At 40.6% G+C, this 72089-nt stretch overlaps 5 protein-coding genes and 1 long non-coding RNA gene across 6 annotated transcripts; 2 read left to right on the forward strand and 4 right to left on the reverse strand.

Annotated features, from left to right (window-relative positions):
- Positions 1-21324: 21324 nt before the first annotated feature.
- LOC117234847 lies at positions 21325-23183 on the reverse strand. Its single transcript, XR_004493581.1, has 3 exons — positions 22939-23183; positions 22516-22626; positions 21325-22253 (listed from the first exon to the last, which is right to left on the reverse strand). It is a non-coding gene; the product is annotated as an uncharacterized LOC117234847 (long non-coding RNA).
- A 3084-nt stretch (positions 23184-26267) lies between these two features.
- On the reverse strand, positions 26268-26929 carry LOC117234813 (probable salivary secreted peptide). The gene has a single exon (XM_033496365.1). It carries the CDS (start codon positions 26845-26847, stop codon positions 26443-26445), a length of 405 nt encoding a protein of 134 aa, XP_033352256.1. The 5' UTR covers positions 26848-26929; the 3' UTR covers positions 26268-26442.
- Positions 26930-35790: 8861 nt separating this feature from the next.
- On the reverse strand, positions 35791-38753 carry LOC117234796 (protein phosphatase 1H). Its single transcript, XM_033496336.1, has 6 exons — positions 38107-38753; positions 37767-38024; positions 37480-37697; positions 37136-37406; positions 36806-37065; positions 35791-36702 (listed from the first exon to the last, which is right to left on the reverse strand). The coding sequence occupies exons 1-6, from the start codon at positions 38290-38292 to the stop codon at positions 36447-36449; spliced, it is 1449 nt and encodes a 482-aa protein (XP_033352227.1). The 5' UTR covers positions 38293-38753; the 3' UTR covers positions 35791-36446.
- Positions 38754-38993: 240 nt separating this feature from the next.
- Positions 38994-41861, forward strand: LOC117234795 (myb-like protein X). Its single transcript, XM_033496334.1, has 4 exons — positions 38994-39165; positions 39289-39462; positions 39569-39701; positions 39771-41861. Exons 1-4 carry the CDS (start codon positions 39130-39132, stop codon positions 41495-41497), a joined length of 2070 nt encoding a protein of 689 aa, XP_033352225.1. The 5' UTR covers positions 38994-39129; the 3' UTR covers positions 41498-41861.
- Positions 41862-47468: 5607 nt separating this feature from the next.
- Positions 47469-48900, reverse strand: LOC117234806 (H/ACA ribonucleoprotein complex subunit GAR1-like). The gene is made up of 2 exons (XM_033496353.1): positions 48776-48900; positions 47469-48459 (listed from the first exon to the last, which is right to left on the reverse strand). The coding sequence occupies exons 1-2, from the start codon at positions 48797-48799 to the stop codon at positions 47728-47730; spliced, it is 756 nt and encodes a 251-aa protein (XP_033352244.1). The 5' UTR covers positions 48800-48900; the 3' UTR covers positions 47469-47727.
- Positions 48901-53300: 4400 nt separating this feature from the next.
- Positions 53301-55539, forward strand: LOC117234810 (probable H/ACA ribonucleoprotein complex subunit 1). Its single transcript, XM_033496361.1, has 2 exons — positions 53301-54194; positions 54699-55539. The coding sequence occupies exons 1-2, from the start codon at positions 54180-54182 to the stop codon at positions 55482-55484; spliced, it is 801 nt and encodes a 266-aa protein (XP_033352252.1). The 5' UTR covers positions 53301-54179; the 3' UTR covers positions 55485-55539.
- Positions 55540-72089: the final 16550 nt, after the last annotated feature.

Here is a 72089-nt window from a genome sequence, read left to right on the forward strand (position 1 = left end):
TCTAAGGGAACGAGTCAGTCGTGAGGAGAGCGCATCAAAGAGAAACGCGATAAGAAGAGGAACATACTGATACCTTGTTGATCAGCGCCGCTGTGATTAATCCTTTAAAGGAACTGGATCTAGCAGCCCTAAAAGAAATGCTCGTGGCCTTATTAACTTTTACTGGACGATGCACGATGCGTCGGTTACTAGAAAAGCATCGCACGCCGGGAAAGCTGACTCGTACGGTAACAAGCGTCGTTTACGCGCCGCTTAAACGATTCGCGAGGATCGAAACGGCGGGTGAATATAAATGAAGTTGTCTTTTGAGGCGAGCTGCCGCGTCAACTTTCGTCCATGTAACGTAATGAGACAGCAATCAGGGAGATTATCGAAGGTGTGACTTTGTCGGTTGCTCGAAAAAGGGATTACGGAACGCGGCCCAAGCCACGAATGGAATAATTCAAGGCGGTTTGCAAACATTAACGCGTAACGGGATAAATACGCAATTTGCGAGTTCCAACGAGTGACAAGAGTGGCGTTTCTTAAAAATTTTATAACTACGACCAATCGGAGATGGTTAACTTTAAGCACAGTTTAAGAGCCTAACTGGATGCCGCATGAACTTTTCTCTAAGAAAATTCGAATCTAAGGTGTCCTCTGCCGAGTGATCTCGTTTATTTCGTCCCGTCCGCTTCGCCGTTAAACGCTTTCCTGTTTTTCTCTCTTTTCGTTCTTTCGCGTAACTCGTGACAAAGAAACGATCATCCAGCTTGGATTACGAGCACATTTACGAGCAGTCCAGCCAACTCGTCCTTCGTTCTCGTTCTCGTCAACGTTCGTGGAGAAGCAAAACCGTCGGATTGAATGGAAAAGAGAGTCCCGAGGTAGGAGGAAGAAGAAGAGACGGAGAAACGTCGAAGTTAAAACCCCCGGAGGTACAATTTGGCGGGAAGAAGCGCGAGAAAGCGGGCAGGCGACGTAGTTCTACCGTGTTCGAGCTTGACGGCACTCAAACTGGAATTAATGCGTAATTAAGGCGCGTTCACGCGATTGTCGTCGCGGCTCAAGGGCCACTTAAGCTACGCTTCGTCCTACACTGGTTCATCTTGCTACCTTTAAATTGTTGAAATCGAAATGAACGGCGTTGATTGCGGGACGAATCCATTCGACTCTTTGTTTCAAAGAATAACGTGGTTCTTCCGCTCTTTTTCCCCCGTTTTCTCCCATCCGTGGATCCGTAACTAATTTCGTTTTAATGCTCGCTCGTCTCAGTCAAGCTCCGCTATTTTACCTTCTGGACACGCTTCATCGTATAATTACCACGGCCATAGCTCGGTATGTTTACACAATTAAGAAAGTCTACTACCGAAGAAGTGCGAACGAGCGTGTATAGCTATAGAATCAGAGAGTGTAGAGGAGAAGTCGGGGAGGCTGAGAAAATTTCTCGATGGAACTTGCCAAAGAGCTTATCCAGAGAAGACGTCTATTCACAGTTTCGGTCTTTGTGGATTTACAAGATTACCAACTTTGCGACCAGCTCGCGTTTACCTCCAGTGCCCGGCGAGACCCCTTGCTTCGGATTTGCATTCTTTAAGAAAAGTGACATCAAAAAGTTTCCTTTGCTATTTCACCTTAAACCGGCTACACATTTTATTCGAACTAAACGGCCACGTTTATCGATCTTTTACCTTTATTCCGCGTAATTGATTAACACGAATAAAATGTTATGAATATGATTCGGTGTTGCGTGTAAAAAATAAAACACTATAAAACGTTTACTCTTTTGGTAGTTTTAAATATCATTCATAGCATCGTGACGACAAAATGATTTTAAAATTTTCCTGTCCAGCAAACTTGAAATTTCAATCGGTGAAACAAAAATACAGAACGCCACGTCATATCGCGATAACACACAACGCATAAAAATTCACTTTTAATAACGCAATTTTCTGTCAAATGCAGGCGAAAAAGGTGGATGTAAAAAACGATGAAATAAAAACGGTCGCTGGAAAAAGATACGCGTGGAATGCGCAGCTTGACCCAGTTGACAGGATGGATTTTGCACGAAACGCGCGTACTTCAACCTGTCCAAATCAACCAAAGCTTCTCGATGCGACACCGGCCGTGTATAGCCAACTTAAAATGGAAAACGAATTTTCGAACGCTTTGTCGAGCGATTCTCGAGCGATCGTTGCTCGCAATAAAAGTTAACGGCAGCTGGAAAATTAAGATCGTACAGCTTTTTATTCGAGAAAATATTCGAACGATTCAATCGCGAGGCTGTGTTTTATCAGCGCATCGCTCGAATTAAAATCGATAAAGTGATTCGTGCACAGGGAAACGAGTACGTGCTCAGGACACGATATTTCCGTAGATATTGCTCCATGTATTTATTCCGTGATGAATTATCGGACAGCATACCTTTCATCGTACTAAATACATATTTCATAATTAAACGCCGCGAAACTTGGGCTATGCCGAGAATGTCGAACATAAAGGGGATCGTGACGAGACCGGGGGGAGTTAGAAACGTGAAATTGTTCGTATCCCTTCGTGAAATATCACCCCTTCGTTCTCTGTCTTAATTCCGAATATTTAAATAGGGGGTACATTACGCGCAGTCCTGCCCTGAAAAAAAAATTAGTAATAACGCTTAGAGCTAGGGGCAACTTTCATTTTATTTCATTTCGCGCGGAAAAAGTATTTGTACATTGGAGAAAACGGAACTGATTGGATGGCTAATTAAAAACTATGTCGCGCGCAGTACAGATCTAAAAATGAACGAAATTAAATTCCATTTCTTGTTCTGTTTCCCATTTCCCGTTTTCTATTTCCTTTTACCTTTTAAATTATCGTAGACCGTGCGTATTCGAAGGAAGAACGAAACACGAAGTTTCTCTATGACTGCGAGTAATGAAATTCTAATTTTAGATGGAGGGTTAGCAGGAAGTACACACTTATGAAGGGATATCCCGGCGACACTTAAGAGCTTAATTAACGCTACGCGAAACGTGGCTGCTTTTTGCACCGATGCATACCTTTCGAGCGGCACTGGCCCAAGCCAACCGGCGTTTCTGCCTTCGTGTGTGCACGGTGCAGGTCCTTGTATGTGCACGTGTGTGAAAACATCAAGGGAGTCGAAATTAGGTTAGAACACATTGAGACGTTAGGGATGACTCGATTAAATGTAACTCCCATCTGTTTAGATTTGATTATGATACATGCCTTGATGATCGCTGAGGACCGATCGTATCTGCGATATAAGATCTTTAAGGATAAATATTTTCTCGTTGGAATTTATGCAGGTAAATTATGTCATATTTTAGTAAATTAATCGGATCCTTTTCGACTAAATTGAGTATATTAGAAGGAAATATGACTAAAAGCAAAATCTATAAATCTTACTTTCGAAGTAATATGTTATAGATAATGATATAAAAACCGAAGAAAGTCGCCAGGTCGGTCCAGACGGTCGTTAGAACGGCGATAGTTAATCTCTCGAATAAGTCTAATAGCCACTTCTAAACTGTCGAAACGATCGAAGAGGTGCGCCAAATGTCGATAATGTACTTGGAAGCATACACCAGTCCGACAGTCCGCGCCCTTTCAATTTCCCTCATAACTAATGGCTCGAAACAGAAGACGATGTACGATTTAATATCAGAAATTGATATACCGCCTAAAGGAAAGTAATGCGTCACGCAATTAATTTGTGAAAAAAGAGTATTTCGATTTAATCGCGGACCACCTTGCGTCGCTTAAAACGCAAGTTTCTTTGTGAGAGTACCCCTTGCATTCATTAAACGCGATTCGTCGACATTGACATCTGTCGGGAAAATTTCCTCAAGATGAAGCGAACACCGAAAGAAGAGACAAAGACGAGAGGAAAAGAAAGGAGCGTGCAAAGGCGAAAGCAGAGAAAGGGTGGGAAGAAGAGGATAGGAACTTTAGACTCATTACTCAACCCCAGGATTCGGTACAGAGGAAGGGCCAAGACTGGTATGAATGTCTCCTTTATTTCATTTTACGAAATAACACCGTCGTTTAACCCACTGGAGCTTGTATCGTCCAGACATCGTAATGGTGCTCGAAATGAGAACACGGTTTTTGTGAATCGCGATAAATAGGAACAGCTTTACGGCTACGGAAAACGTGTATGTCCAGCGCATAAACGCTCACCGATGGACCACCGAGTATTTCTGTTTCGCTGAAGAAATTAATGGGCAAAAGAAATCTTACTTGCAAACAGAAATATCATTGTTCGACGCTCACTTAATCTAACGTATCCACTTTGTAACATTTCGTTGAATCTCTTTTCTTATCAGGAACTATATTTCGTGGAATGTAGAATAATACTAGGACGCGGAATCGGTATGATAGTTCTCACTTGTGTAATATTATTATAACGAGTAATAAGAAAAAGTGGAGTGTACAAATGGATGGGAAAAGTAAGCCACCGTTGCGGGATGGTTATTCAAGTTAGCGGGAGTTTGAGAATTCCGTGAACCTCATAGCGGCCATGCGGACAAACAGAGTATCAATTTCCCCGGGAAATCCTCGTGTAATCCGCTAACAATGGACACTGGGGTTGGTTGGTCGACCCAAGATTCTCTTAGGCAAGCGCTGTATTTGAAACATTCAATGAAGATGAATTGTCTTATAAACGATCCCCTGATATATCCACGTAGAAAAATATTTTGACACTAAGCACTCCTCTTATCGTATTTCCACCTCGATACTTTCGTACATCCCCTTGTTTCGTTCTATAAGTTCTGTGTACGAGCGTGAAAGTTTTAGAACCGTACCGATAAAGTAACCAATAGTTGTTATCCCTTTCCCGATAAAAGCTATATTTTTGATCAGATGCTTCGTAGCATGATTTCGCGCCCGAAGATGTATTATTTACCGCACCGCCTACCGGATATTATCTCCTACTAGAAAATCGTTTGGATTGGCCGAGGCGTACCTCGATCTTCCCGCAAGGCCAGCTAAAACGAAAATGAAGGGAAAAATCGTGCACGTTCTCGAGAAAGTTTCCAAGGCGAATTCGCGTTTCTCCGGTAGTCGATTCTTACTGCGGATCAATTTTAAAAATTACGAAGAACAATGCTATCAATGCTATTTGCTGCGAAGATACGTATATCGTGAATTACGAATCTTATCGTTAAAAACTTTCTCGCCGCTTCTTGGTGGCGGCATTTCGTGGAAGATCTACGATCTCTGATTTATTATTCCATTTAACGTCTACACGTGTTGGGGCGAATGAACTCTGAAACCCTCCTTTAGTACGAAAGCTCCGTTAATTGCGGTATCGAACTTCGCAATCTCATTCGTCTTCGACCAACCGTGACGACACCACCTTCGTTCGAACGTATCGGTTACGGCCACTCTGACCGAGTGAAACGGACAGTTAGACTGAACGAACGAAGTCAGAGAAGTAGGGTTGTTCGAGCGGTCGCGGACTGTGGCGAGGGTGCAAGAGCTCGTGCGTGTTCGAGAGACGCTAAGAGCGTAAGAGACCGAAAGTGATGCGAGCGTGTGGAGCACAGAGGTAGAGAAGAATATATTATACCTAGCGTCAGCTGTGCTTTATAACCCAAGCATCAGGCTAGCGTCACGGTGTGGGTTTATATCGCGATACACAGTGCATCTGCCAACCCCTGTTCTCTCATGCGATCAGCTCCGCTCCTTTTTTCCTCGAGGTGCCATTCCTTCCCTACTCCGTTCGCCTTCGACTATCTTCCCCTCGTTCTTCCCTTTCTCTCCTGCTCCGCTATACCGCAAGAGCAGTGGTTTTTGCGCCTCTGATCATTACACAGTCGTGCAGCTACACAGCTACACCGACCATCTCCAGAAGAGATGAAGTTATCCGTGCGTACGTGAGCAAGGTGTCAATACTTTTAGCCAGTCATGGAACTGGCAAAAACGATCACCGTCTCGACCGCAATTTAAAAAGACCAAATGGAATGCGTTATGACAGCAAGAACTGGTTCTTTATGAACATTTAATTCGTTTCGTTCGACGTTTTATGAGTTGAGAAACCTGGCGATTTCCAAGCACCATTTTTTCTACTTTTGGTTTATAGATGAATAAAACTCGTCTCACAGTTGGAAACGCGGGTCATCGTCTTATTTCCTGCCTCGAGTTTCACACTCGCGCAGCCTCGATTCTCGTTTCCCTGCAAATGTATATTTGTCGGTCGTAATCACTAGACAGTCGGAAAAGTGGTCTTAAGACGAAGTCATTCATATTGTATAGCGTTTTGCTGCCGCATTCCCAAAGACGAGATGCATCTATAGACGAAAGGCGAGGAGATTTGAAGCGTAAAGCATCAAACAGGAGCCGTTGCGTCGAAGAAAGCTAAGCCCTTATGAACATTTAAGTAACTCCCTAATGGAAGTTTAGATCTCGTCGCACCGTAGAAAGTTGATAACTCACCAGACACCCACCGTACATGGCTAAAATCTCGTTCGTAATTACGGACGTTGATGAGTACATACTCTGTCTCGAGCTAGCGTACAGTCAGACATGTTGACGTAGCAGCTCCGTTGTTGGTAAATTTTCTAATTAAAGCAACCTTATCACGATCCTAAGTGTCTATAGAGTTTATTAAAAAAAATCCCTTATAATTTTTGGAAAAACGGGATCACGTCAATTTGTTTGCCAAAATTTCCCTCGCGACGCGACGGTACATCGAAAATTCAATTTGAAATTACGCGATTATCCCGTATCACTAATTCGCTGCATTCTTATACTTCGCAGTTTGCAGGTATTACGTTATCAGACGTTTATCACTAATCGAATAAGACATATTCTCGTGACATTAGTCGCGCTCATTGTTTCAGAACGCAACCACCAAGAACGTGCCATTATACGACTCAAGACCATTTCATAGATCGGTAAAGCATGTGCTTGTAAAGCAGGCTGTAGTCTCGGCAGCATGCCGCGTATTAGGGCACGTGTGTACGATTATATATCCTCTCTACTGTGCACACGGTCCGCACACACTACTGTGAATTAAATTACGTCAGTCTATATCGTGTAACAATGCGCTCGCAAAATTACACGGGGAACCTGCACCTCTGCACGTCGTCAGTGGGACGTGTTACAGCTGTAATGAGGCAGAGTGATTTCACGATGAAACAGCGAGAGACAAGAGAATCCCGTGTATAAACCTAGAAGCCGCTGTGAATCACGTTACATTTATCTTCTTCTTCTTCATTCATGCTGAACTGTTAAGCTTCGCCTTCGGAGAACGATCTATTTGTCGGGAACGCCTTTCACCTTACGGAAAGCTAAATCAACGTTAATGCCCAATTCATATTTTCCGACGTTTATTTATCGCAAATTAAATTAAAAATTAACCTCGCGTTACATATCGAGTGTTTGAAAACATGAAATCGTCTTCATCAAGAGGACACGTAATTTGTACAAATCGTTATTAAATTGTCTGAATAATAGATAAGCTACAACGCTTTTATAATAAATATAATGTTCAATATGCAGGACGTATTTGGCGATATCATGGCACAAGAGCGTGTTCAATTGCAGAAACTGCTGAAGTACTTGCATCGCTTTCCGATACTATTGACAAGTGATGTATACGGTGCGTATGAAAAATACCTATCCATGATACATTACACGAGAACATCATTTCGCTATGTAGCTGTTAATCGAATGCACGACGATCAATTTTATCAGAAATTTTTTATAATGTACGAACATAAATCCCATTACAACACCATTCTATCGCTAATTTTTTTCCGATATAATTTAACAGCGCGATTCCATTTTCGCTGGCTGTATAATCGATCGACGAAAACGAGACAGGCCAAAGAAAGGAATTGGAAAGAAAAGAAGAATAAAAGAGCAACGACAAATTTTCGCGCGGATTACGCAACGTATCGCGCTCATTTTCATACCATCCAACGACGTAATCAAACGGCGCAATAAATCACCATCCTCGGTATGTTTTGTATTAATAAAAATTCCATTAATCTTCGCGGTACCGAAAGTAAAATAAAGGAGACAGGGAAAAAGGAGAAACAATTTAACCGAGTCTCGGTTCCAGGCCCCTAATAATTTAGTCGTCCGGTTGAGGGGTTGCCTGAAAATCGTCGCGCGATTCTTCACGGCGCAGCGTTAATTTTATTCCTGAGAGCGCGGAGAGCGTGAATTAGTGTCCAGAAAGGGATGGTACCACGCCGGCTACCATTACGGCCGAGTAACATACGTAAGGGCTCTACGTACGGACCGACCTGGCGCGATACCGGCGAAGAAACATCTCCGCGTGCCGTGCTGGCACATAATTCATTGCCGGCAGGAAGCTTGTACCTTAATCTCATCGTATTCTGACCGAACCGCTGCAAAGGACGAAGATGCAGTGTGAAACGTACTGTAGCTTGTACGTGCAAACGCGGTGCTTATAAAGGCGACCAATGTATGCATGGTCCACGTACATAACTATCAGCGGAATGTATCATCTCCGTAGTCCAACGGCAGGACATGTTATTCTGACTACACACCAATCCCTGGCAATCCAATGGGAATTATTATGTAACCTCTATAATATAAATGCATCGAAGATTTGTCGAACGATAGACGTGTACGCGTGTACCTACCTACTGTACAATATTATGTGTAATGCTGTGACGCGATATATCGACAAAGATCGCATGGTAGATTGCATTGATGCGAGTGAAAATCATGTGCAACGAATCATTTTCATCGGCCTTTAATTGCATAGACACAACAGAGCCTCGTAATGCAACTATACAACTATGTTGGTTCTTTCGGAGTACCTACATATTGTTGGAACTTTAAGTATCGATCGAAATTTGTTGTGACGTTATAAATATACGCGTGAATATATGTATTTAAAACGCGCGTATATGACAACATACCAGAAAAAGCGACAAAGATTAACGTGAAATTTTCGACAAAGCGAATATTCGACTGGACAACGTGAAGCGTGACAGCCATTCGAACTAGCGTGTTAGATCTGGAACAGAGTAGAATTTGGATACTAATTCCGTGGCGCCTGGTAGAAATTCGGGCCATGCCTAACGCACAATAACGTACTCGAATAACGCAACAACGTAAAGCGACTTGTAACGAGTAGAATAATTCGTGAGCAATGCTTTGGTAATTGTTCGTCTTGCAATATGTTTGAAGATCGTACGGAAAATGAGACTTTGCACTTCATCTTGTATGTACGCGATTGAATCTACGATGGAATTGATCGATGCACGTTCGGGTAAAAATCATAGCTAGTTACTCTTGAATACGCTTGCGCTAATACCGTCAATTTCAGTATTTTTCAATGCAATCACCTGGTAGGATTGCCTCGCATTACAATAAGGAAGTTGCATCGACCTGGGATGGAACGAAGAGCTTTACGAAGGGATTTGCAGAAAGAAACAAGGTAAAAAAAAAGTAAAGGAGACAGGTCTAGTGCATGTAAATAAGCGACAAGCAGCCTACAAGAAGAAAACTGGAATAACACGGGCTGTTATGGCAAAGTAAAGGCACCATGTTTTCAGCAGGCTTTGCTCCGTGATCAGGTGCTACTATGCCATTCTCGAATCGAGATAATGTGATTCGATATAGGGCCGGTTGCTAGGTAACATGCAATCAATAGGGAAAATGGAAGATCGAAGCCTATAAAAAGAACTTTCGATACAAATTCGCCCGATGTGTAATTTACTCGTTAACCAAATTTAGGATATGCATCCGAAAGACACGAGCGTTTTTATCGACCAATCACGATGAATCTGTGTACATGCTCCAGGAAAAACGCTTGATTTATAGATTTAAATGTTAGCATACGTATAGAACACTTGTTTAATGAACCGATGGACTAACGATAATTAATACAAAACATTACACGCGAGGTTCTTGTAAACAGAGAATCAAAGAGACACTTTACCACATCGACAGCTTTAACGTAACGCACAGTCTATGTACAGACACAAAAATATTCACGTAATTTCCCTTCATTCGAGTGTGCGGATCGATCAGTTCAGTACGAGAATCATTTGATAGAAAGCTATTTGAGAATTACTAGCGTTGAATCACCGTTAATGGTACACAACGCTGGCACACGACAAACACACAGTGAGAGAAGAAAATCGGTCAGAGAGACCGAGAGGCAGAGGGAGGGAGGGAGGGAGGGAGAGAGAGAGAGAGAGAGAGAGAAAGAGAGTAAAATTGAAATAGAAAGAAAGAAAAAAAGAAAGGGGAGGGCAAATTAAAAATCGAACAATGGACTAATGCTTGGCAGCCGCAATGACCACCATCGCGTGGTCGTTCTGATTTCGCAGATTCGGTCGGTAGTTATACTTTAACGTGGTGGTACTTAAATAAATTATCAATCGTGTTGAAAGCCACCGGCCCGGCCCCGGGAGAAGCCAGAGAACCAGCAGCGGGAGAAGGAGGCACGAAACGGGGAAGCCAGAAGCGAGGGGACCAACAGAAGTTGAAAGTGAGACGAAGCGTCGAGGGCGATTAAGCAAATATCCAATTTTCCTTTTTTCAACGGCCGACGTATGAACCGGTGCCTCGTTTTATACCGGGCAAGCTCGGCTTTTATTTGCGGTACGCCGGGCATTCGACGTTTGTTAAATCGCTATAAGCGGTTCGAGTGGTACGGAGAAGAATATAAATGGCTGCCGAATTGACTCGCGTGTCGGTGGAGCTACGGCGCGAGTGGGAAAGTAAATCATAAGGATCTAGGGGTGGGCGTTTTTTTCCTTTCCAACATAATTACAGACCTAAATGATATATTAGTTTGGTAATCGAATAGTGGTGCGCGATACCTCGATAACCGGTGTTGGAAGCATACGACAAACACCACTGCATTGTAAATGCTTCCCGCGATGCATCTCGATCGCATGCATGAAAATATAGTTGTTATTTTTAAATCGAACGTAGTGAAAATTTGTAATTTGAAATAATTTGAGGGGAAGATTCTAGTATGCAAACGCAATAAGGATACGAATTTGAAATAACGCAAAGGTCGGTTTAGATCGCTTCACGAAGAACGGGAACTCAATTTTCTCCCATTTTACGACGAATAAAACTCTGCTCAATGCGTTTCGATAAAGATATATACACACACCATGTATATACAGACACCAGTGTATACCGTATGCATGAGAGACAGTTTGCGAGTACTGGCTCCTTTATAGTTTGCTACCATACTCGATACATTGTGAAGATAGTGCAACATTCACTTGTCGAGAGTCAATTTTCTCGAACGAAACCATTACAAAGGGAGATCAGTTTTTTAGCGAAGCATCTCTTATCTTATGTTCTTCAATTATCTTCGAGATCGCGATAGTAACGGGGGCAAAAGTTGTTACGAGAAATTTTTATGAAAAATCCTCGCTAGCTGAATTGTCAAGGCGTGTGCTGTACCTACTCTTCCACTTTTAACGTAATCCTCTTAACTTTCTTCTCTTTTTTCCTTTTTCAGACATATCTTACCAACTACGGTACCAACTACGGTGGGATTTGAATTTGTCGAGAGAAAATGAATACACGGTGCCACGATCCATTCTGGAATCTACGGTTACGTTTAGTATCGGTATCGAGATTGTGCACGAGCATTCTTACCAATGGCGGAACATACATGGAAATGGGACTTGGAAAGTACATACTGTATTAAAGCTGGTCCAAATAAGCTTTGGAAAACTTTAAAATAGGTGTAGATTGTCTCAAATAGAATCGTACGATGCTTCGATACCGATCTACACGAAATACATGTCATTCGATATACTTCAATTAATTCTACGCCTTGTAGCCTGCTTTCAACCTTATTTGTTTTATCCTCGACCCACCAACGACGTACAACCCCTATCTTTTTTCCTTCCATTAATGAACAGGAAATTGAACTCCGAAAAAAAGTGACGTTAATGTCTTTCATTGTAGACGTGTACGCAGATACGCACATCCGACCAGCAAGACCCATCGATTTAGACGATAAAACGCGGACGACAACGCTCGACATTCAATCCCGCTTCGACAACGAATTGGTTTTTGCCCGTTAACCGAGCTCGCCCACCACTCTGCTCACTCCCATCCCTTTCTACCGCATTAGTCAACCACCCGACGAAACTCGAGGACAGATCGATCTTCGCTTCTCGACTCTCGGCTCCACTCAACTTCGATACTTGTAAAATTCTCTATCCTGGCTGGTGGTTCTTTAACGCTCGCGTGGATGCTGCACACGTATGCGCATCGTTGCACACGTGTACGCCTCGTGCACGTAACGGTTCGGCTTGCAGTGCACTTGACCCTCGCGCGAAACGCGGTCCAGTAAATCGATTTCGACGCTTCGACTCGACTCACCCGGTACATTTATAATGCCCGACCTCCGAGAGCCGCTCACGGCAACGCACGTACATCCTGAAGCCGGTAGGGGCGTGAACACGCCGGACCTTTTTCGTTCGGCTTTCAATTCCGCCCTTTTTTCCCTCGGCGTGCTACGGCGCGCCAAGAGGGAAAAGGAAACCGATCGAACGGAACCATCCACATGTACACCGCCCTCGTCACGCGTGTATCGGTGGTTTCACGGGAAGAAATATCGCGGTGATACGTCACGACTCCAATCGAGAAGCGCGCTACGCTCGTGTACCCGGCGAAACGGTTTCGAGTTTCGAGAAGTAAAAAGCGAGAGGAAGGTCAAGAAATCGGTCTCTGAAACTCTTGCTCTATCTGTGGTTACGTTTAAAGGATTTGCCTCGTGGCGGTATATGTAGTTTATAGATATTCCTTGCTTTATTTCCTCTTCTTTTAATCCAAACACCATTGCACTTTTTAGGGCAGATACGGAACGATTTTCTACAAATGGAATATGAAAAAAAGTATAACAAAAGATTGCCATAGCGAAAGATATCGTTGGGTAGAAATCTAGAGAAACCTAAATAGGAGTGTATAAAAGTAACGAAATGTAGAGGAAAAATAAAGTGTAGGGATAAAGATGCAAAAATATTAAGTTGAAAAATATGATTTCCCGACAAGAAATGGTAGAATGGTCGCATAAATGGCGATAAAGATCTCACGTTCTCTATATCGAAACGGCCCCACTACACAGGAAAGCTCGCTTTTCCCACACGAGAAGGCGTTACCATTCGTGGAATGCTTCAACGTGGAAATGCGGTCGTCTCCTATCCGGAACAAGGACATTCACGGTAATATCTTGGATGAGATTAAACGGAGCTTGCATTCTTCGTATAGGGCGTAGGGTAATGTTCTCGATAAATACGATGTTTTCGGTGACTACACCAGAGATACGAGAAACACAATTATGCGTATATAGAAACTAGAAAAACTACTTTCACATTCAAAATCTATGTAAAACATCTAGCATTGTGCTACGTTGTTACATTTTGTCTATTAAATTAAATGTTTTTTTAAACGATAACACACCGTTTCTAGAAGCGTTAAGTGCTTCGAATTTCTGCACTGATTATTTCGCAGCACGAATTTTGCAAATTTCGCTTAAAACCTACCTTTGTTTTACACCGCTAATAATGTTAATCTAAAGTACTTGTATACGTATCTAAAAATACTTATTTCTTTGTGTAAATGGTCAAACAGAGAATAGTACGAAGTATACGCGATCGTTGCCGAACAAACGTCTAACGGAACGAACTACATAGCTAGTTTCGCGGTATCTCGGATTTATCCGTATAGAATGCATAAATCAAGGCGATACAACGCGCGCCTCTAGAAGGTAATTACATCGAAAAGATACAGTGTACAAGATAAGAAGAAGATTCTGTTGTAACTTACATTGGATTGGTGGAGTTCCAGTAGATGTCCGGCAGGCGGGAACAGGTGGCCTCCCGAGGGAAGGCCTCCATCACAGCTAACAGAAGAAGAAATAGGATGAACCAGGGCATGATGTCCAGCTGAATCTTGAGGCCGTTTGTATACCACTTCCAGGAAAAAGCTTTGTGTCGTATCGGTCACCTACGTCATCGGAGTGCATAATTAATAATGTAGTCGAGTTTGGCTGGATAATCAGCTTATACACGAAACACGGACGATGACTCAAAGCGTTGCTTGGTACAAGTATTCAGCGTCCCTCGGTATTACCGAGACCGAGAGAACTACTGTGCTTAAATAAAGCCGTAAACTGCACTGTGTAATTAGAATCCAAGAATTCAAGCTAATTAACGATTCAAGGGAGACTCCTATACCTTAGATATCCGCGAGAGCGTAGAAGATTCTACTGTAGACAATAAAAGGAAACTAAAAGCCCGCCGACTCGTACAATCGTAACGAAGAAACCTGGATTTAATTTGTACCACGGTACGGTCTTGTATTCCCGTAAAATCGTAACAACGTATTTTGCAGCCTATGCGTGAACAAAAACTTCGGTCTCACTCCTCGATCGTTTTTATCGTGTGACGATTCTATTAGGGCCGTATAAATATCGTAAAATTGTTATTAATATTACGATACATCCGCTGAATAAACTTATTTCGATTCTTCGATACCACGTTAAGGATTACACATTTATGTGCAAAGAACATAAGAACAAGGTGCAATGACGGAAATGGATGAATCGCATGACAAATTAAAAGTTTTACCGACTGAATGGTAGACCGATGGAGAAGCGAGATCAACCACCTAAGAGCAGCCGAAAGATACAAAAGGAACAACAAATCAAAAGCGCTGCTGATGATAATGCATTTTTCAATGCTGCTCGATGCTGCAAGCAAAGTATCATATAGTGTCGGATAAAAATAAAACAAGAAAACTGTACAATAAGAAACGATAAAAAGCAAGCAGACAGAGGCTGCCAAGTGTCCGGACGCAGCTATTGCAGTCACGTCTAGTTCAACCACGAAAGCTTGCGGGTAAAGCAACCAACTGCCTCCTGTTTCTTTTTCACGTTAACTTCGCTCAATTTATCCCCCATCTACCTGTCCTTCAACTTCCAATTCAGTACAAATGTATACATTTGAATACCGCAAAAATATACATTTTGAATGTAATACTTTTTAATTTAATACTCGAAGAATCCGCACAAAGTATTTATTTGCAATTTTGTTACATGTCAAACGACAAATAGCAATACATTCGCATAAATTTCCGAATTTAATTTGCGCGCTCGCGTCTACTGTCAGGCATGATCTCCTCAGCGAGATACCAGTTCAACGTTCGTTCTTCATTGCAAAAGACCCCCCATCGAGTGAATCTTGTTTGGAACAGAGTCACCTGCTTTCAGAGCCGTAGCTCCGGATGATCTCGAAGGGAAGGCGGAACTTTATTGCGTTCTTGCACGAAAGACACGTTTACGACGTGAGTCGGAAGAGAACGAGAGTGAAACGTGTGGCATGGTCCGATCAAGGAAAGAGAGAAGAAGAAGGAGAAGTTGGAATAAAGCATGAAACACTGTACATCCAGTAGGAAAGGAGACCATTAAAGATCTACCGAGCTGTCGGATAGCTCGCTGTTCTGTTCGCGGGGCAGGCTCAGTCTTAGCTACGGGATTTTTCTTCCGTTCTCCGTTTTCGTCTTTTACTCTTTGTTTCGTTATTCCTCGCGCTCATCTTGCTTTCACTGCGACCCTTTTCTCCGCTGATTTACCATGTCAACATCTGATTTTCTCGAGAAGTTTTAATATCACGATACGCGATACACCGTTTAGATTTCCCCTGTTATTCGAGGAAGTAACGTGAATTGATCGAATCTCAATCAATACATTTAGAAAACAACGCATTCCATAAAGCAACCGTAATTTCTTGCTTAATTATTTTCTGATTGCTTTTAGCTGTGAATCCTTTATGTTGAACGTTTCTTATGCTATAAAACTCTTTCTAGAGGTAATCGTTCTAGCTATTAATTAAGTTTCATTGCGAGACGTCAGTCATAAACTTCATCTCTAGAATTTATGTACTAATAATGATAAGAGAGGGAAGTACGTTGGGGACTTCTCATTACAACATAAAGACATCTTTCATAATTAATTATGTGTACACAACGGTAAACAACACAAATCAAATTCTCAATTATGTCTAATTATCTACGTACGCATGCAGCTTGATAATTAAGCAGCCCAGTTAACAAAAACAATTCCCAGCAACGTTCTAAAAAAATAACGCATAACAAACATCGATCTACGTTACTCCGAAACTCTCGCGGTAAAATAAATCGTGGCAAAAATAGATTCGCTAACGTGGAACACAGTCATGTACACGACACTTCAACAAAAAAAGAAAAAAAGGAAAAAAAAAATAAAACCAAACCATGTAGCAAAATTTAGATCCTCATTAGTGTCCCTTCCGTAACCAGCGCCTCGAAATGTTAATTAAAACCGACAAAAACAATATTGTCACAGAGCCGGTTAACTTGCAAAATGTATGCATATAGATTCGTGCGTGTGCGTGTACACGTACGTGTATACCAGCATATCCGTAATGGATGAGCACGGTTGTTTTGTTTTGAATGAATACCGGAGGCATCGCGCGTGCACGCGCACGCATATCTATATGCAGGTACACGCAGACACATGCACAAAGGAACAGTGTAAGTGAATCGACCGATACACATTCACGCATCGCATTCATACACATGAACTGCGGATAGGTAATGGTAAAACGTGACAGGGTACTTACTTTTTACAAGTGACCGAGTGGGCTGCGTCTGCACTTTCGTCACGTAAACACCACCGTTTATTGTTCTTCGCGTAGACAAGCGTTTAACCGTGCGCGTGGCACAATTACAGACCGATTGCCTCCACGGAGCAACGCGTAATCCCGGCTAAATCGGACAAAGGATCTACGAAGAGGCTGGGGTGCGTGCACCACGAAAATCGAGCTCGAGAAATCGTTACTCCCGGTGATAATTGAAACCGGAATTAACCGCAACGATGTCGATTCGCGCGTAATCGAATTTCCGGCGTTAGCGTATAGAACGAGGGAATTTCCGGATACTAGCGATCAGTAATGCAACCTTGAGAAATTCACGGAAACATACGATCAGCAAGGTGCAGATACGGGAGTAGCACGATATGTCGGATAGTTAAGAGCGATCGAACGAATTAATTAAGATGTTAATTAACCAATTAATTAATGCTGTAACGATGCGCGAGTAATTGGCCACGCGCTGTCTGTTGTCTCGATCGACACGTCGAATTTGGAATTCACGAGGTCACGGCAATCCTTCCACTCGTACGGAGTAAACACGAGATGTCGATGACTTCCTTGTAATCCAACTGGGAAAGGAGCTTTCTTTACACACACGGGTACCTTTTTTCACGTGATGATACGATTCGTCCACGAGCACCAATCTTCGTAACACACACGCGTACCGAAATGTCACGAACAACCACGCCGAATTAGTAACCGGTACACGCAAAACGTTACAGTTGAATTTCGGTTGTTAATTGCGGGTTTTCTGCGCCACTGTACAGGATTCAACGTTTAGATTATAACGTTATGGCAAAACACGGCGTCTTGAATACCTTAAGACGATAGTCCTCTCTATGGTCTTTCGTAAAAACCGTGAAGGGAAGGTTAGTTCAATCACAAACCGGTCGTTAGTCGCCTCTCTCGGATTGTTTTCCTGAAGGGTCGGTCACGTACAAGTCGTGATACGCTCGATCGAATACAAGCTTCGAAACGTACCTCCTCTCTCGTATGCCAGAAATTTTATATTATTCCTTCTTCCAATATCGGAACAAATATTCCAACTCTGATATCTTCCCCGTAGTCGACCGAAAAACTATCGAACGAATTCAACCGTCCTCGAACGTCGCAACCAATACGATACTCCGTTTGCGCGCGAAACAAGATCTCAATTTTTCGAATGCGTCATATATCACAAGATTATGGTTACAACGTACTCTATATTTCAGATCAATGGAACTCCGTTGCTTCGATTTTTTATCCCCTCTTATACATCTGCAGAGACTTTGTCTTTATGACTTCCTCCGGAACAGATACTCGACCGTTGTCGTCCTATGAGATGCTTTTTTTCGATTCGAGCTCGTAGATCGAACAAATTTCGATTCACCGTTAGCCACCTTCAGTTAGAAACTTCGATGGTTCGTCGATGCACTCGGAGTAAACGTAACGGTGTTAAATCGGCGCACGCAACGACACTATAACACAAACCGACCGCGGGTAAAAGTAGTCGCGACGAATTATTTAGCCGCTACAACGGACACTGATCGAAGCACAAACTCGATTATTGGTAAATCTCGCGTAATGCTTTCGTACCGATAGTGATTTCCACCATAAATAAGATACACGCGATCTAATACTTCTGGTGCATAAACCACAGCTTGCTCCTTCCCTGCAGTTTGTCCTTGCGAGCGATTCGATATTCTCGTCCTGTTAACCTCTCTGATGTAAACGAATAAAATGTCACACGGCACAGATATCCCGTAAGGGTGCTTTACACGAGTCACGTTTAATCACTGTCAACAGTTTTGTTTCCTTTCCACTACTCTTTTCGCTGTCACTCTCCCTCTCCGTTATACGAATTGAAAACACGCGAGACAGACACCGGTAAGCACTGCGGCCGACACGATCGTGACCGAAGCGAACCGAACGAGATACGAGCGCTCGGTTCGAGTGGACCGAACGAACCAGTGTGTTACACCGGCAACTGATTTGCTACCGCAAAACAGTCGATGAATACTGTTTAAATGGATGTTCTGTCACGATGCAATCCCTTCGTCTGCTTTGATCTTAGGTGCAAGCGTGTATCTGTACTCTTTATTTTCACGAAGATCGCGTGGATTCTTTCAATCGCAGTCCGGTTCCGTGGCTGCTCGCTCGTCCGTTGGCGGGCTTCGAATGACGAGCTGCGATCGCTCCCCACGCAACGCTCCGGCTCTCTCACTCGTTCTCACTCGTACCTTGCGCATACTCTCTCTGTCACGTTCGTAAACGTTCCGTCTCGCTCTATCGCTTACTATCTTTCTCCCTTCCGCACGTGAGGCTTTCGCTGGCTGGCGCACACTCTCTTCCTCTTTCTCTTTCTCTCCTGACGATGCAGCCAAAGGAGAGCAACGAGGAAAGGACACGTTCGAGCGTATGCCTAGTAGCGTGTGTACGACAAAGACGAAGAACAACGTGCGCAAGCGCCAAGAACGTACATACTTACTGGTGCTATCTGCTAGGCGGTAAAAGCACCCCCGCGAGCGCAACTTCCGTTCAGAGGAGGAAGAAGCGGGAGTCCCCGCAGCACCCTGCTGTAAGATACAGGGGGTGCGCGACTACCTAGCGCACCGAATACGTGCACACAAGAAAGATCCACCGCTATACGAACCTATCTCCTCGGTTGCGCGCGAGAGAAACATTTTTAACACCGATGAGGCGGCTCAGCCGGCCATCTCATTAAGGGTGTGCCACGGTGCAAGGGGCATGTTGCACTCGCACGATGCGTTTCGCCAAGCACGCAATTAAAAGTCGCACTTTCGTCGTCATTTAAAGTTGTTGTACGAAGTACGAAAAACGCATGAGACGCGAAGCTTTAAGTAAACCGTTTAAAATATCTCCGCGCCTTTGACGGAACTTACAGCGTATCTCGAAAGTTTTACTCGTATTTCGAAGAATTTTAAACAGTTTGTGGGAATAACCGTAGCATTTCGTGATTCCTCTTTTAAATACATTTTCTACCAATTTATTTCCTTTCTTTTTTTTTTTGTTCATTTAGTTTGTTTATGTTTAACCTCTGTAGCAATTTATTATTGCATGCACGCGTTGCCTGTTCCTTAATTGAATAAATGAAAACATGCAAATTCTCCATATTGGTTAAACGTTGATTTTCGATATTTTCGTTTAACTTCGTGTAAACAAAATCTCTTCTCTAATATCAATCAAATATAGTAGTTTTGTGATATATTGGATTGAACAAACCATTTTTCATTTTTTATCTTCATTCTACTTTTCAGTGAATATATGAACAAAACATTATTTTTTATTTTGTATTGTATAAAAATCATTACGTAAAATTTATAAAAAGTAATATCTACTGTGACTTATGGAAACAATGTTTTAATCAATTCTAGAAATATTTATAATAATAAAACCTGAATTATTATGTGTATGTGAATGGATGTTTATTCGCACAATGTGGAATTTACACTGATTCTTCTTCTTCCTTTGTGCCAATTATTGTTAGTATTTACAGCAACTTATAATTTCTGTTTTTGATCAACTTTTATTATTGATTATTTAAAATTAATTACGATATCCATCGAGGTTCAAATTAATTCGTTATTCGTAAGTGAAGATTGAAAATAATAAAGGTTTTTATCTATATCGTGATAAAGTTCGTAGAAAGGAATGTAAAACGTGATAGATAAGTAGAAATTTTAATAACGCGTGATTTAAACTTTGAAACTAACGTGAGAGTCTAAGATGTACTAAAACTTGCAACGGCTAACTTGTTCGGTGTTAGCTATTAAAGTCTTCTTATCTAAAAACTCCTTTAAAAGTGTACTACCAAAAAAGACGGCACCACAGTCCACAAGAAGCTAGCTTGCCTTGGTGACTTGGGAAAGATCGTATCTCTCTACTGTTTATCGACTTCACTCGGTAGTTACGCGTGCTTTCAATGCAATTTTTCAGTAACAAGCAACCTGTCAATATAGGGTAGAAAATTGGCCTGTTTTATTTTTTGAAAGGTAAATTGCGACATTTTTATTGCTAGGTATAAAATCTTTCGAAGCAATCGATACTCCGTTGCTATCAGAGTTGCTTAATATACATAGAACTTTGCTTACGAAATTTATTCGATATAATACATTTACAACTCATTTATAATGTTCATGTCCTAATGAAAAGTTTCCAATTAATACGTCATATTAATATTTTATACACCGAAATTTGAGTATTAATAAAATTTTCGATTAATTTCTCGTAGCACAATACGTTTGAATGCAATGATTAGCATAGTGAAATTTTCAAGCAAATACATATAAAGTTTCAAACATTAATGAAGCTCCCTTCTTCTCCTATTATACATTAATTTAGCACTAAAAATCTTTTAAAAGAATAATTTCTGATAATGGCTCCCATAATTATCAATTTCTTGAGAAAACGAATCATTGAAACGTAATCGTGTTTCGCCAATATTTCCCTCATTCAAAGATTCAACTACCGGAAGTCATTCGAGTGAAGTTTGGGATCGTACCGTGTAGAAATGTTCCATTACCTCGTTTCTATTTATGAATGGAGTATATTTTATGCATGAATAGTTAACCCAAATTCATTGGTATTCATATTTCAACAATTTCTTTCTGCAACATCGTAATCATTATAATTTCTCCGTTAGGATAAATTACATTTATGTAACGCACTCTTTTTATAATTATTACGAATTATTATTATCTCGCATGTAAATAAAAATCGCCGCGGAAACGATTTTGGGAAAACAGTAAGTCGCTTAAATGAAGTTATACTAAACTGTACAAAAGGATTGCAGTTTTAGTATACATGCATATGAGTAAGTTGTCTGGTAAATTACGATCGATATATGGTAGAAACGACGTGTCGACGATCCTCATTTTTCTCCGCCGCTCTAAATAATGAAAGTCAACCCAGTCTTGGCAAATACCAGCCAGACGAGGAATTGTTGCGTGTTGCCTTGTTCCTGTCGTGTTCATTTTTGTTCGTTTCGGCCTGTCTTCGAAAGACAACCGTCCTCGTCCGTGTATTGAACTTTCTTCCTGCGATTAAATATTTAACGCCTCGATCGATACAGTTCCGTACATCCGCGGTCTGCGACACGAGCTATCTGGCTGTTCTATACGAAACTCTTCTACTGACCAGTCGGAGAAATTACTAACCGACCCTTTGCTTTCCTCGTACGCAAACACATTCGTGTACGTCACTCTCAATCTACTTCATCGTCCCTTTTCAAGCGACTAAAAACATTTTCTTGTATGAGACAGTCGAAGCGGCGGCGCCCTTGCAAAAATATCCGAGACACCCTTGAAAGAGGTCCTCTCAAAAATTCACTTATCATAACCCAAACATAAATATGTAGATCGTTCATAAAGTGATTTATAGTATTCTTTATAAAGTTTCACGAACGAAATTACCTACGTTACCTGCACCTTAAGACAGGGGAATAAGTAGAGGAAAAATTTTAATACTTACAAAATCTACCGTTACTATTTATTACCCAAAAAAAAGGTGTAAGTGTTTCGTAACGAAGCTACGCCTGTAACCATTATATGTAGTAGCGTCCATTTAGCAACTTTGTCATTTTCCTGCTTAGGTTTCGATATTAATCCGTTCCTAAAAATTATTTGTATTCATCTTTAGATAATAGCTTAATAAGTGTAACGTATTATTAGTAAGATCCATAAATTACAGTAATCGTATAAATTACATTGTACAGATATTTTAAAATTTATCATATAAATATATAAACGATGTTTCTCCCTTTCTAGACAGTTCTCCCTCAGATCGATATACGAAAGGCGCGTAAATGTCAATATTTATTGACGTGAACCCCTGTATCCCTTGACAATGATTGCCTTTGCTGTAGTTCACCTACCTGTCCTAACACCCACCACTTTACGTCCTTTTACCTTTTCTAACTCTCGCACGATATGTCATGCCATTTTCTTGGGGCGTGTTATAATTTATCTTCGGCAGTAACGTCGCGCTGGAAATGTAAGAAAGGGATGTTTATAACCGTGATTTATTACGTGAAACGTTTTAGAAAGCTTAAAAATACGAACTTTACAGAAATATGAATGAGCCACGATGTAATTGAAATAAAAAGTATCAGGCAATGTATTAAAAAGTGACATTTTTTTTACGAACGTGTCCTTAATTTTTTCGTTTCGAACGTGTATTACATTTGTTTCATATGGACAAGTATTTAGAAGTACTTTTGTTCTGCGGTACATAAAGCTTTTAAACTGGTTGTCCCAGTTCTTTCGGAATTTTAATTTTAAAATATTCCACTACTTACTTTTTCTAACCGTTCATATTTTTATTGCATTTATTTTCTCTCTCTGTTGAATGAATTAACTGACGCTGGTACATTGACCGCGCACCTAAAATAGAAGTTAAAGGGTAATTAGCTTAACACGATTAAGGTGGTTTAAATAAATCCCCAATAGTGGTAACAAGTTGAATTCAAACGTAGTTAAGTTTTTATAACCAGGAAGTTTAGAAATATGTGATTATGATATACATATATACTTTGTCCTTAATGTCATAGATTGTAGAATGACGATATAGAATCATTTGAAGTGACGTATATTCAAATTATTCTCAAAAAGTCCCTACCATACTTTATAATCGCCTGTCTATCGCCTGTGTTCTTAAGACATCCCTTTTAATCACGATGGATCTCATCGTAATGTGATTTTCTTTACGAAGAAACCGATCAAAGGGTATTAGTCAAATTTGTTACTTATGTACATAAACGTAAATTAGTTGGTCAGAATATCTAGAGTTCATACCAGTTAACGAGCTGACCGCATGGGACAATACAGTTGACTTACGTCGTGACCGTACTGTGATCTTGCATTTGCGGCTAATCAGCAACTGAAATTGGTTTCAAAGGACTTACAGCTGGTATCGAATACATACTCCTAAATGTTCCTATAGTCGATACACCAACGATACTATTCCAATAATATTCCAAGTTTTTCGGTTCAAATCCTCTTAATCGTCTTCCCTGTAAATCATAATTAAGAAATTATATAAACCAATACAAATATTAATTTAATACCGTAATGTATAAGTATTAGATTAAGGTGTAATTTCATCTACGTGATGTAGAAAGTTGTCCGTTTTCATTAATCATTTCCACATGTTGGTTAGTGCCGGAACAAATTTATAGAACACCGTGTATCTATTTAATCACTTTTATCGTGCGATACTTTGAAATCGATGTATACAACTCGTCAGAAGCATGTACTCGACTCTCGCACAGATGAATCTTTAACTTCATCAGCTTTTACAGTAGGTTTGCTCGAGTCGCGTCTCGAGCATCAAACGGAAAATGCAAGTCAGTTGGCCAATCCATTAAAACCATTTCATTGGAGACTTGCTGCGTAATGTCTATAACTCGACTGACTTGCATTACGTCGGTGATATTTCAGGTAGCATATGCCGAACGCTCGTAACCTGCTTCTCTTTCACGTTATTTTAGTATCTACATATGGAAAATAAAAAAGGTAATATATATCTTAAAGCGAATCATCTCCATCTTTTTGTCTTAGCTTGCCCGAATGTAGGGGAAATTTATGTTACTATTTTACGTTAACTCTTTTGCGCTTCGGATCTAAATTTCGAGAAACAGAAGAAACGCGTCCTGTTATTTAGCTTAGAGTCTGAAATGCTGAAACTGTAACTACGGCTTTCCGTTTAAAATTGCTCGATAATGGCCGTTGCGGTTTCGGATCGATGGTCGGTTCTTTTGTAGGTGCACCAGGGTGTACGGTCGTGCAAACACGCTTTCATTCGTTCGTTCGTTTTCGCCCAATCCTGTCATCGAATTGTCTGTCCGACGTCGCTTCGCATGCACGTTTGTTCGTCAGTTTCGCAACTTTACAAGCAATAACCAAAAGCGTGCGGGACAGGTTTATGACTAGGCGCGGTGGTCCTTACGCTTTCGCATTACGCTCGACTGACAGCTGCGGTCGGATGTTCGTGATGCGTGCACGCTTTACGAGCCATAGGTCTTCTTATCAGAGCTGATTGCATAGGAGGAAAACTACTTTATATTCAAAGAACCGACCTTCGGTTTTATCAGAGTTTCCATCGTCAAATTATGGTTTAAATCCATCAAGATAGGAAAGAAAATATAATGACCTGTATCCAATATGAGATATGCGATACCGTACTTGTGTGGAACAACGAGTTTTCCGGCCTATCAATTAAACGAAGATCGATATTCGTATAAAAAGAAAAAACATCCAGAAAATCTAGAATAGAATTCTATAGTCCATGGTGCACATACGTACATGTATATATATATATATGTATACGAACGAACAACCAGGTATCAAAGAAAGGAACTCTAGATTTCTTTATATATAGAGTTATTTTTAGTAAATCATCATGAAAGTAATGGGCGACGTTTTTATCCTCCGGAACATATGCTGTAATTCTTTTCTATATCCCCGGTATAGCGTTTCCCTGTAGCACCTAGGCCAGTGATTTCTGATTGCTATAGGTAAATATGTACTAAATTATTGACCACTCTGTCTATATTTTGAGAAAATATGGCGCGACAGTTTGCAAATTATCCACTTATTTCCTATGTGTTTAGCCACAGTAACGGAATAAATATTACAAGATAGCTATATCTCGACTTGTTTGTCAGAACATTCATGCCGCGCATCCGAAATAGAATTATAAAGAGGACGTTCTACTGCTACATCGAAAATACGAACAATGACCCTGAGAAGAACTAACGAATTACTTACAGCGGGTTATGCAAACAACAGTCAGTCTATACTCGCGTCTCATGCTTGGCAACGGTGCACGTTCCACCCTATTACTCGGACAACTTTAAAATGGAATTCCATTTCGCTGATATTTAAAGTGATTCACGAGCTCGTTTCTATTTACGAAATAGATATCTACCGACTTCTCAGTGTCTGTCGTCATTAAAGAACAATCCGTAAGAAAGAAAACCGTATTTCCCCCTGGAGCGAGGGCACCTTTTGAGAAGGTTGGAACTGCAGACAAACTAGGCACTTTCTAACTCGTTGCGTGGGTGAAACAGAGATAGAATAAGTAGGTTAACGAAATGGTCGTTCGCAAGCTTGAGATACCGCCACCAATTTCAGTGGCCCTCAACTCGATTCGAAGTTTCTTCTAGCCGGTACGATCCCCATGGTAGAACGCGCCACGAAGCGACAACAATTTTCCAGTCGGTTGTTCCTCCTTCGTGCTACCACGCATGCATGCACAAAATGTACTTTGCACGTAAGCCTCGGAAACGGAGGATCACTGCCTCTTAGAAACGTCTGCGAGCTACGCCGGGATTGCGAATGCTACGCCGAAGAAGCGGAAAGGAACGAAAGGAAGAATTATCGGGAGCCACCGTTGGGAACGGGGTCTGCTTGATTAAGGCATACAAGAAAGACATTCCATCAGTGAATTCCTCGCAATCTGTTTTTCGACGAACGTCCAGTCGTTCCGCCTCAGCGTTAATTGCATTATTATCGACACCAGGACTAAATAACTTTTCTTTTTCTTACGTTCTCGATCTTTCTTGCATGCCCCGCATTCTTGACTTGCGTTTACTTAAAAACTAGTATTTATATATTTCTATAACGATTACTTTTTGATCGATAAATTTTATTATATTAAATAATTGACATATTTGCTTCGAAATTAGACAAATTCTTCAAGATGTAAAAGATTTTACAAGAAAGAAACAAGTAAACTTTGATTTTCACGTTGCATTCCATAAATATATCCAAACAACTGTGTTCGTGTCAGCCATACCAGCTTAGTATCGTGAGTATATCTCGATGACGAAGTTGATTCCATGACCCCTCTGGCTCTTTAGTCGGATGCTAACGTTCTGGTTTCCTGGGCCACCGTTGGTAATGCTGGCGTAGGCACCGTTACCATTGGTTTTCTGATCAAGTGCCTGGATCATGGTGATCCTTTCCCACCTTGAGACGTTGAATGTTCTTTCTTCGACGACGATCCTTCCCCAGGAAGAATTCTTAACGACACTCTGTCTGAGTACAAGCCTGTCACCAGGCATTCTGTACCCAACGATCAAGTTGTGTGACTTGTTTGTGTTGTTGGCGGCATAGTGACCGACTTGCGGAGCCGTGTTTACTTGCGCAAAGATCACAGCTACGGCAACTATTGCCAAGTAAGCGATCGCTTTTTGCGCTCCCATGTTCGACGCGTTTACGAAAGATTCGTACAAGTTCTGTTGTTTCGATTATGTTACTTTGTACAGACTGAGTTTTAATATCTGCTGGCTGCTTAAATATCTGCACCGATCGGCTTATCAGTTACCTGACTTATCGCGATACGTTTGCAAGAGTGTACTTGTTCATTCCGGAAAAATTTGTTCTAGGAAAGAGCACTTGTAGACGATGATATTATTTTCGTGTCATGTATGATAACATCGATCAATTATCGCTTGCGATAAATAAGCTATTTTCTCAGAATTAAATATCACTTGTTAAAAATAAATGAATCGTCTGGATTAGATGTTCTCGATTACAAAACATAAACACTGAATCTTATTTATTCCACGATTATAGAAAGATAAATTTTTCTAATTAATTTTATATTTCAACTATCAGTTCATCTGCGAATGTTGTCGTCGTTTCTGACTCATCCTCGAAAACACAACATGAAATTGTTCTGCGTATCATACGCAAACATTTTTATCTCTCCGCCATTTATGAAGCGTGAAACACATCTCCATTACGATTGTTTCTTTCTTGAAAACTCGATGTAGAATAATAATTTATGAGAAAGATTCATATACCGATATATTTTCAAATACAAGCGATAATCATCATTATCAACGATAGACCACCATGTGTAAGATGTTTGACCTCAATCTCGTAATAGACGACGATCTCTATAATTCATGAGCATCCAACTCTATCTAATGCTGTATCCTGCTGTGTGTACTCTGTTCGCATGCACGCATACGCCCTCGGATTCTATGCACCTTCGATAGGTTGCGTTCACAAACTCACGGCATGAGGTCTTTGAAAGCATCCATATAACGTATAATGGAATGATTTAACTCATGCTTGACTAAGTTATAGCAAAAATAGTCCAAATAACTAATTACACCGGCGCAACGTAATTTTGAATACGGAGAATATACTCTGCGATTCAAAGTTCGCTTACGATGTTATTATTTCCATGTATTTTGCACGTATAATATGGAGAATCAGATCTGTCCACGAATAAATATTTAACATCGCCATTGATACCTTGTATGCTCAGCTGATAGGATTTTTATCATTTTACCGCATGGTTTTTCGAGCTTTCGTTATACGTCACGGCAGACCGCGGAATTTCGCAGTTGGCGCCTTACATTAACAGCTCTGCTGACTGCGAGAGCTGGTGCCGCTTTGTCAAGGCCGTTGTAGGTTGTTTGCTCAGATGCTTGTTAACCGTGTGAGCATCCAATATGTTACCTCGTGTATGCACTTAGGTTCTGCATCGAGAGTAGATTCACTCGGATCATTAAGTCAATTGCTGGATACACGATGACAGAATATCGGTGGTAACAGCTACGACATGCATTCGCAGATGGAAATTATATCGCTAACAGGATGTTGGATAAACCTTTGGTGTAGAAATAAAATTCGAGCGACAGATCGCTGGAATAATTTCTATTATTAACCTGTTACAGCATGCGTTTCCTGGAACTGTTTAATAAAATGTCGGCGAGAAACAACCCAATAATAAGCAAGTTTCGTCACTTTCATTTCCGTCAGATTACATATGTTTATGCTTACAATTGGATCTTTCTCGCATGTCTAACTAAGCTCAAAGTACATATATGTATAGTAAGCGTAGTAATCGTATAGTATAGACGTGCATATTTCACAAGATAACCAACATAGAAACCTTGCTTTCATACGCTTACAAACCATAAATACACAGGTAAGAGCCTTCGTCTCTACTTTCATACTCAGAAACGATGATGCAGGATACGAGTGCACTTACATTCTTCATTCGGTGAACGAACATTCGGTCGATTCCGGAGCTACTTGAATCTAACACGCTGGGCGAAAGACGATATATCGACGACAATATGCTTTTACCATTAATTATCTGCTTGTGTTCGAAAATCCGAGACGAGGGTCGATTTCAACCGTCTTAACGAGCTTTCCGGTAATGCTGATCCAAGGGGTGAATCCGCTTTCCTCGTCACTCGAAACGTCTGCCTGTGAACGCAAACCGGTTGAGTCACGACAAATTTTCTATCGGTCATTCGCGAACGTTAGACGTTCGCATCTACCGCCGCGTTCAAACATCTACGGCATAACGGATCGCGTATTGTAGAATAATAATTAATACGTTACGATGAAATTTAATTGGATTATGATAAGAAGGATGAATTGGAACACGGTTCATCGGATCGATAATGCGAAACAGCGGGGATTTTCGTTGGAGCAACGTTAATTATAAATCGCTTTGCGAAGCGGAGAATGGAAGAATCGTGGGAGTATGAGGCTAAAGGGCAGGGATAAAGGGATAATAAGCGTCGAGGTTACCCGTTGGGACAATTAGGCGAACAGAAAAGTTCCATCGCAGTTTTGTAGCCTCCTGACCGCTCCTATAAGAGTCAGAATGGCAGCTACTAGTTTTCTCCATTACTCAAAGCCGTTCGCATCTTTCCAGGAATTAACATACTATATTTGACTCACACAGCGCATCAGACGGATGTGTCTGCGCGAGTAACTAACGAAACGTTTATCCTTATCGATTATTCAAACACTAACATTTGTTAATACGTTGATACGTAAAGTGTTTGATCAGCAAGATGATCGACAGTAAATCTTTCTTAATTCTCAACGTAATTCTTCCCTTTGAAACACCGTGGTGTTGATCGATTGATGGACCACGAGGATTTCGCGATATTTCGTCGACATAGTTCGCTTCAAATACAGAATTTGACGTTTCTCGAAAGTCATTGTTACATCGGTAATTACACAAACGTAATCGATCGGCTGTGTGTTTGTTTCGAATCGAAATGGTGTATCGTGAATCCGTTATTCGTTGATCATACATTATGAAGAGAAACTCAGCTGCATTGAGCCGTGATAGTTTTGGTTTATGGTGTTCCGATCATCCCTATAGAGTTGCATGCGGCAACGGCGTGCATTTGTACACGTAATTTGCATTCGTCGCAATACGATAAGGTTAAATAGTTACTCCCGACAACCACAATCCCAACGTTCTAAACATTCGATCGATTCGCTTGTATTATTACGATAGACCGTAACAATCTATCGTGTTCTTGTCCATCGTTATCGTCGTTGCGATCCTTCTCGCTGCATAATAAATATACTAATATCTAATTACGAGATCGATAAACAAACACTATGTAAATCTAACAATCTGACAAGATTTTGATCGAGTCAAATTGATCGAGTTCACGGCGCAACAAGGTTTCGTTAGCCTACAATTATCTCTTCATTTCCGATCAAGATATCCTATCCAGTATGGCATGACGATTACGATAAAAACGGAAATTATGGTGCACTGTGAGAAGCTCGTCGAATCGAAATTCTCGATAGATCCGTAACGTGGATGACCGCAAGTTCCTGGCTAATCCTCAGGAAGCTCAGGCGGCAACGACGTCGATGCGCTTTCAGGAAAACGACGTGTGCGGCCGTAAAGTCATCGAACGACGTCCCGACGGCCCTTTCCCTGTGCGGGTAATCCTCGTAGATTGGCGCGGTGCAATAATTCGTCTGATATCGGCCTCATGGGGGCACGACCGCCAGGGGTGTTCAACGACCGATATTTTTTCCTCGAGAAGCGCCGGCCTCGATTTGTTACATGCCTTACCTGTCGTGCATCCTATCCTGCGTTCATCGTGCCAGTCGCCCCGAACATTCTCTTTATACGCCGCCACCTTTATGCATCGTTAAAACAGGCAGTCGCACCGCGCCAGTAGTAAAACCGCAGTAAATCGATGTATCGTTGTGACGACGATGCTTAAACGCGGCAAGGGTTGAATGGGAAGCAGAAAAATGAGAAAAACGAGAAACAGATCGAACCTCTGTTATTCGAGTGCTAAACTGCCTCGAAACAAATGAACCGTACCGTTCATACCACACGAATATATCGAATCTTCTGAAAATTGTTCGAGGAATTGGAAAGATGTATCTTTGCAGACGCGTTTCACGTGTAGCGAAAGATCCGTTCGAACGGCGTCACGATGACAGAAATTAATACGACAAACAGAACTTTTCGTTCGTTTGAAGAAAATTATGTAATAAAGGAAAAGATTCCTCCTGCGAGGAAGCTAGACGTCAGCAACTTAATTAAGACCTCTCGTCGTTGATCCTCCTACGAAATTTTCGTCGTCCGTTCTTCCGGAAGACGTGACAGAGACGAGCAAGAAGCGGAGAGACAAACACGGAATGGCCATGAACGCAGGAAGACCGGAAGGTGCTGCGAGGTAGCGTAAACAATTGCCAGCACAATTAGGAAACGTTTGTCCGTCTGTGTTTATCGAAGGATCCGTAACTAGCTAAGGTAACACCTATCCATTTGCTACTCGGCAACGAAGCTTCGGTTTGGTCATGCGGACAATCTACAGAAATGTTATTGCGTGTTGTGAAACGACGGATTCGTCAGAAAATCGATTATGACTCGAACGAGTACTTTCGCTCTCGATGTTATCCATCTTCGAGCACGTTATACAATGCAGTCTGTTGTCTGCCGTCTTCGACGAAATTTCTTTTTACCGTGAAAAGCTTGGCCATGAGTCAATCGCTTATCCTTATCTAGAATCGCTCCATAATCTAAGAAATTTTTATCTACCTATGAGTGTTAACGAGAAGTGGAATTAATCAAATAAAGATCTCGCGAGAAACGTGCGACTCAACGAATTAACGAACTTGAGTTCTTCAACGTTAGTAGAAATTCGATTTGGATCACTTGCAGCTAAACGATCAGCATCGCTATAAAACGGATATTTTCCATTCTTTGTAATCGGTAAAGAACGGAATCGCTGGTTTCAGGCGGACTTCCCGGCAGATTATACGATTACGAGTTATGTCAGCGAAAATGGAGTTATTGGCGCACCAAGCACGGAGCATATGCCATGGAAGAACTTGCCCTGACGTACATTAATTTGATATTGGATAACCGTTTCCGTCGTCGGCGCGAACCGACGCGCAACGCGATTCCGAAGGCGCTACATAATGGATATTTCCTCTTTCGCGAAAAATGCATTACCGTATAGAAAATGGCAAATGTCGTTCATGCAAATTTTTTAACGTATATTGTTGATAACGAATTTTAACAGAGAATAAATCATAATTTTGTAACCGTTTGATAATTGCAAAGTAACGTAATATTTCCACCACCTTCGCGATTCTTTAGATAACTTATAACGCAATAACAAGACATAATAAAAGCAAACGGGCAAGGAGACTCGATTTAGAAACAAAATTTCAAACGTTTCAATTATTTTCTCCTTAAAAAATGACCCTTCAAGTCGTATGAACTAACAGGTCTTTCGCATATAATGAAATCGTATCAAATTCTTTTAATATTTCATAAGAATTTCATATCTGTCGTTGCGCTAGTTTAGCTACTTGTTGCGGACATTCCTCTCCGCTCGTATCTATGACAGAAAATGAGAATAGTCTTCAAAGAGATCTTAGGAAGACCTAGGAAGCTTATTTCCGTGGCGTTGTGTAGAAGGCGAATGTGTCGCGAAAAAACACTAATTTAGTTCAATCTGTCCGTTTCCGATAGATGTAGGTGTATGTACGTGGGCCGACATGCGGGTAATCGTTCTACGTTTCCAATCCCTGCGGATACAAATTTTTTAGGAAATCCTCGCTGGTCGCCCGTCGACTCGTTCTGTAATCTACAGACGTTATAACGGACCACCATTATCTCTAAAGAAAAAAAATAGTTAATGGTTGCAAAAAATTCATGAACCAAACGAGACAGGAAGGAAGAAAGGAATGATGGGAAAAGGGATACTTGCTTTTTACTTTCCTTCTTTCCCGTTCGTCTTTTACACTGCTTTACACTAGTCGATCGAACTCTATGCGGTTCTTATTTTGCTATCGCCATTATCTTAAAATCTCGATCGTTTCGCGTAATCGAAAGATTATTATCATATTTTTCCGACTAATCGTTTACAGATAATCAAGCACGTGTAAGATGCGTTTTACTTGATTACAAAATAATGTCGAAGCTTATTTTAAAAATATTTATTACTCATATCGTTACATGTAATGTTCGTATTTTTTTAAACAGACTATATACTTAGTCGCAGTATAAACCTGAACTAAACGTAAAAGACGGATAGCGTGCAACGTCGCTGAAATATGGATACCGTGAAGGTACTAACAGACTCAAACAGAGAACTGGTCACATAATCCCTTGACGGCAAACTTGTCGCATTACCCGTTGCATCACGTTCGGCAACTAGGCGTTAGTTTCCAGCCAAGGGACATTAGGTTCGGAGATGCTAAGAGAGTTGACAACAGGCACGAGTCACTTGTGAAACTAACGAGGCGAAGTTGACTTTGAGTTCTGAGAAATATGCGAGACAAATTACTGGACAAGCCCTATCGTCGCTACGGGACTTTTCCACCTATACAGATGCTTAAACGAAACTCCGTATGCACCAGACCAGTACGTGAATTCAATTAATTTCTCGATCAAGGGGAGCATTATCACTTCTTTTATCGAAGTGTATTATTTTTATCACATGCCCCATCAAATAAAAATTTATGCACCAGCTAGGTTTAGAAATAGGTTGTCATAGAACGATATGACTCATATGATTGATATACGAATACGATCGTTGACAAATGTTTTATGCCATCGTTTAATTCGTGCTTTTACTTTTAAATTACAACCGGCTGCAACGTTCCACGTTGCAGCAATGAAAGGCTGATACATCATGTCCTATCGAAGGAAGCCATCAATAGCGTAACCAGGAAGCCGTCCAAAGTTCTCTAACGATGATGTATCGAGGCTGTACGAGACCCCTAACTTGCGACCATTCCGATACACCGTAAGTTACCGTTTCTTTCGTTCTTTCTTTCTTCTATCCTTTCCTTCGCCACCCTTACCGAGAGAAGCATTACGTCCCTTGGTATCCTTGAAGTTACCATCGATGATGACCGTGACAGATAGCCTGTCATAACTCGCCAATACGAAAAACATATCTGTGGTCTGACGTTTGCTAAAAAAGTAACGCATGCCGGTTTTTTGATCCAAAAATGGGCAAGAATTATGTCGGTCAAATCATGCAGCGTCATCAATTTTTCCTTAACAAACTAAGAGTTGAGTTCACATTATACATCGTGTAATATAATATGTAAAAGTATTAAAATATATCCCTAGTTAACCCGAGGCTTTTTCATTTTTCTTGTTTTCAATATATTTTAAAATACTTAGAATGTATTTAACGTACACTCTCTGTGTGAAATATAACACAGTTCTCAGTTATATAGACCATTGGCCACACCGCGTCGAAATGGTATTTCCAAAGGAACGAAGGAATGCAGATTTTAATAGCTTATGGCAAAGAAGAGTTTGGAAAACTGTCAAATCAAGCTGCGATGATTTTTTAAAACAGAAACAGAGCTAGAGGGGTCAACGAGGAACTGTCAGAGTAGCTTTAGTTTCCCGAAACTGCGCCGCGTATTTCTGCATGGTGGAGACCACTCTTTTACGGTGATTCGCGACGCTTTTTATCTTTCTGCCCTTTTATGCTGTCGCTCTTACTCTGGAACGACATTGATGATACATTAAAATTCATCTGCACCTTTATTGCCGGTCGTTTCGTAAAAATTTTCCGGACGTTATCTTTTCGTGGCATCAGCCGCGTTTCGAAGAAGCAATTTACGCGATTAGATTCGATAAAAAGGTACTTAATAATGTTTGAAATCGTGGCTGGAATACCAGAAAATAGGATTAATAATCTTTCACATAAATTATAGAAGAAGTTCTTTGGAGATAGCGTTCGTAGTAGCCTTAACAAACTCATAATTTTGGTCGACGAAACCAGAATGCTGCTTTCTATTTTGATTATGCGTCATAATTAAATTTATGAAAGTTGACAGTTTGGAACATCGTGCCATCCCAACGACGCGGAAATGCACTTGCCCCTTTAAATGCCTAAAGGGTTTACGTGCGTGCTTTTCCTCGTATACTGAAGTCCATATTTTTAACTGTTATTGCAACTCTGTGGAAGAAATTTAATGTTTACTTCAGAACTAAGAACATAATCGTTCTGCATTCGGAACTGGCCTATACTATATGTATATATTAAAGTACGAAGCATGTATGAGCACTTACGGAAATTTCGAAAAATTCGAACTTTTAAATTTGAAACATATTTTCGAATGTTTTAAATTATAAATTGTAGTTTTAAATATTTGAAAATTCAAAAATTATTTGTTAAACTTTTCGAATGTATTAAAGTGAAGTATTCATAATTGTGGAATGTTTTTTGAAGTACGTATTTTGATGTATATTTTTATTCTACTTCATTTTTGTGTTCTTCTTTACATGTAATCTACATATATATATATCTTTAAATATAAAAATATTTCATAAATGATATATTGTGAAGTATATAAACTGTCAAACTATTTATATAGACGAATGTAAAGAATATACTACGTTATATTTCAAATTTAAATTTGACGCAACGCATGCGCACTATAATATTCGTTGAAAAATTTGAAAAGTTCACGTCACGTGACTCAACTTAAACGTGTCGCGTCGGTGTGGAAAGATGTTGAGATTTTAATGATATAAATTTATATTAAAAAGTTGTTTAACTTACGCGATCGAATGGTCTTACAGACAGCGTAATGTACAAAAATTGAAATGTATAATACTCTAAATGTGAAGTGAAATAAATGTAGAACGTTGAAATGAGCATCGATGGATCATTTACCCTGGAATGGAAATCGCAATGTAAGTCATAGATAAATTTTATTTGCAATTTTCTTCGTTTTATTGAATAATAAATCGTATTATTGAATATATCAATTACATACATTTCAAATATGTATAGTTTAAAGTAGAAATAAAGTATGTTTATTAAGTTAAAGAGAATTAAGAGTTTAGAATAATTTTAAACTCATTTAAATAAATGCAGTACAACGTTTATTTAATGTTTTAATTACACTGATTACATCAAAATCAAAATAGATTATACGAAGGTAAGATAAAATATATTTAAATCTTTTTCTTACTTCCTTTAATATCTTACACGAATCAACTACTTAACTACAATTTGTATTTATCTTAGTTTGATCATTTTAAAGTGAAAATAAATATAAGACAGACAGGTAAAATCACTCAGAACAAAGTATGTTTATAGTAATATTATCTTCATACAAATTTTGTTTACGACACTTTCCTTACAATTCTCATGATAAATGTGTACAATTTAAAAATTATACGGACTTTATCTCTACTTTAGGTGCTGCGTTCTATTTAAAATTTAAATTACATTATATTCAACACTCTACAATTGGAATGTTTTGTTAAATAATCATGGCATTTCTTAATTACACTTTTATAAAGTGGCAGTATATAATAAATTATCACTCTTAAAATAACTGCTAGATAGCTTAAAAATTCGGTTTATATAAATATTATTTGTTAAAAGCAATGTAAAAGCAACAGTATTTTGGTGATTAATCATGGTGTTAATTTGTGAATATACACTTGATCTCAACTGTAACATTCCTACTTAAACATAATGTAATCAATATCTACAGTTTTGATCATCTATTATACAGAATTATTAACTGATATGTGTAATGAATCCATAGAATATCTTCTTTCTTGTTGCGTTGTTTTCAACCATTGTTTGTGTTCGCACAAGTAAGGATATAACGGTACCACTAAGACACTGATATCATCAACCGATGCCATAGGTGAAAACTTCTCATCGGTTTCTTCAAGATTTTCTGATTTACCAACCCAAGCTCGTCCCACTAATCTACCACGTGCCGCTTGTACCAATTCTTGAGCACCCATTGTGAGTCTGTAAAACGGATAATTTTATAACCTTTATTTTTAATTACTACGAACTTTAATTCATACGAATTCTCTAATTTCTAAGAACAAAGAAAGAGAAGAAAGAATACCTGTATTCCAATGATGGATTATCTGGAGTAAGTGTCTTTCTAAGTATATTTGCTGCCGTTTTATCTGATACAACATCCCAAAGTCCATCTGTAGCTACAATAATGCAATCACGTTCTGTGAGATTACAGCTATCTAAATTTATAGACTGCACTTCGGGTTGTGATGATAGGAATGGCTTTATATTAACTCCTGTACTTGCTGCTTTTAAGCCATGATCTCCAAAACCACGCGTTACTCCTATAGTACCCATTACACGACTCTATATAGTAAAAATATATTAAATCCTTTTTAACTAATTCACGATATTTTCTGATATTGAGAATATTTACCCTTTTGCCATGTCCAGATATAAGAGGTAGCTTCAAATCAGAGAGCGTTAAGACTTTATACGCCCAACCAGTCATATAAGGTTCTCTATACAAAACCATAGATCCTAATTCTTTTTGCAAAGGTCGTTTTCTAAACTCTAGTGGTGTGAAATGACCTTTCAATAATTCGGTACTTCTTAGAAAACCTAATGCTCTGACACGATTTGATTCTGAATCAGGGGTATGATCTCTTGTTAATGCACGCTGACTGTCTCCCAAAACTAATACAGCTCTGTCAAGTGTACATTTGGTAATATTCTAATTTTTATCATCCATATTAGAAATTTAACTGTTGGCATTATTACCTTGAATCACCAGCACCTGCAGCATATAATCTACCATTGAGAAATAGAATGGTAATTGCTGTGCAACCTCCACCTCCTCCTTGAGCTTGTGCTTCTACCATTTGATCCATTTGTCTATATGCTAATTCAATAGCACCAATTACTAAATCTCTTCCTTTGATCAGTTCATCTTCATCTTCGTTTAGCAGCATATTGCCAGGTATTGCCATTAATCTTCCCTGGAAAAGCAATTTAGGTTTAAAAATTTGACGTTGAAATATATCAGCAAAATTTTTATCTGTTCTTACAAGGATTATCCTATGTAAGTGTAGTCTTGCCGTTAAAGCCACTTGATAGCCAGCATGCCCATCAAACATAGAGAATATGACATAAGGTAACGTAACATTAACATCTGATAATTTGAGGTCTCCTCTGGTTGCAGAAGTTTGATCTTCATTCCATGTGCTTTTTCCGGCATTTATGCATTCTGCATAGCCAGCACACCATGGTAACCGACTCAAATCCCTTGGAACTATAATTGGTCTTACCCTATGATCAGCACTTACCTATTGATTATATAAATATTAAAGGTGTTTTTATTACTTATTATTACATATTCTGACAATAATGATACTCCCAAATACTTACTTGAGTTTCTTCTGTTGTTAATCCTAGAAAACTGGGTCTACTATATGGTTTATTTTCTATTTCTGCAACAATGTTTAAATTAAGATAATCTGTTACTGCTTCGTTATCTGAGTCAGTAGGATATTGCAGACCGAGTTCACTTCCACCCACAACATTCATCAATACTGATTTAACTCTGTTCAGCATTTTTGATTATTATTTTTTATTATTATTTGTGAATACAGAAATCAGAAATATAGCACATATACAATGAATTTAATAGACTTTATCATGAAACATATCTTGAAAGGGAGATATCACTTCTAGTGATAACAACTGAGTCTGTTTCACTTTTTATCAAAAGACACGAATTCGCGTCTATGTACAACATTAGAAAACAGGAAGTACAAATTTTAATTGCTAACTTGGTTATCTGTCATCTGTCAATTATTAATCACAAAACTAATTCCGCACAAGAAATAATATTCTTATACCAATAATACTATCTTTAAAAATAAAATATTTCTATATGGCTATGTTTCGAACTATTCATAAGTCTGTGTTTCCTTTAATTGGTATCATCTTGTTGACAAATGATTGTCAACAATAAGATAGGTTATTCCCTGACACGAGTAGCAGTAGCAGGTAGCTGTTTTACCGTAAACAACTCGCAACATAGATTTTACATCGGATATATTTTCATATTCCACGTTCTTATGGATTGTGAGATCCTTATTTGAGATTTTAGCGTTACCAGATGATGTTACCGACGTGGTATGGATTAAGACAGAATGAGACAAGGTTCGCTTGGTAGAAATTTGACTTTTTGCATGATCGGTATTTCAGAACATGAGTCACAAAGCTCTATAAGATGATACGTCTATGTTTTTTTTAGTTCACGTTTGTATTTAGGGTTTAAAAATACATATATGCAGAAAGCAGACAACGTTTGTACGATATCATAAGAAGTCGTAAAATTTGAGTGTTATTTACACGAATTGTTTGTAGGAATTTAATACATATTGAATATTTCGTAAATCAAATATGTCAAAAGGGAAGAAGAGTGTATACAGTAGTGAGGTAATCACTTTCTTTCGTATTATTTCAGTGTGGTTTACCAACATTTGTATACCTCTTGTGAATATTTCTTCTGAATAAATATTCATACAGTTTAATTAATAGAAACATAATATCAAATTTTAGGAAGCTAGTAGTTCATCTGGCAGTTCTTCTTCGCTATCATCTGACGAAGAAGTAGATGCTAGAGATTTAAAACCAATTAAGGAATATTTGTCAGATCGCAGGGAATTAGCACGTCAACTTTTTAAATCAGTTAAAGCTGAAAAAATACAAATGATGTTACCTCAAACATTAAAGGTATGCCAATTCTTGACATCACGCGTTAAGTAGACTGTCGTTTCTCTTCTATTTATTAGAATCAAGTATTTTTATACAATGTAGTTCACAGAATTATTCCTTTTAGAAAATGGATTTTGGACAGTTAGAAAAATGGTGTGCTAATGAATTAAGTGGCATGTCAAAAAGCCGTATATTGTGTATCTTAAATGGGAAACCTATGTTAGAATCATCAGATACAAATGAATCAGACGATTCAGGTATGTTTACTGTTATGCATTTTAGGATTTACTAGTGGTAATTTATATATGGTATACAAATAATTATAGGACCCTCGTTGGAAATTATCTCAGATACAGAGGAATGGTTTACCGATGATGAAATATGTAAAAAGGAAGATGGTTCGAAATTACCTAAAATAAAGAAAGAGAAAATCAAACAAAAAGGAAAATCTCAACTTAGTAAAAAAAGTGATAGTAAGTCTACTTGTAAGAAAATTCCTGATTGCACTCATAAAGATATACAAGTAAAGAAGGAGAATGTTATAGATAAAAGTAAAGAAAAGGATGGCGATAGCTTATTGGATTTGTTAGAGTTAGAAATGCGTGCAAGGGCAATAAGAGCTTTAATAAGGAAAGAGGAAGATGTAATACCAGATACTTCTAAATCTGTGGCAACTAACGATACGTCAAATGAAAATGCCGAAGCTAAGACCGAGCAAGATGAGATAAAAGAAAAAGAAAATTGTAGAAGGCAATTGGAGAGAATTATTAGTGCTCAGCAGAATACAATTGCTGAAGATGAAGACGTTGTATTAGTTGTCCAACCAACTCCGACTATTGAATTATTGTCTAGTGATAGTGAAGCAGAACCTCATAGTGGTGTGCGTGTAAATAAAAAATTACAAAACGAACGAGTTATAGAGACCAAAGACAATATTAATCACACTGAGAATGGAGATTTAAATAATATTTGTAATATTAATAGCATAGAAAACTCGAAAGAAAATAAAGTAACTAAGAGTTCAACAGAAACAGATAAAGAAATAGATAATACACATAAAACTGAAACTTTTAAATGTAATTATAGCAATAATATACTTCGTAAGGATAGTCAATCAAAATCTAGTAGTAAGAGACGAAAAACAAAGAAAAAGTCGCATATAAAAGAGCAATCAAAAAATATAACTTCCAAAATTGATACAGATGATATAAAATCAAGTAATGCTAGTCAAAATATGAAAGCCACAGAAGGTGACGATTGTTCGTCACAAGATGTGAACTTAGATGATAAAGTACACGAAAATAATATTAAATCAAAAATAACGCATAATAATCCTTCAGATAAACACGATTCTACCGAAACAAGTATTTTAAGCAAAGTAGGTTTAGATGAAGAAAAATCCATTGACTTAGATGAAATAATTGATTTAGATAACTATTGCGATGATATGGATGATATAGAAAATAGCGAGAACGATAAAAATAGTAAAGTTGTTGAAAAGAAGGAATGCAAATCGCAAATGGAAGCAAATTCCTCACAGAAATCGAATGGAACTGAAACTTGGGCAAGTCGTTATTATCAAACGGACGATGTACAAAATGTAATAAAAGAGTCGAAGATCCAGTCGGAAATTCGTAAACGATTAAGGGAACGTCAAAGACTTTCTAAGCTTAGTACGTCTCCGAATAAAAATTGTCCTTCGTCACTGCCTGTAGTACAGGCAATTAATAATAAAGTTATCGAAAAACATCCGATGGGTTCCGTCGATGAATATTTGGCTTTAAAACACACTGCCGCTACAAGCCTTAATATTGTTAATAGCAACAATAGTTCTAACATATTAAAAGATAGCATAGTATCTATGAATACACATGTAGGTGTAAATAGATTAATTGAAAACGATCACGTGTCTACTGTATCTAATTCTGTATATTCTAAAAATCAAGTAATTGACAAAGAACCTAATTTAAATAATAACACAAATGATAATGATATACCTGCTACAAAAAATGAGACTATAGTTAACATGATTAACGTTATGAATCCTGGTTAATATAATTTTTAAGTAATATACATAATTATAATAATTATATTTATAATTAGGTAATTGTAAATATATTTCACGAGCACTGTCTTCCAACAGTTGGACATAAAATACTTTTTGTACAACATTCCTATACCATAGAGCTGAAATAAGTCGTATTTTTCTCTGTAATTATAGAATGTAAAGAAACGAAAAATATGTAATTATAGGCTTGAAGAAAATTGGTTACCGATTCTCACCTGCTATTAAAATTACATAGAACTATTGAATAGATCGATATTAGATTAGATAGAAATATGGAAGTATATGAACATCAGTTTCTATGAAAGTATTTATACGATTTTAAAAGTCTTTATCTAATAAGTGCCTGTAAATGGAATTTCATTATACCAATACCAATGAAAAATTATATTCTTTACAGTCCTGTTGGAAACTAAGTTATCAGGAACTAAGTTGGAAACTAAGATATGTAGTAAATTATTGATAGCGACAATGTTAAAAGCAATTTTTACACATGAGTACTGTATGTTATATCAAATAGCTTTAATCCACTATGTTGCTTTGTAAATAATGATCTTAAAATAAAATTGTAGATATGGTACTATCCTATATTTCCCATGTATATTATTTTCACTATTTAGATTTAATACTTCAAGTATATCGTGTATGATTTAGCTTCATAAATTACAACAGAGAATAAAACCATTGACGTATCATTTATATTTGATCTGTTTTTTGTACGACAATCATATATTACTTAGAGATGATATATTACTCAAATACGTACTTACGTACCTGTTTTATGTATTTTACTTTACGAGCATTCTACATTCTAAATCACTGACTTCTCTACTTTCGTTTCCGATTTTTATCGTTCGCTAACACGCGGAAGAGTTTTCGATTCTTCACAATTTCGCTAATTCGTGCACTCGATAAAACCTGTACAATATATTGCTTAATCGTTCTTAAATTTCGCGAAATCATACACCGAACGCAGAACGACTTTTTCTTAAAAAGAAAGAAAAACGAAGAGGGAAATGGAAAGAAAAGAAATAAAAAAGAGAGAATAACATGCATAGCATTTACACTTGTATAATATCTATTACGATTCAAAGAGATGGGAACAGTGCGGAAGCAAAGATCGAACGTTCGATCGACGCTTGTGCACTTGTAACGCACAAGCGATCTCGTACGACCTAGGAAATGCATGGGTTGGTCTGCGTAATCTCATTGACTTTGTGGCCGCGTGTACGAATGCTGTAGCGCAGGCATTACGACACCATGCACACACACCGGAAAGATTTTTCAGAACGACGACGGTCTTGGTACAAGGAACTTTCGATCGCGATGGATGGTTCCGGTGCCGTGGAACTTGGAAAGTTTCTCCGCGACGATGCAAATAAAAGGTACAAAAGGGAGGGAGACCGGTAACTTTGTACGGTAACAGAAAAGCCGATAGTAGACACTCTGCATCATGCGAGACAGATTGTTGACAAAGATTCGAGTGGAATTTAAATGAGTACATATAATCCTGTGACACGTTGCGCAACATAAGGCATTCCTATCTAGTCCACTTCCGATGAAAGTTACATTTAGAATTCCACAACACGATGTGCCGGTTAATATGGTGATAAATTCAGATGTCACCGTTGCTACAGCTCTTTACGGTGATTTCTCTGATCGAATATGCATATGAAGTATGGAAATAGCAAGGCTATATAATTATACATATGTATTTCTCTCTACAGAGAGAAATGTCGTTTATCTGTTTCTGTTTGTACCCTTTGACTACTTTGGCATTAATAACGATGGAAAAATGAAATGCGATAGAGTACCGTCAATTTGACGTTTAAATAGAAAATTCAAACACTGCATGCGAATAGCGAAAGATAGAAGAAAATCTGTCGAATATTCGTAACAAACGTAGTCCCAGTTTCCTCATTTTCAATAATGTTGATTAAACGGATGTTATTTTCCACGTGGCTCCTCTTTTCCTTCAGGAATTCGATAAAGTTTTATCAGGGAGGAACATGGCTTAGGTGGTGGAAGTAATTTGTCGCACCCCTGTGAAATTACGGTCTAGTAATTACGATGAAGTTACGGTCTTATTTTAGTTACAACTCTGTTTCTCATTAGAATTGTGCTGTAAATTGCAGGAAAAGTTCTTCGTTAACGTAACTAGTTAAATATCTTCTTTAAGGCTGTCAATTTCACGATATTACGATCTTACGAATCTTCCACTTCGTTTCATCTCAGTATCGTTTCATTTTTTCATCAATTTATGTTCTATTTTTTTCACCATGCAACAAGGGCAAGAGGGTGCGAGCAAGTAAAACGCAAACTCGAGATGCGTGCGTGTTGACAGAACCAATATTAACGTAATGTTGACGATCATTTCTAGTGCAAACAAGGTAGAGTCTATCGTTGAACGTGACTGATCGTATAGAATGAAGGATTGCATATTCCCTTCACGTCGCAACGCGTTGTATACTGGTATGGAATGCTAGAGATTTTGCAAATCTATAAGAAAGGGGCAGACAACGAAAGTATGGAATACGCCATTAGATAGATAGGCACGTGACAGTTTCTATTCACATATTTGCGTCGTGCTAAAAAATCTGAAGATTCCTGTTCCGGTTGTTTTGCGAGCTTGAAACGAAACTTTTCTCGAGAGCATTCCTACTTCCTACATTACGGATGTATTATAAATTTCCATTTTCCATGAAGATATTCCATTTGCTCGATTTTGTTGACACGTATAGCAAGTTTATACGTTTACGTAGAAAGTGAAGGGGAATATCAGAAATGTATGCGCTGTACAGCAAATAAGAGATGTTTCGTCATTTGTAAAGGAAAAAAAAAAAAAAAAGAAAAAGAAGGAAACTAAGTCAGTACGAAATCAAAGGTTCAAATGTTTCATCATACGCGTAGCGAACTAGTTCGCATTCTTGCTACATTATTATATCAGGCAACCATATGAACGTTTTGCAATAAAAACAATAATAATAGCCCCCGCGTCTTTCTAATTAAAACAAGAAAGTATAGCTTTATTATTTTAACGTTGATACGTTTGCATTCAAACGTCACTTTCGAATCTATTCGTACGGTATTCCTGTTACTTAGTTCACAAAGATTTCTTTAACGAATTTAAATGAATGCTAAATAGAAAATCTAAAGAAATAAAAGATACCTTTGACGGTTACTATTAAAGTTACGCAGGGAAAGAAGTTAGTATACAAAACTAAAAGCGGTTAGGTTAATGTATTCTTTATAAACGCAACAGTTTTTATCGTTAATTTTTTGTGATATGCGTACAAAAAATTGTTCTCCCAGTGTAGATCATTAACGAAACTTTATATCGTATGAATCGGATCACGGTGTAAAACGAAGCACGCGAGGCTAGCGTGTAAAATCGGGCAAATAGCGGAAATAATAACGTGCGGAGATTGCACGATAACATAACGTCGCAATCGGTGCGTATGTATAGTGGGAAGCTTCTGACGCAACGCGCGGATTTCCACGTATATCAGAATAAAAAGTAGTGCGAATGTGAAGGTACCTCCTTATTCGTCTCTTCCAAGTATCTCCATAGAAGAGGCACAATAGAGATTGATGCAAACGCCAAGTCACGATTTTGTACGTTGTACAACGAAAAAGAAAAGACGAAAGAAAAATAAGACACATCGTTCTAAAGCGTGTTGCGTAACATGGGTAGACGCGTCTACGTCGAGCTGCAGCACGTTCTGATTTCTCGGAAACACCTGGTGTTCAACGATTTCGCGCCAATTTCTGGGGAACGAGGAAGCACAGAAGTTGCTTTCCTGTGCCATGCGAATAAATAATTGGGAATTTTCTTACGTAGTTATTAGAGAGCGACTCGGTACGAAACTCGAAACGCAGTAAATGAAAGCCTGCAACTTTTGAAGGATTTATATTTATCTTCCGTTGAACAAACACGGAGAACGAAACAATGGAAAATTCGAGGATTCATCGATCGATCTAAGTGTACTTTAAATTTAGCGCGGTTTCAAGTATTTGCATATAATCTTACGATCGTGCAAGATACGAAATGATTGAGAGATTGCATAATATAGATATGGAAAGTATTAGTCACAGTCAATGGTGTTTCCTTAAAGCTAATTACGAGTATCCTTCTATCATACGTTACACTTCGTGATAATATTTTGCGTTGCTTACACGTCAAAAATCGTTTTGTTCGATTTAAACGCGAAACGGATGAAAATGATACACGGGAAAAAATAATGCGTTCGAGCAAAAAAAGAAAAAAAAAAAAGAAAAACGTTTACATCACAATTGACGGAAACGTAACTTGCCGTATGCAATCGACATACCAGAAGTACCAATGTGTATGGTTGAGGCAACATCGTATCTGCATCGTTCCTCTTTGCACGCGAACGCCATCCATATGCATTCTCCGGCTGATCGAAGAAATCTCTCTTTCTCTTTCTCTCTTACGCGAACTTCCTAGACCATTAAATATGATTACCTGGCTTGCGGCACGTTAAATAACGGGATTTGCTAACCAACAGTCTGCGTGTCTTGCTATATACGAAAGCATCGGTTAGCACGTTTTAAAACTCGCCTGGTCGCTAGGAGATAAACCTGGCTAATGGTTGTTGTATCTTAAAGACCTGGTAAATATTATACGGTAACGAAACCCCGTTTCACCGTGGTTTATAAACTGCTTATTATTAAAACAGGTGCATTACCAGCGGTAGCCACCCCCTCTTCACGTTCCGTATCGTCGAAAATTCAATTTCACTATCGAAAGCGTTCGAATTAATTAAACGAATCAGATACCGTTTAGTTTTTGTTACGATTCGATTCGATCATTTCCTGATATTTCGCTGGATGCGAAGCAAGTCGAACCGTGTACAATCTATTATTCATCTCGTCAATTAAGTACAATTATGCAACTCGTGGCAGCAGCAACTTGCTTGTTTCTCTAAATCAGCGATAATTTCTTCGGCACGCGGTTCGAAATAGCGAGCAGGATGCTCCAATATAATTTTGCAATCGATAGGCGAATGTTCGAAACACGATTGTGCTGCTACGACGTAGTTTCCCTTGATCGTTGGACAAGGTCGATAGAACGGATATTCGCAGAGGGCATTCGTCAATGAGCTGAAATTGTCGTAAGCACGTCTCCTCGTTTCTGGCGAATTCGCTGAGCCAAGCAAACCACAGTCGCGTACGTACGCGACACGCTTCTGTAATTTCGTACCGCGTGTACACGTAACATACTCCAACGTTGCGCTCTCGACGCCCGTCGAACACGCTTTTCCCAGATTTTAAAATTCGATCACACGGACACCGGAGTCACTTTCGGTTTCTATTTGTTATCAGATTAGCGAGAGCGTAAAGGGGAAACGAACGTTGCACGCGGAAATGAAATCAAGCTAAGAGGAGAAAGGGTTCTTCGTTTGCTAATTACTAGGAATTATGATTCGTTCGGATAATGTCGTGCTCATCAAGGAAATGTCGTTAAGTTCGGCGAAGACATTTCGATTCGGAAAAATTCTATAGAAAATTTATTAGCTCGAGAAGTAGCATCGTTGTGTAAGATTTGCATGAAACACAGAGAAAGAAGACAGGGGTTGGAATGGTGGAAACATCGAGATTGCTCGAAGAGAACGGCGGGCGTGAACGTCGTCAAACTCCGCGGTACAAGTTTTTACGCAGTTGAACGTTCATTTCGTTTTCCCTTTCTACGCTATTAATTTGCGTGGCGATTCTATTCGCGTTAACGACCGTACAATTCGTACGAGGCTTTTTCTCGCTGACATTTCGCTTACGTTAAAGCAAGTGTACCTCATAACGTAACATTAATCGGTGAAAGTTCTGTCGCGATTCCTCCCGATCGCGTAACCGCTAACGCAGCTTTTTTCCTTATCGAGCAATCTTATGCCTGCGAAGGTTACGTAATCGCTTTGTTATGTATAAAAAAATATCGCTTTATTCATTTATAAAAAACATATTATACAATAAAATTTAAGGTTCGGGATCACGGTGAATACAATATTGGTATATTCGACTGACGTCTACTACGAAGGGCACGCTTGTTCGTCGATTGGTGTTCACGTTTCGGCCAGCAAGCGTCTCGTGATCTCGGATGACCGAATTCACGAAATCAGCAATTGCGTCTTGTTGCAATCGATGGACAAGACGTACGTAGAAGGTCAAAGACTTTGATACTCTAGCGAGTACAAGCCTTTGCTTCACAAATGCTCGTAACCTCCATAACCTCCGCCAAGATCGTGTCCACCTCCTAAAGACAGTCCACCACCGAATCCACCTCCGTGTCCACCTCCGTATCCTCCACCGAGTCCACCTCCGAAACCACCTCCGAATCCACCTCCGTGTTCCTTCACGACAATAGGTACAGCCTCCTTCACGACCAAGGGCACCTTAACAGGGTAGGGCACTGGTTTTGGTACAGTGACCGGTACCTTGACAGGTACCTTGACCGGCAGAGGCACCTTTATTGGCACCTTGACGGGCACCTTCACAGGGTAAGGTATTGGCTTCTCGACCGGGTAAGGCACGGGCTTTTCGACTGTAACAGGGTAGGGCTGAGGCACGTGGACAGGGTATGGCTTGTCGATTGGTACTTTGACTGGTACACTGACGGGTACGGGGACATGTTTTGTGACCTCTACTGGGTAAGGCTCTGGCACGTGGACGGTCTTTGTGACCGTGACTGCCGGGACGTGTTCCGCGGATATATGTTCGCTGCCACCAAAGCCGCCTCCGAAACCGCCTCCAAGGCCAAATCCTCCTCCGCCTCCGCCTCCGCCTCCACCTCCATAACCTCCTCCGAAGCCATGATCACCCAAGCTAAGCTCCAAGCCGCGTTTCGTCTTCTCTTCTTTTGGTTGGGCGCTAGACTCCGCGGTCTTTTTCGCTTCCTCGGCCACGGCCGACAGTACCAGGCCGCAGAAAAGTAAGATCTGGGGGAAATAAATCGTAGATTATTAACATTGTTTCGAACGATATTTTCTATTGGTTTTAGAGGGGATTTTGATGGCGATAACATTTCTTTTTTCGCTATTACGAGCGACAAATAGCGAGAAAACAATCGTGCAACGTAAGTATTATTTGATCTTCTTAGGAGAAAAGTACACCGATTCGACGAATATGCTTCGATTGATTTAACCAATTGCACGAAGAACGACAACACGCTCAAATTTTCACCGGTAACGTCAGTTTCGTTCGCGTGGCTCGAGAGACGGGAATTCAAGTGGCTGCCTTACTGGAGCTACTCACTTTCAGCTTCTCTGTGCTGTTCATGTTGGTCGACAGTGAGCACACTGGTTCCTCGATGGTCTACCCTCGCTTTTATAGGGGACGCAACCGCCAGTCCGGCAGGCAACTCGAGCGTGCCGATGAAATTGTTGCGGAGTAGGAAGTTGAGAGAAGGAAAGGAAGAGAACGACGCCGTGGACGACGCTTTCCTCCGTTAGCTTTTGTCAGCCAACATTTAGCAAGTCGCTTCGCGTCCCGTTCAATTTCTTCCTGAATGCTGCCTAAGCTTTCGAAGCTTCTTTAACAATTCGGCAAATCCTTCGATACATTTTCGTCTCGTTCGATTCTTAATTTCACCTGTGTGCAAGGACGCGCCTCCAATTTCTATCTAGAACAAGTCGAAATTCGTCGAATCTTCGGAGGATGATAAAAAGAAAAATATCGATCGAGTTTCGATTCAGATTACGCTCGTCCGGATTGTAGAGCGATCGCTTCGAACTTTCTCGTTACTTACGTACGTTTGCCGAGCCAGCGAGTTTTCAATTACAGGATGAACCATCAGAACGAACCGGTGCAACTAATACGGATTCGACTCTGACGGTGTCTCTTTTTAATCCGATTACTTCTCACAATACGTTCCTACATCTCTGCACTCACATTCCCGAGAGCTTCATTAATATTAAGAGCTTAATTAAAGCGAGAAGCGAATTATTAGAAGTTCTCGCAGGCATTCGAGTTACATCCTCCCGTATCTTTGCACCTTTTTCTCATTGCTTCCGAGAACGAAGCAGCTTCTCTTACTACGAAACTCTCTATACACTTGTGCGCGTAAGTTTAATCTACGTTCCGTCGGAAACTTTTTGGTTTGGAATAAAACGTTCCTTCTTGGTTATGCGCTCCTATTAAATTCAGTTAGCGTACTTTAATGATTTCTTCGATACAAGGTAACGGTACTATTGGTACGATACGAGGAAAGAACTATTTGAAAACGATGTAGGAGATCAAGTTTTAAACGACAAAGGATCGTAATAATAAAACGATCTATATTCTTGAAAGTAAAACTAACGGAATCGTCGTCGTAACGGATATATCGACTACCCACCCGATCGAACGTTATTTGCGGTTCATTCGCGTATGCTTCGGAGTTACCGCCTGCAACGATTTTTGGTTATCACTCGGAGATCCCACGGGCGCGGTTAATTTCAGAATGACTTTGTACCTCGATCTCGCCTATTCCAGAGCATTAGAATATCCCTGCGTATCCATGGTTTATCAGGCTTATCGGCGGGAATAAATTTCCATATATCTGAATTTGAATCTCCATATTTGAATCTGAAAATATTGATTTGACTCGTAGCCGTGCTAGCATGACGCGTTTCGACGGGCCGAGCCATCGCGACGTCGGTTCGATTGGGTTAGTCCGATCGGGCTGAATGAAAAGTGAGAGGAAGATGTTTGTCGATAGTTTCTGTCTCACCTTCAACCTGGATTAAATTGTTTTCGATGAATTTATAGTGATTTGCCGCGGTTGCAATCTCCTCGAACTAGAAAGTGATTTCCATATGAGAACGAAGTTTATCGATAGAAGTTCGATAGCCGTCTGTGCGTCATCGTGACGCGAAAGCGATCCGTGAATATGAAGTTTGGAAATTTATGCCATGGCATATCGGTTTGATATCGTCTCGAATGTCGAAGAGAAAATGTTAAGACGTACGTCAAGTGACATAACGACGCACTTTAATTAGACGAAACGTCGCACCGGTAACCTGGTAATTGCGCAAGCCACTGTGACGCGAATGTGTTTGTTCGACGTTGCAGTTTCATTCATTGAATTTAAAGCTAGTGACACGGATCGATGCTACGACCTGGTCAATTTTACTGCGATTAATTGTAATTACCATGCCAGCACTGATACGTTTCGTGCTGCTATTACGCCGCATTTACCCCCCAAGAATTAAAACGCGCGAAAGGCGTTAAGATCCATAAAATACGATCTGCGATACCTTCCACTTCTTCGGTTTTTGCGAGCGCTCGTACGTTCGTTTTACGTCGATGAATACGCGATTACGTAGTTTCTCCAATTTCTTTCCTTTTTACTGAATCGCTTATTTGTTACGCAATTTGAAGCATTTCGGACGGATTATCTATCGGTAATTTGAATATTTATATAAAAAGACACATGTTAAGAAATCGTTTTTAATTACGATCTGCTTGACCAAAACTTGCTTTACTCCGTGCAACACTGTACGTAATATTACGTACACGGAACTTTGTTAAGTACTCGAGATCGTATTACGTGGGGATTCTATTATACTCGTGTATGATTTTTGTCTACGATATTTCTGCCGAGAGTTGTTGCTTTCTAGTAATTCACGGCTATTTGTAACACACCAATTACATAAACGTCTGCATATTGTACTTCCTGTTATCGATACGTCGTGAATTTTTTATCGGTGCCTTTGGTTCTCATTTTCCCCAGAGCGATCTCATGTTATCGGTGTTGCTTGCGGAAAAACGCACTTCCTCGATCTTTCTCGTTTTAATTCGATCGTATCGTGAACCTTCGAATCACCGCCAGACGTGATTTTAGACCACGTTAGAAGGAATCGAAGCCCTCGAACTTTGCATTCGTGCACCACGGTTACAGAAATGCAGCCTAAAGAGTACGAAGTAAATCCCTGTGGTCGACGAGCGTACAAGCAGACGGTAGGAGCGGAATTTTCGCGAAGTCTGCATTTCTGCTTCACCGACCGCAAACGTAACCTTATGCAATAATCGGAAAGGCTTTCGAGTCGGCCAGACCGTAGCTCTCATGAATATATGGATGGATGTTCTCGCTCAAGGTGTTTATCAAGCCGTTTTCCAGTTACGCCCTCTCCCCTTTTCGCCCTTTTCGCGACTTCCTCTCTTCCTCTAGAAGCAAACATAATTCGCGTTCTAGCGTGCCTTCGCTAAAGGCATGCTAAAAGGTGTTTCGTCGTCTACCTTTACCCGTTCTCTTACCTTTTCACCTTCGTCTTGTCTTCTTCCTTTATTCCACTTGTCTACGGCCTCTATCCGGCATATTTATCAACAGTATTATATTGTGTGAATATTAATGAACAAGATTTTAAGCATTTAAACGTTCAGTATAGTACGTTCGTGATGGAGATACCATCGAATCTAATTTAACGATTTCTCGCTTTCGCGTTAGGAAATGATGACGAATATCTCGAGATATATTTTTGCCCTTTGCCAGGCGAGTTAATGTTAAAGGTACATTAGAGTCGTAGCCGAGCAGAGAGACTTTTTCTGCTCACGATAGAAGACTCCTTTCTAGCGGACTAGTGATACTTGTAATGAAAGTGGTCTCTGGCCAAATCACTTTGCATTAATTTCGTAAACCCGGTTAAAATATTAGCTGGCATGTCAGAAGTGAGAGTCACGTATAATGTCAAAGTATCCATAAAATGGTCATAAAACTGGTCCTGGTGAAAAGTTTCTGTCAGCTGAACGAAATATCGACGCATTCCCGGTAGCTGTGTTATTAATTACCATCGCTAGATTTAACATCAACGCAAGACGTTTTCTTCCCTCTTCGGCCAGTTTATCGATCAGATTATAATACGTTCACAGCTCGTTAATTGCTACGATATGTGTACGATAGAAACCAATTATTAGCGTGTTTAAATGCGGCGCAACATTGCAATTTGCTATCCGATGAATCAGCCAAAGGCGAACGAACGAACGAACGATACGTTTCACACGGCTACCGCAACGCACAAGAATATTGTAATTTGTTTTCTTTCGCAAAATTAAGTCACCTGTTGCTCGAAGGAAGCTCGAACCTATCCGACACACTGACTTATTTTCCTGTTTTGTCTCGTGAATCCGAGGAAAGTGTCGGCTAAAAGAAAACGACTGCCGCTAGAAACGCGCAACACGAAAGATCAGAGCCGGCGTAGCATTGACGTTAGCGACAATGGTGTCGTTCACCGTGACGCCTAACAACTTCCTTCGCATATCGTGTATCTATCTTTTTTAATTAACCAAGCATCGAGCATAATGCCGGGAATCAGTCAATTAAGTACATAACATGCGCGTGTCCGAGACAAGAGGAGAAAGTTTCGCAGCGAGTCGCGTCCCTTTGCGAGTTTCGTCGTGGCGCATTTACAATTTTTTTCCTTATTTAATTACAACTACATTACCGATGGAAATCGACGAAAAACCGGCCTGCCGTAATTAATTACGGTTCGGCTCGATATCTGGAAACGTGTGCGATGGCACGCAAGTGCCATTACCTTTGCGAGGACAACGATCCAGCTATTTTCACCGGTGTTACGTATATTACCAAAAACTTTCTTGTGCGAGGTATGTTTGATCGCGTAATGAGAGGCTTGGAGGTTCTGAACTACATTGTACGAGCGAAGATTTACGCACTCAGCAGCCCCGGTGAAAGAAACGAAGCACTCAAGGCTTCGCAAATGTCTATCGGTCGATTTTATCCTCGATATTAAACCCTTAATTATACCCCTTTTACAACTTCACATCGATTAAACCGTATTCCAGGTTCTGACATTACATTTATTTCCTCTCGATTTGATTATATAAACGTTACTTTATGCGTTGTACAATTGCTATAAGCAAATGCTTTAACGCGTCACGAAATTTCGTTAGACGTTTAATCGCATCTATTAGTCGATCGACGTAATCGAAGAATTCATTGCTGCAATTTATTGCAATTAAATTCGCTTTATCGAGCCACAGGAGACAGTAACGCGCGTGACGTAACGCGCTTTCGTAATAACGATATCAAATACCTGGCTAAAATACAGACAATGCAAGGACCAAAAAAGAGGAAAAGGAAAGAAATTCCCTTTAAGGAGAATTAGCGATCTTACGGTTCTTCTGTTCGATCGGAGAGATCTGAAAAATATTACCGTGTATCGAGAACGGAGAGGCATTGCGTAAGAGACCGAGGAGGTTCGATCGGAATTACGTCCGGAATCGTTTTTACGAGGCACGAGCGAGAACGACGGAATCTGAGGCGAGTAACGATCGCGCCGCTCCTTCCGAAGTGAAAGAAAAAGAAACGCCGAAGAAGACTGGTCGCTGCGATCATTGCACGCTAAATTGCTGGCTCCTCCTCGACGAGTGAACGGACAAGAGAGCGATTCGAAACAGTTCGAATGTACAGGGGGTATGTTACGCGTGCGGCAGATCCGGGGATCCGGTAGTAATCAACCAGCTGGTTGGTAGCCCGTGGGAAAACGGCTTAACGCCGAACGAACGCCTTTGCACGGTGTGGTAGCACAATCGGTCCACTTTAATGTTGGCGGACGAGTAGGATTTTCCGGGGAGTGGGCCAGCAGCCACGGCGAAAGTGCCGGTATATATGCCAGTGATTGGCGCGATGTAACTTCAGTGTGCACCTTCGAACGATACCATGAGCACTCCACAGGTGAGCTCGCGGTTCCCCACTGTATTCATACACGATACATATCATAGATTATCGTACACGAAACGAACAAAGGGATAGGGATTATGTAAGGTGAGAAACGGAGAAAGTTCGCCAGCGATACGCGGTTGCATTGTTGCGGAACATTTTTCAAACAGGGAGCTACATCGAAGAAAGCTTCTATTTTCTATTGTTCTTTATTGCGCGTTCCCTCGACACTGTTTCTCTACCTCACCGCGTCTAGAGCGTTAAAGTCGTAGCCACAAGTCGGAAGAGCCGTGTTCTTATCGATAACACGATAACACGTTCGTGATAACTTACATTTATCGCTAGAGCTTCGTATATCGCTTTCGCCACGCACTTTCTCCCGTTAGGGTATTATGTAAGTTAGCTATTTTCAACAACGTAAATCACATTCGACGTAAGGAAACGTACAGACACCGCACACGATACATCACGTCTGTCGAAATACACCGTTCGTTCACTTAACCATGTTTATACCTTCAGAAGCTTATAATACTCGCCTTGGTGGCGACAGCCCTGGCCGGGGATGCTAAGGAGTCGAGCACGAAACCCGCCATTGAGACGAAAGAGAAGAGCAAACGAGGACTGGAACTGAGTCTTGGAGGCGGCGGTGGCCTAGGAAGTTACGGAGGCCTGGGAGGTCATGGAGGTTTGAGTCTCGGCGGAGGCCTGGGAGGCCACGGAGGTTTGAGTCTCGGTGGAGGCCTTGGTGGAGGTCTCGGCGGAGGTCTAGGTGGAGGATTGGGAGGAGGAGGAGGAGGCGGAGGCGGCGGCGGCGGCGGTGACGGAGGTCGTATAACTGGTATCACGATTCACCGAGAGAATCAAGTTCGTGTACCACAACCGTACGCAGTCGAAAGGAACGTAGCTGTACCATACCCGGTCCCAGTTAAGATTCCCGTGGAAAACCCAATCCCTGTGCACGTACCGAAACCTTACCCAGTTCCAGTAGAGAAAGCAGTACCGGTGCCAGTGGAGAAACCGGTCCCAGTGCCGTATTCCGTGCCCGTCAAAGTGCCCGTCAAGGTGCCTTTCCCGGTTAGCGTGCCAGTAAAGGTTCCGGTCGCGATCGAAAAGGAGGTTCCTTATCCAGTCAAGGTTCCTGTCGTCGTTAAGGAGTCCTACCCTGTTTTGGTTAGCGCTGGCGGTGGCGGTGGCGGCGGCGGTTTTGGAGGCGGATTTGGAGGTGGATACGGAGGTGGACACGGAGGTGGATTCGGAGGAGGTGGTTTTGGAGGACACGAACTGTCCCTCGGCTTACATCATTAGATAAGGATGAACTTCATCGACGTGGATCTTCATTCACACTCATATATTTGTATATAATGATTATATTTTTTTATGCAAAATAAATATTAAATTATTAAACGGTGTTTGTATGTATCGTGTTGGTTAGTTACAACGATTACCTTGAAATCCCTTAACCATTAAACGATTAGACTATTGAAAATGTATCTCGAGGTTTGGCGATAGGCTTTCCTTCTCTGCTCTTTAACGGCGCCGAGTAAATGAGCGTGGTTAGAAGATATCTTCCACGAAGGTATGAAGCGGAAAGTATATTTATGTTTATTCCGCTCTCCGTCGAGAGCTTGGCCATATCTTCCCGAGCTTCTACCTATGTACCTTCCGAGTTCACGTTTAGACGTCGATGTATCTTTCTAGAACTATAGTTCGATCAAAATGTTTAAATACTATATCCCTGTGATGTTACCGTAGGAACACCGAGCAATTCTCGTTTGCTATTCTTAATTTAATGCACGTTTCCGCGGAAGATCGAGATGAAATGCGCATTATGAATTAAATTATTACGCTTATCTCATTTTTGACTCCTTTGCGTCGTTAGCACTTGTTTGGTTCCGTCGTTTCATGAGGTAGAATGATTGAAATTTCATTCGAATGCCGCTCTATTTCTGCACCAGCTCTTATATTACACCTTCCGAAAGCTCTCTAACTGCTTTTTGAAGATTTGTACCGTGGAGTATTTAATTAATTTTTGGCTTTTTCAGCGAGCTGCCAATTTTAGAAAATCTCGTTACAGCCGTTCCACGATACAACGATCTTTTAATTAATTCGACGTGTACTATTATAATTTCTAAGAAGCTTTTGTTATCGCACATATTTCATTTCCACTAATTTCATGTTGTTTACATTTAAACAAAGCGAGTTGCGTCACGAAATAACATTTATTAACGAAATCTATTATATTACAGGGAACGAGCGTTTACATCGTGCTGGTTGTTCTAACAACGTCGGCTGCTAGTTATGGCAAGTACATGAGAACTGTTTTATTAATTACGAACATATTACGATTTCCATTAAAATTGCGCAATGAAAAATCCGACAATGTATGTTGACTGAATGAAACCGGACAGAAAATCACGCAGGAAATATTCCATCGCGTCGAACTCGAGTTCCTTCCGCCCTTCTCATATTTCCGTCCCATCGATGACGTTGCTTTTACTTTTCACGGAACATCTAAAGCGTCATATTTTAAAACGGGATAAAGGGAAAGTTCGGGAAACATTTTTGCTGTAGACGAAACACGCAAACGCGGCATATAAACGTCGCGACGTCTCTTCCCCTTAGCGACATCGTCGCCGCCATGAACATCCGGCACTTTAAACGGCGCGATTTGCTCTTACGGTTCGTTAAAGCTGTGCTCTCTCTGCCGCGCGAAACACCGATTTCTCGATACACGGTTAACCAGAATCCGTCTTACATGAACAGAGAAACTGTGGTCCGACATGAACGAACCTGAGCCACGCGCACCGGAAGCAAGGTAAAGGTCAGACAATTTTTCTTCCGCACCCGAGTTCCTACATCCCGTTGTTTAGATGGCGCCTTAACGATGTTTGCGAGTAATTTCATTTCTAACATTTGCGGAGCAATCTATATAACTACGTCGTGTGTACACACATTCGTACGTCTTTCTCCTCTTACTCTTTCTTCCACCTTCTTTTTTATGTATCGGTCAATATTCGTGGAAACAGTTTCTCAAACATACAAATACTCCGATGTGGTTGCTATTGGTGCAAAAACATTGTTATCGTTTTGTAATTCGCGTTGTCCGCGTCGAATGTTTCGCAAAGTGAAAGTCCCATTTATTTCAATCGATCCATCGTGCAAATGTTTCTGCAAATCGAGTCACTCGGACGCGCCATTAGCATCGGCTTTCATCGTTTCTTTTTCTCTCCTGTCCCGAGGATTTGCGTACGTTCGTAATGGTTTAACAGAAATTTGTTCGCGCTAGAGACGGGGGTGGGAGGGGGAGCGATCATCGATGTTTCGCGCCTAATTGCGATCGTTTCGAGCGGAGAGAAATCGTAAGGTCTCTCTTTCTGTCGCGAAACTAACCGTTCCGTCGAAGCTTGTGCAACCTCCCGACAATTTTCCATGCCACCGCGTCGCGTCGTGGCACAAATAAACGAAGAAACAGATGCAGTAATCTCGCTTCGGCAAAGCTGTACGAGATCCCTGACTGAGATGTGTTTTGCGTCAAAGTACGCTGGCTCGTCCTCTGTCCTTCGTCTAATCCCATAAAACTCGATATCCTTTTGATCTCGCAACGACGTTTCGTTATAACAGCCATTTTAATGCGACTCTCGCGAAACGAGATTACCTTATTCCGTAGCCTTACATTTGAAACTTACATTTGAAAATGGAATAGCGATTGAGTAGATTTAGCATGGCGTCCGTGATACTTTATTCTTTTACGAACGTCTAAGTAAGACATTTTTCTGCGAAGGAAATGCAGTGTATCCGAACGTGAACGCTCTCTAAAGTGGTTCTGCGGTTGCTTTTGATACTCGTCTTATTTTATGTTGTGTAATTTCACTGAAACGCTTTTTGGAGGTCAGGAGCACAGACCTGATTTCTCGTTTAAAGTCTCAACGAAGAACAAGGTAATTAATTCTACACGGTGATGCGAAATAGGTATCACGGTTTAATTGCCTATATAATCCTGACTTTATACGACACTAACGAATCATTTATTTATGAAATGTCAGATCGTATCTCTGGATTACATTCTTTGTTTCGTTCAATCTTAATTTTACCCATAACAGGTTCGCTCGCGTATCGAAATTTTTTCGATCGAATTCCGCGTTTCACTTAGTATCTTATATATAACATAGTCGTAAATCAAGGGGCGGAATCCTTGAAAACTCCATCGAGTTTCATACCGTATCTGCTTCTTCTGACTTTCTATATTTCGTAGCTCTTGCGTTCTCGGTATCTCTTCTCGTATCAGCAAACATCGTGGAAACTACGTACATATGTGCGTTTCGCCGTGTAACCCACGACGAGACGTAAGAAAGCTTGAATATCGTCTTTTTATCGACCAACTCGGGAATAATTACGATAGGTGGGCAGAAATTGTCAGTCGAATAAATCGTAACGATCGTTGGAAACGTTACGCGACACTACCGCGAAATTGCTGTTGCGTTGCTGCTTATCGTCGTAATAATTTTATTTTTACGACGGTGTTTCATCGCGGTAACAGCCCCCTTTTATCCGCAATCTGAAAAATTACCCGACTGCCGGACAGTCGGGTAATCATCGGTGCATAAACGGATAGCACGCGAGAAACTCAACCAGCTATGCGAAGATGTAACGCAGAGATTATATTATACAGGTAATATCTTACGTCGTACGCGCGAAATTCGATTCGTCCCCGTTTCTCGCGCGGATTCTCTTAACGATACATAAAAATCTGGACTTTCTCAGAGTACCGTGACCTCGTCCGCGTCCACCAGGACTTTCTTCAACGAGAAACCTTCTCGAATTAGCAAAAGTTCGTTCAAACGCGAACGCCTCGCCAGCGAGGACGTTTACACAACTGAGCTACGTACGTTTGAAAGTCACCGTGGACTTGTTCCTCTTCTCTTTTCTCCGGGCACGCGACCATTTGCCGCAAAATTTCGAGGAGGAATGTCGAGCGATTTCCATCCTTTCTCGTTTCGCAATCGCGGCGAAAGAGAAAGGCAGGAAAAAGGAGCAAAAGCGTGGAAGAGACAAAGGAACAGTGGCGAAAGGAACGTTAAGGGAACCGATCGTTTTAGAATGAAACTCACGCATTCGATCGCACGCCTTTTCCCCCTTTCTATTCTTCCTTCTTCCTTGTGAGTAAGGCGAAAACTTGCTTTAAGCCCGGGATACCATAAACGAGTCTGTTTATGTAACGTAATAGAGCAATTATCGCAAAATCGATATTTCTTCGTCATGCTGTTTGATCCTCTTTCTTTTTGCTTCTTTCCATTGTCCTTCTTTCTATTCTTTCTTTGCCCTTCCGAATGGATACTCCTTTTACTTCTTCCTCTTTCTCTTGCGGTTCTAAAGTGGTCCCGTATCAAGAGTTCAGGGAATGATGTTTCCATCTCTATCCTTTCTCTGTTTGACCAGCTCGTAACTTTTACACGAGGAGCAATAAAAGATTAGTTTAGGCCGGAATCCATGCAATTTCTCCGGAAATGGTTTTCGTAACGACGACGAGCGATCACCGGTTCTCCTACGTCGCTTGTAGTTAGACGGTGTTCCGTTTGGGCTCTGTGTATCTAGGATCTATGAGCTTCAGGTATAGTGTAAACGTAAATCATATATTAAGCTCGCTTCATACCGAAGTCCGTGTTAACGGACGCCTAATGTCCGATCGCCCCGATTTCAAGTGGCTCGAGTACAGCTGCTGCACCGGTCGCTGATATCTCGAGACAATGTTCTCGCAGATCGATAATTTGCTGGAAATTTTGGATCCTCGAAACGAATTTCAATATTAATAGTATCCGTTAAATATCGACGTAATTATAAGTACGATCGATTCGTATTTAGTAAAATAATGTTGGCGAAGAAAGGTTTCACGATTACCACATTATATTCCATTCGAATACCGAAAATAGAAAAAGTTTCGCGTAGTTGGAAATTTTGCAAAGAGTATCCACAGTCGTTACGCTTAAACCAAACTACAGGATCATGTATACGTATACGTGGCGCAATATTAGCGGCTAACAGGAACCCACGGTGGCGCGAGAACATTTGTATTCCGACGATATTGTTTCAGGAGTTCGAAATAAAGCCCACAATTTGTGAGAGACCACTTTGCTCTTAGCGTTTGTAATGGTAGAACGAGAGGTTTGGAGCACAGATAATTTGTCCGTGAATGGAATTAACGCCGTTAGGAACGTTAATAACATGTGTGATTCCGAGTTGCTAATTAAAAGATTTACGTGATAATGCAGCGGTCGGTTAAGAGCCAGCGTGCGAAATAGTTTTCCAAATGCGATTCGCTTATTATACCAAGTTAACGCGAGTCGCGGACAAAGGCGCGAGTTAATATTTCGCACAAAAGGGAAGCAAATCTTGATAAAACAACGGGAGAGTCTTTAAAGATTCCGCGCAGCGCCGTTATAATCGAATGTTTTTTATCGTTTTCATACTCGTCGTTCCAACAGTAAATATCATGTTTATCCTTTTGTCTCGAGATTCAATTAAAATAGCGCATTTCATTGTCGTATCTCTAAAGATTTCGTCATCTGTAGATTCTTATTAGGTTTCAAGGTTGTCTACCCGATCTGTATGATATAGCAATTTTCTTTAGCGCTTTGTCTGAGATCTTGAACGATCTTAGCATCAATGGAAGTCTGTCATTGTATATCGATGCACGTTCTTACGGAGCACGGCTGCACGGTGAATGGGATCGACTTTCTATTAATTACTTCCGTAGATTGAACTTACGTTGACGTCACGTGATTACAGACTTCCACATACCCTATCCGCTAGAGCTACTACTTCCGACTATTGCACCGACTTTATCTGATTCGTTGAACTTGGCGTCTGGAGCATGCAGATATCTATATTCGATACTTGAGACGTGAGTCGGTAATTGTTAGAAGGTAATAATCTCTGCGGATGAAAAAAAAAAAAAGAAAATAGGTTGAAACATTTTTAGGTGAAATTCCATTCTTCTCGGGTGAACAAGGACATTTTTTTTCTACGATGGAATGTTTTATTCATTCACGATGGAAAGTATGTTGGAGAATTCAATTTTCTTTCAATTTAACAGGTAGTTCCGTACTTTCTTTTTGTTCCTCTTCTCCTCCCTTTTCACTTTTTTTTCCTCATTTTCATTGCGTTCATTCTTCTCATTTTCATTGCGTTCATTCTTTCGTTCCCTCTTTCTCATTCCCAATTAAAGTCCTTGCCTTTTCCCTGATTTTCAGAAAAACTTTGTGATTTTCTTAATTTTTTCCTTTCAGTGCTCCATTTCCTGCCACGAATTCTCTCTTTCTTTCCTGGCTCGGTTGCTTCGCAGAATAAAAGGGAATTAATCAGTACTCGCCGTAACGGTACCATTTATATTCAATTACAACCGTGAAAGGATACACGTGAGTCGCTTCGTTTCTTTCAAGAATGTCTCCTTTTACGTTTCGTAGGAAGGAAAAACGATGGAACTTTTGTTCAAATTCTACCCGAACGAATCGACCAAGTGTAATTATGAATTTCCACGGAAATTCCGATGGCCCCTTACGACCGTGCGTTTCAAACCGTTTTATAATCCTTTGCAAGACCAATAATGGGATTTTCTTGGTTCTTTAATTTTGCGCAAGAGCGAAACTGAGTAAATGTCCCGCGTTTGGTAAAGCGATCGATGAGCTTGTGGTCGGGCCAGTGACTTACGATTTGTACGAAAGCTTTCGAGATTTTTGCACACTTTTGTACAACGAAAAGCTTTCAGGTGGGGTGGAATAATACATGTGCAAAGACCGAGTTAACATCCGTAGCATGCGGTTGATGTCCTTAACCTGATGACTGATCGAAACAAAGTTTCTATTTGATCAAACGATGGTTATCTTATGCTTATTTGCTTATAATATTGCTTATTTTGAACCACGCTTTGTCGCTTACATATTTTTCATTTTCAGAGTCATCTCGCTCGTACTCGTGTTCTTAATTTTAGATTAAATTTCACGAGCCGACACGATGAATACGTGTCGGTAATTGTACGTCAAGCGTATCGATTAACCTAAATCTAAATTCCGCAATAGCGTTCAAACCCGCTTCTACGATAATTATTTGCCGTATCGCCATAGATTTTTTTCTACTCGTAATTGTAGATACCGTCACACTGTAATAACGGTTTATTCCGTCTAATTGATTTCAATACGCTTGATAACTTTTACTGATCAAACGAAACAGTGAAATATGTACGCTTTTGTGATGAATATCCATCCATGAACTTTGATTCCTGCGTTTAATTTAAATCACTTTGCTTCTGTTAACACATTTACCATTGTTTCATCATTGTGGCAAACGAAAGTCTTTGTTGTATTATTCACGAACCGAATCAAATCGGGCTAATGTTCCTCCGCTGTAATGTTTCTTTTTCATATCTGATTCTTGTGTATTCGATTTCATTAATTTCAACCGTTCGTTGTGCCAATTAGATTCGTATTACGAAATAGCATTTTTCTGTCTATTCAATTATTTCAGTTTAGCGCGTTAAAAATATACCGAATCATCTTTCATTTACGATATGTTGAATATTTTTCCTGGAGAAGGAACAATAACAGGAAGGAAAACGTTATAGCAATAGGGAATCTAAGCTGGTTGTATCACGATGGTACACATGCCCTTGTCTAGACGAATTCCCGAAGCTCCTAGACTCTCGATCGTAACGCTAGGATGGGTGAATATCGAGAGATATGCGAGCATTCCTCTATCCTCCAAGTCCCTACGGGTACCATAGCCGCACCATAGATAGAAATGCGTTTATATCGAGATGCCACGTAAATCGTGAATTCGATATCGAAGAGAACTATTTCGTTTCGATCTGATCTTTTGCTTCAACGATCTACGTTACGATTAGGAATATTTTATTTCTTCGTTTGTTTGTTAACATTAGATCGATCGATCGTACATCTTCGTCGATACGCGCGAGACATTACTTTCATATGGTTTAATTAACTAACAGTACGATTCGGCGAAGCGTTCAATTTTTGCGTGCACTGTTCGAGACGCTAATAAAAACGACGAGAGAGCATTGGAAATTATTTTACTTTTTTGTTCGCGTATATATCCTTTCAAGTATGATCTTTTATACAGACATTTCTCGTATCGTTAAGAAAGTGTTTCGTATGGTTTTGAGTACACTGGCACCTTCTCTTCGTTTCGAGTCTCATCGGAAACGTTTCGAATTCTGCGGCAGCCTGGGGGACAGTGAATCGATCGTTCGACCCCAGGAACAATTGGGTCGCTTCAATTATGCAAACCTAATTTTCGCCATCTGCACGATTCGAAAGTGTCGGATTATTACGGAAAATCCTATTGGCAAAAGCATGTCATCTACAAAAGCGTAAATAGGGCTGTGCACACGAGCTGGAAATCGTGGATTCGGTGGTGGCCAACTTATAATTAGTTAATTGCGTTCGAGATAACGATGCTTCTTTAGCGAGGCGGAAGTTCCAACTATAATAATACGTTAATTAAGAGCGCGCAATGCTCGTAACTTAATCGCACTTTTTAAAACGAGATCGACCAGAGAAACCGTTTTCATATTTCCTTAATAAATAATTTCCTAATATTAAACGAAAAGAACACGATATTTGCGAGCAGTGAAATTAATATTCGGGAAACCGTGTCAGTTTTACGGTAGAAATGAAAAATTCTGATTAAAGCCCGTAACCGTTGAACATTTAAAAATGTATTATCATTGCCGACGATCTTTGAGATTCCATACGGTTCCTTTAAAAGCATCGAAATCTTGTCGTGATACCCGTAAACGAACAAAAGAGGAGGTTATAAGGTACGGTACAGTTATTGGATCGTGGCTCGACTTTCTTACGACCAGACTTCCTTTACGAACAAATTCCTCGGCTTAACATTCTTTACGAATGTCGTACTGCGGAGTTTGATTCTTGGTTGTTCACTTGCTCGGAAGGTTCCAGCTATAAGTCACATATAACACACACGGTCACATTTGACAAGTTGGTGCAGTCGATGGTGTGTGGAACATCGTCGACGGAGAAAAGTAATTTGGTTTGCTCCGCAAACACTGCTAGAAGTTCAACAGGAATTTTCAGTTGATCGTAGAACAAGGAATTGAAAATTGTACGAGATGCGATACTTTATAATTCTGTTACTCTTCAAATATACAAATATGTGTATTATACACACGTGTAGCATAGGTAATGACAATGGGAATTAATTGGAATTCATAGCATTTATGGATTAGCGAAAGTTCAATCGAGGTAAAACAGTATCTGTGTTGCGGTCGTTTGGTATTTGTGTGATGCGGTACAAACAACTACAGATGCGAAGGATTCGATACAGAAACTACTGGATTGGGTGCAGTCTGCTATAGACCATTTCAGGCTCTTGGATAACGTTATATAGTAGATTAGTTAGAAGTTGATACAAAGCATTAGATCTGCAGAAACTGATACAGACAGCATTGAATTATCTGAAATCTATACATGCAACTCTGAGTCGGTAGAATATGATATCGACCGTGCGAATATTATTAGAACACATAAACACCACAATAAATATGCAAAAACCCCTATATTATAGACATCCAAATTTCTGCACCCTGAATCTTGGACCACTGCGTCCAATATCAGATTTTGTGTACACAGTGGAGCTTGCGTAGTATTCTACGGATCTGATTTCGCTTCCGTAGAATTCCTATTTGAATGTTTGAATCCTTTTAAAAGGACTTTACATATAGGGCGTCTATTAAAGCACCAGCCCCGTTTAATTTGGTAAATTAATGAGAGTTAATTAAAAAAATATTGTATTACCGTACTCGACTTTATCGATACTTTTTCGTTACACCTCATGCATACATAAAAGCAATAACGCTTTCTCTGATATTGTTTATATTAAACGACCCACTATGTTTATTTGATCGTATAGAGAGGAATAGAAAGGTTTTATTTTATACAGTAGAAATTTCTGTTTATAAAACTGTTTGAATTTTTTAGACGATATAAAACTTACAATTTTTATAAGATTAAATTTATTAAATCCGCTGAAAGCTAATACCCTGTGCTTTTATCGATCGGAATTAATTTTTCAATCCCTTGCATCCGGGCAATTCATAACGTAGCATCCGGAAATGGTCAATCCACGGTTATTTTATCAAAAGTCTTAACACGAAGTGACAAGGTAAAACCTTCGCAAATGGACCAGCAATATTACGTATTGATACTTTTAGATGCCGTCCGTTCTACAAAAACCTGTTAAATAATATTGGTACGATAACGAGCTGTGCTCATAAAATTCAAACATGAGAAGCCCAGAGAGTATGGTTCGATCGATTTAAGTCGATAGTTGGTGGACAAAGTCGACTGAGATACACAGACGGCTGTAAAATTACTACTGCGATCAACAAATTACTTGTCCAAATAACATTCGAAATTAACGTGGTTATTCTTCTTCAGATATTTTTCATAAAAATCGAAGAGTGGAATGACTATAAATGTTAATTTAGTGTTTCGCTATATACGTGATTCTTTGTCGTGTACAATTTCTGTCAGAACAGAAAACACGAACGCGCGCGCCCGCGCGCGCGTGTGTGTGTGTCACAATTGGTCAACGGAAGTTGAACCACGTCGGTATCTGAGCCGAAGACAAATTTCCTCGGGGACCAGTTCGTGAATCAACTTTTTAAACTCTCTGCTGGGAGGTTCGTTAGCGATAACTCGAGCACGTCTGTACGCCACGGGCGTGAAAACTTTTGAAAGGGTGGTGGCCGGCCTTCGGAAATTACGGGCGACACGACCCTTTAGGGTGTATTCACAAGTTTTTCTCTGTTAGTTGTAATTCAGAACGAAGCGTCCGACTTGACGAATGCACTCGTTTGTGCATTAAGAAACTTCGGTGTTGATGTTTAACGTTCCTTCGTCATTTTGATATTGTATTTTACCATATATCTGTATCTATCTAGAACGCTACTTTTATAAAATATCAATATGCTTAGGACACGCTGTTACAACGAATGTGAATCAATTACATCGATCGTTATCGCGATAACGAGCAGATTAATGTAGCAACTATTGCGTAATTCGAGCGTAATAATGTCTTTCTAATGTGTGCATGTTAAACGTACGCTTGGAACCTACTAATGAAAAGGCATTCCAGGTCAAGTACCTTGTCATTAATCAATCAGTTAATTGAGATGGTTTCATCGGTAAAGCGTACCACTATCCTTCGTCTTCGACGATCTCTCTCTAATATATCTACAATTCTCCTACGAATAATTAGATGTGTCTGTTCAAATGTTTTACGATTGTTATTCAAAGTATGATATCGCCTACTACAGCTGTGATATTTTATCTTTCCAATTATGTACTTTTAAATATAGCCCGATTTATCATATTAACAAAGTCCGTAACCGCGGAAGAAATTACTAATTTTTTCTTAGTCGTGTCGCCATAATCGTTAGCCGCATGTTTAGGGGTAGCCGTGAATCGTCCAGTTTAACTGGTTGTTGCATATTGTTTTACCCGGCGCGTATCTCCGCACGATATACAAGGCAAAGGCGGTAAAACTGTGGCCGAGGCACGTTGCCAGAGACCACGCTCTCTCTCTTTTTCTCTCGCCACCTCACGTCGATAAATCTGACCGAGTACACCGGCATTTTAAACGCAATGTAAACCACCTGTAAAGTGCTCGCCTCTGCGCGGCCAACACGCCAACTTAACTGGACGCTCGCTGCGTCTGCCGGAAGGGCCGTTACACGCTCTCGCGCAAATGAGTCCCGTTTCATCGCGCTCCGTACCGTGCCGCGCGTTTTAATGTATTCCCCAGGCCGATATTGTTCGACCGTGCTTAAGTTTCTGACCGTTGTAACCAGCTATCAGTTTGTTTTGCGCATGTTGTTATCGTTGGTTTCTCCTCTTTCCATCTGTTCTCGCCCGCCCCCTTTCCCCTTCTCTGCTCCCTTTTTTAACGATAGAGCTATGACAGCGCAGCCAGCAAGCAGAGGCACACGCTCCACACTAGCAATTTTCACAATTTCTACGAGATAAGCGTGCGTTTTTTTTTTTTATCACAAATGGCTGTGTTACCTTTTTCTTTGGTTATCTCGAATATCGCAGGTTACGCGTCATCATAGATACGTTCTACTTTTATTCTTTTTCGTTTTTGTTTCGCCGGTGATGGTAGAAACAAACTATCTTATCGGGTAATTCTAGGACCGTATAGGAGAGCCGATTTTTCTTTCTTACGTCCCCCTTGGAAAACAGAGGGGTTTTGGTCTCTTCTTAGACTCTCTTTGCTTTGCTTTCCGCTTTCGTACGATTCAAATCGCATAGATCTCAACAAGGTCGCAAACCACGATGTCAAGCTTTATGCGGGTCGTTTTACGAATCGTTTCCTGGGTATTCGGGAAGCTGCACAGCCTTCTACTCGTACAATCCCGCTGGATGGCACGAGAGGGTATATAAGAGGGATAATATCGTGTCTAGTGGGATTTGTCGGGGGTAAACAGAGTGCAAGGCCGCTGCAGGCGAACGTATTACCGCGGAATACCTCGAACACACATTCACCACTTCAGTGCCGTTTCTTTCGTTTCCGCAATACCTTTTCCATGCGTTGTATCGTCCATACCGTTTCTTTCGTCAGTCGAATCTGCCCCTTTGTGGATATCCTCGACGTTTCCTTCCATTCTCCCTTCTACTTTCCTTCCATCTTTAACTTCGCGTTCGATCGTCTCACCACCGTTCTCAAGAAATTACTTCTCACGGTAACGAGTCGAGAATGTTTCAAATGCGATAGAAACGAATCGTTCCTCTTACTTCTCCTAAACGCTATTTCCATGGTCACTAGAGAATGGCAGGGACACACGGATCATTTAATTAAAATCATCCCCGTTGAATCTCCCGAGAAATCTTATTCGCGGCTAGGACCATGCTCCCACGTGAATGTTAACTATACTACAATGCACGGTGAGCCAAGCGTTTGGTCGCTTGTTTTCACGTTCGGATTATATTCGCGTTCAAGAAGTCCCGCTCGTCGACGACTAAATTTTGGGAGTTACCGGGCTTCGATATCGTGCCAGGACAAACGCAATATTCTGCCTTACCCGAGCATGCACTCCGCTATGCTCAAGTAGTTCGTACGACTTTTTAATCTCACGCGACATGTGAATCTTTTCGCGTGTATAGGTTGGACCGGTGCGTGCACATTTCCTCTAGTTCTTCTATGATACGGACCGTATAGTCTAGGAATTCGCAACTTGAATACGAAGCATTGCGATTCGTCGTGGATTTCACCGAACGCAAAAATAACTCGATGTGATTTCATTAAAGGTACGTTACTTATTCAGTGCATTTGACGTCGGGTTCTATCCAATTTATCAAGATTCAGATAGAAAGCAACGTGTACATTGTCGTTCAGCGATTTTTCACGTAATAGTTTTGCAACGAACGAGCTCCAGGAATTCCACGAGGCCACGTAAATTACGATAAAATCAAGAATAACGTTATTCGAGAGATAATATGTATTGTTACGAAAAAGAATAAGGCTGTTAGAATCAGAGCGCTCGACGTCACTGCGCGATTACAATTTCCCCGAAGCGATAACACGCTGATTATATCCACTCGTGAAAAGTCGACCTTGGGCATACAGAGAGGGCTTAGGATGGAGTAATAGTCGTATCCGGGCCAAATAGATTTGGCTCGCCGCTACGTTTCCCTCGGTCCGCCGTAAATTTTGCCCGATAATCTGGAAAGTTTTCGGGCGAACGGGCAAGGAGGAGAGGACTCATTGCGAATCCCGTGCTCGTCCAGGCAAACGAAAAACGTGCGTTGTGAACGGTACAAGCGTGGCGTGTCCGTAAAGAGTAGAGATAAAACGATTTTTCATTCGATAGAGCGCACACCAACGCGTAACGACAGATTTTCGTATAAAAATCGCTCGAAAAATCGCTCGAAAAATAAACCGTTTGTATTCTATCGTTCGAGCACCAATTCCCTGTGCTCCTCGTTCCTTTTCGCTTCTTTTCTGCTCTTGCCGTTTCGTTTAAAAACTCATTACCGAGAGATTACGGCGAGTTAATTTTTCGTCGAGATTAAAGTCGTTAAGAGCAACCGAACGTGTTTTCGAAAAAACAGAGTCGAACCGACCCATTAAGGTAGGATTATGAACACTTCTCTTTCTCCAAACGCACCACGAACTCACAGATATACCTTCCGCTTCGTTTCAGAAATCCAACAAATGCACGTCGAACGCCGCTTCTTTCTTTCTATCCGTCTCTCAGGGGATATTGCGGCGTACCGTTATACCCGAAAAGTATCAGACCATCCCCTAGGCTTCTCTGCCATTCCCAACATGCATCCGTTAAGACTAGTCTGCTCTTTCCGCTTCGTGCATTTAGGCTCCGCCAGCTACTCGATACTCTGTTACACCAGCGACGGTTCATCCATCTTTCCCGAACTGACGTACAGACATTCCCCTTTGGTTGGTTCGTTCCATCCTCTCTGTACGCCCGCCCCTCGAGAACGTTTGTTCTCGAATCCATTTTCGCCGGTTGGTAGGATTTCACGCTCTTATCCCGCGATTAACGCGATCGTAACGCGCAAATCTGCGCTGGCGCGCGGTCTGAGGTTCTCTTTGCTCGAGCGTGGACGAGTCGGTGGAAACGCAGAAAGTCCGACTGTTCGACGACACGAAACGAAACGTAACGAAACGCGGATTTGTTTAGCTTTCACGTTTATACGCCATGAAACCGTGTAAAAATTCCAGCAGTTACGTAACAGTGTTCTAGCTATTAAGCGTTCGCGTTACGCGATGTACATTTTCGCGTGGATTTAGGCAGACGAGTTACGAAATTTATCCGTGTGCCAACTTTTCTTTCTCGATTACGTGTACGTGTCTTTACAACGTCAGCCAACTTAGATTGAACGCGAATCCCGGAAAACTATGGTCCACGCTGGGAACTCGTTGACGACTACCAGCACGGCGACGACTGCCAGTTTCGTACACGATGCGGAACTTTGCTAATCAACGTCGCGCCGTTGATTACTGTTACGAATAAACCGAAGGAGAGCGTATTATGCTCGCTGCCTAGTTGGACTCGGTGTATGGATCATTTCGCGTTACAGGATATTCAGCTTGCAAATTGTTTTGGTTATTTAATTACTAATTCATTTCCTCTCACATCTTTCTCTTGATCATATCGGAATGGTTTGTACAGCGTATAAATTATCGCGAATCAAATTGAATTCGTACGATGGTACGTGAAATCCTCAAATAATCCTTGTGAAAGTAATTCTCGATAATATCGGTTTCCCATCATGCGCGTGTTATTGACAATTAATTAACAACAGCTTGTCGATAATCCCTCTTCCAAGCTTTCGTTGTCTTCGTTACGATAATTTGTTTCTTGTTAATAGGATCTTGTCGCTGACAGTAGGAAGGCTCGTAACGTTTGTCGTGAGAATGTTAACGATCAGCAAGGAAGAAAAAAGGTCCTCCATTATCGTTATTTCGCGGTCCAGCGTTGCTTGGCAAATTCCGGGCATGTCGCGACTTTCACGGCAGAGGAGAGACGTTAATTCTCCTTACGACCTTTGTGCTTTCGCCCCGTGAATATAACTTATATCTGTGATTACGCCGCGCTTGAAATCGACGCTACGACCATATGAATTATTAATTATACGTGCGAACGAAGAATATGCGGTCGTAAAAGAATAAAAAGGAATCGGACAGATACGAGGTAGAAACGGCGCAAACATATTAATTCGAGATGACTGGCGAAGAAATATGGAGTCGTTTAAAGCAACGATACATCTTCGGGATTGATGCGAAGTAAAAAAATCATTCAGAATCGCGAGATTTTAACCATTATTTTCCTTTTGTACTTCACAGCGAATCGAATTCTACCGTCGTTCTGTTCAAAGCATCGAATAAACAGTTCCCTTCGGTGCTGCTGTCTGGTCGCAGGATTATCGATAATTTGTTCCGCGAAATAACTCGAAGCTACGGGTCACGCTTGGAGGATTTCCTGTTATATCGCGAAGCAAACGAAGAAATCCAACTAGATGAGTATCCGTACCGTATCGGTACTACGGAGCAGTCGGGGCCAAAAGACATTAATATGCTAAGTAACCGCGCGTTGAGTCTACTACGGGGCGCGTTTTATCATGCGCAAAAATCGATGCCAGCTCACGATAGAAGCAGTTAACTTGGTCGTACCTTCTTTCATAATCGAAGCTCGAAGCGCTTCGTATTTCTCCATGGTACGTACTTCTTCAAAATATTCTATTCGAACTTTGCATCCCTCGGAATCGTAGTTCTTCAAAAATAAATATTTCGGCGAACCTTCCGCGCGGTTGCCTTTCGAGAGCGATTCTTCAAGTTCCGCTCGGTATAGCGCATCCGTTCGACACATAGTGACGCTCGTAGCAGCGCACCCTCTTTCGGAGGTTGTTCCAAGTTACGACGAAGGAAATAAGGAGTGCGACAGTTTGTGTATCATCGATGAGGGGGAGAAAGAGTAATGCGCGATTGAGACAAGCGGATCGCCGTTTAGTTTAGCAAACCCAGCCACGTTTCTTTTCTCCGTGTTCTTATCGCTGCGAGAACACACACACACGAACGGAACTTAGCGGACCCAAGTTTTGTCGCGGTTTCCACGAAATTGCTTTATAATTCTTGATTTATGGTTTCTTATTCCCCCGGTTGACGTCCTCTTCTCGCGATTTCCATCTCTTTCGCGTTTTTCTCCCAGTAGCTTTTCGGCTAGGCCTGGTTGTTAGTCGCGTTAGTCTTCGTAACTCGCGTTTCTTCCAACACGGAGCGCCATTTAACATCCGTTTAAATATCACTTACTCGAATCACAGCCGTCTGCGAGAAGGATCGTCGTTTCGACCCTCCCGG

This window comes from Bombus vosnesenskii, unplaced genomic scaffold, assembly GCF_011952255.1.
Source record: "Bombus vosnesenskii isolate JDL3184/JDL3185 unplaced genomic scaffold, Bvos_JDL3184-5_v1.1 scf7180000013309, whole genome shotgun sequence".
Lineage (NCBI taxonomy): Eukaryota > Metazoa > Arthropoda > Insecta > Hymenoptera > Apidae > Bombus > Bombus vosnesenskii.

Excerpts from the sequence above, each read along its gene's own strand:
- LOC117234813 (XM_033496365.1), bottom strand. The coding sequence starts at position 26,847 with ATGGGAGCGCAAAAAGCGATCGCTTACTTGGCAATAGTTGCCGTAGCT.
- LOC117234796 (XM_033496336.1), bottom strand. The coding sequence starts at position 38,292 with ATGCTGAACAGAGTTAAATCAGTATTGATGAATGTTGTGGGTGGAAGT. Across the intron at positions 38,025-38,106 it reads TAACAACAGAAGAAACTCAA|GTAAGTGCTGATCATAGGGT; the intron begins GTAAGTATTTGG and ends TATAATCAATAG. Across the intron at positions 36,703-36,805 it reads AATCCATCATTGGAATACAG|ACTCACAATGGGTGCTCAAG; the intron begins GTATTCTTTCTT and ends TCCGTTTTACAG.
- LOC117234795 (XM_033496334.1), top strand. The coding sequence starts at position 39,130 with ATGTCAAAAGGGAAGAAGAGTGTATACAGTAGTGAG. Across the intron at positions 39,166-39,288 it reads AGAGTGTATACAGTAGTGAG|GAAGCTAGTAGTTCATCTGG; the intron begins GTAATCACTTTC and ends ATCAAATTTTAG. Across the intron at positions 39,463-39,568 it reads TGTTACCTCAAACATTAAAG|AAAATGGATTTTGGACAGTT; the intron begins GTATGCCAATTC and ends TATTCCTTTTAG.
- LOC117234806 (XM_033496353.1), bottom strand. The coding sequence starts at position 48,799 with ATGAACAGCACAGAGAAGCTGAAA. Across the intron at positions 48,460-48,775 it reads ACAGCACAGAGAAGCTGAAA|ATCTTACTTTTCTGCGGCCT; the intron begins GTGAGTAGCTCC and ends TATTTCCCCCAG.